The sequence below is a fragment of the Pyxicephalus adspersus genome, chromosome 11 (assembly GCF_032062135.1).
Source record: "Pyxicephalus adspersus chromosome 11, UCB_Pads_2.0, whole genome shotgun sequence".
Classification (NCBI taxonomy): domain Eukaryota; kingdom Metazoa; phylum Chordata; class Amphibia; order Anura; family Pyxicephalidae; genus Pyxicephalus; species Pyxicephalus adspersus.
Genome location: NC_092868.1, coordinates 6615629 through 6687717, shown reverse-complemented (window position 1 = coordinate 6687717; position 72089 = coordinate 6615629). Strand labels below are relative to the sequence as shown.

The 72089-nt window shown below is 36.9% G+C and overlaps 4 protein-coding genes across 11 annotated transcripts in view; 3 read left to right on the top strand and 1 right to left on the bottom strand.

Moving 5' to 3' along the window:
* The window catches only part of LOC140341216 (sialic acid-binding Ig-like lectin 16), a 14229-nt gene extending 9243 nt beyond the window's left edge, over window positions 1-4986 (top strand). The window contains exons 7-12 of the mRNA XM_072426782.1: window positions 331-372; window positions 464-709; window positions 828-1115; window positions 2236-2332; window positions 2992-3085; window positions 3612-4986. Of these exons, the coding sequence (XP_072282883.1) occupies window positions 331-372; window positions 464-709; window positions 828-1115; window positions 2236-2332; window positions 2992-3085; window positions 3612-3785 (941 nt within the window). The 3' untranslated portion in view covers window positions 3786-4986. The remainder of the gene's footprint in view (window positions 1-330; window positions 373-463; window positions 710-827; window positions 1116-2235; window positions 2333-2991; window positions 3086-3611) is intronic.
* Window positions 4987-16035: 11049 nt separating this feature from the next.
* On the top strand, window positions 16036-31755 carry LOC140341396 (sialic acid-binding Ig-like lectin 10). The gene is made up of 10 exons (XM_072427128.1): window positions 16036-16186; window positions 16795-16895; window positions 18228-18578; window positions 21341-21640; window positions 22762-23064; window positions 23148-23456; window positions 24520-24816; window positions 24947-25043; window positions 27133-27223; window positions 28212-31755. The coding sequence occupies exons 2-10, from the start codon at window positions 16820-16822 to the stop codon at window positions 28389-28391; spliced, it is 2004 nt and encodes a 667-aa protein (XP_072283229.1). The 5' UTR covers window positions 16036-16186; window positions 16795-16819; the 3' UTR covers window positions 28392-31755.
* Window positions 31756-44593: 12838 nt separating this feature from the next.
* Window positions 44594-57740, top strand: LOC140341395 (sialic acid-binding Ig-like lectin 14). Of its 8 annotated transcripts, none has more exons than XM_072427122.1 (9): window positions 44598-44900; window positions 45672-45769; window positions 46120-46470; window positions 49421-49720; window positions 50297-50614; window positions 50697-51014; window positions 52332-52434; window positions 53926-54016; window positions 54890-57740. In XM_072427122.1, exons 2-9 carry the CDS (start codon window positions 45697-45699, stop codon window positions 54944-54946), a joined length of 1611 nt encoding a protein of 536 aa, XP_072283223.1. In that variant the 5' UTR covers window positions 44598-44900; window positions 45672-45696; the 3' UTR covers window positions 54947-57740. The 8 variants fall into 8 exon arrangements, 7 of the variants coding, with proteins under 7 accessions (XP_072283226.1, XP_072283225.1, XP_072283224.1 ...); XM_072427120.1 differs by having other exon boundaries at window positions 44598-44904; XM_072427125.1 differs by lacking the exon at window positions 50697-51014 and having other exon boundaries at window positions 44594-44904.
* An 8963-nt stretch (window positions 57741-66703) lies between these two features.
* On the bottom strand, window positions 66704-70888 carry LOC140341214 (sialic acid-binding Ig-like lectin 8). Its single transcript, XM_072426780.1, has 5 exons — window positions 70780-70888; window positions 70428-70612; window positions 69371-69471; window positions 68755-69114; window positions 66704-67035 (listed from the first exon to the last, which is right to left on the bottom strand). Exons 2-5 carry the CDS (start codon window positions 70463-70465, stop codon window positions 66704-66706), a joined length of 831 nt encoding a protein of 276 aa, XP_072282881.1. The 5' UTR covers window positions 70466-70612; window positions 70780-70888.
* Between the last annotated feature and the right edge of the window lie 1201 nt (window positions 70889-72089).

The window sequence follows — 72089 nt, the reverse complement described above, 5'->3', positions numbered from 1 at the left end:
ACACCTACCTGTCTCCAGTCTCACACCTATTCATAAATCCTTTTGCTCCTCAAACATGACCTGTGCACATATTTTCACAGTAATAGACTGTCCATTTATACATCTATATATTGTATTATATATACATCTATATATTGAATTATATATATAGAGGGGAAGGGGAAGTCATTCAGAATCAGTTAGCGCTGTTATTTTATTTGTCTAATGCTACCATTAAAATACAATTCTAGACACTGAAAGTACAAATAATATTATCAGCTGTTTTTTGGGCTGTTAGGTTGGTATTTTTCTTCAAGAGTTTAAAAACAAATGTCTTCTGTTTCCATGCAGATGTTCCTCGAACACCGCAGATCAATTGTTCCATGCCAAAAGGTACGGATACTAATAATGTTAAAATACATAAATACTATATGGAGTCATATACTTCAGAGAATATATAATCTCCCATTCTTTCACCATCCAGACTGCATCATTGAAGGCAATAAAACAATTTATATCAATGAAGGATCCTCCCTTTCTCTCCGATGTTCTGCGGAAAGTTCCCCGGCAGCGTCACTGGCGTGGTTAAAACCCGGGAACCCTAATACAATATCTTTAGATGAAGAGCTTCACTTTTCCAATATCCTACACAGCAATGATGGGCTATATACATGTCAGGCCAACAATACATATGGAAGGTCAAATGCCTCAGTTACCATCAAGGTGATCTGTAAGTTAAATAAAAAAATCTGCTGGTATTACATTGTTATAGTACTTATATATATCAAAGCCAACATGCCTAAATTTTTCCTAACCCCCTTCTCCCTACACCTCTATTTTTTGTGCAGATGGACCCAGAGCTGTTTCAGGGAAGGATTCCACCTGCGCGACAGAGGAAAGAGTTATCAAATGTACTTGCATCATCCAATCTTTTCCAGATGTCAACATCCAGTGGAAGATCGATGAGAAATCCTACGCCATCTCTGATAAAGACATCTTAATTTCCACTTCTAGATTTGATGAAGAGACCACAAGCATGATGGATCTTCTATTAAACCACAATGAGGTCCATTCGATACAATGTATAAGTTCTAATCAGCACAATCATTTTACTCTATCTTTGCTCAGTAAGGAGCGTAAGTACCCACCTTCCATTTTGGACAGCTTGCGGAACTGTTTACATTTTCTTTTAGCTGAAGTTCTAATTTTGCTATAGTGACTTAAAATATTATACCTGGGTCTTGCCTTATCCTTTACCTGTTATAGATCAGTGAAAGGAGAAGCAGCAGGCTGATGAATTTATCTTCTCTTATTAGAATTTCTCATTAGCTCAAATAGCTGGATTCACTAGTTATTTGTGTTGCTTCTCAGGCTTAAGCTGAATACTGTTGTAGAGTATTCTTTAGGAGGGAAATTTCAGGTGGAATACATGTACTGTAAATACTCAAATTTAAACCAATCCTAAAATAAATCGAGGTACCTACTTTTACTCCAAAAAATAGTTAAACTATATTGACTCAACTATAAACCCAGAGCACAAAATGCACCTGTCACGAAAAATTTTGAAACAGTGATTAACAGAAATATTAATAAAATTAATGTGTATAATTACATACATGGGTTTGCTGTTATTTTTTTTTTTAATGGTTTCAGTTTGTACATCTTTTAAAGGGTAAAGTATTTTGTACGTTGCTTGCTAATTGCTATAATAGATCACTTGACTTTATTTGATCTTTTGTGCACTTTTGTTGGCCACCAGCAGGTTGCACTGTGGTCCCATATAAAGTGTGTAACAAACTTTAATAATGTCACAGATGGCAAGAGTATGTTATAAACTTTACATGGGGAAACAACACCACATAGTGGTGTGATCTAAGTATATAAACCAAGATTCTTTTTCCAATAGCTTTTTCAGGTTAAAAAAATACCTCAGTTTATACTTGAATATGTACAGTACTTACAATTCTTGTATTTAAAATGTATATATGATTATATATATAACTAAATACGTGGATACATTTTTTGTTTTTAATAAACTAGGCTGGAAACTGGCTTTAAGAATTTCGTTTTTCAAGTGTCACTAGGACATTCACCCAGACATGTAGGTCTCTACCATTGTGAGGGTTCAAGCAGTGCTGCCAACCTAAGTTGGACATTTGTTTCATAATAATCTGCAAATTGTGACATCCCACTGGGGTTTCCCTTACTCAAGAGAAGCACCTTTCTTAATTACCATTATTTTTTGTGTTTTTCCAGCAAAGTCCTCTTTGTGGATGATAGTTGCCGTAACTGTCGTTCTAGCTGTTACAGTGATATTGGGGATTGCGTTTATCATACTACAGTTCTGCCGAAGGTAAGAACGCCTCCCACTTTTTTGACTTTCCTAAATATGTAATGAACAGCTCTTAGAGTACAGTAAAGTAGCAGAACAGGTTTGGTAGTTCATTGGTACAAGGAGATTTAGGTCCAAAAGAAGGACAGGGGAATTTGGGTCCCAATGGGGCAAAGGGACTTGGGTCCAAAAGAGTGACAAAGGGACTTGGGTCCAAAAAAATGATAAAGGGGATTTAAGTAAAAAAAGGAATAATTGGATCTAGGTCCAAATGAAGGACATGGGTATTTAAGGTTCAAAAGAAGGACAAAGGGGCTTAGTTCCAAAAGAAGCATAAGGGGACTTAGGTCCAAAAGAGGGTCAAAGAGATTAGGGTCAAAATAAGGACAGGCAGATTTAGGTACAAATGAAGGACAAAGGAACCTAGGTCAAAAAGGAGGAGAAGGGGATTTAGGCTCAAACGTGGGACTAAAGAATTTAGGTACAAAAGAAGGACAAGCAGATTTAGGTCCTAATGAGAAACAAAGGGACAGTCCCCCCAAACAGAGCACAACAGTACAGGTAAGGGTCCTTCGACATCATTCAGCACTTTTCATACACAACAAAAGTTTATAGGAAAAACTCTATATAGGCGTTTCTGTTCCTGGAAAGTAACCAGATCAGGTTCTTTGTGTTTTCAGGAGGAAGTTGAAACAAGAAAATAAAGACAAGAATCAGTTGACTTCTAACTCTGACGATGATGTCATATACACTAACTCAAACATATTGTGTAATGTAAGTAAAAGGTTTTCTGTAGACTTTAAGCATACTAACCTAAAGTTACATACATGACAGATGATTGTTGTCTAAGACAAATGGCCCTACTCATTTCGGGAGAAAATCTAATACGAGTACAGCAGTATCCTGACATTGTTCACCCTGGCAGATGGGAATGGCCACTGTGCTTTCCTATGAAGAACACACTTCTCTATACTTCTTTATACTATATACTATATAGTATAGGCTATATACTTCTTTTCCTATGATGAAGAGCACAATGGGGCATACCTCTCTTGTCTTCCCCTCTCCAAGACAGAAAACAGAAGCAAACTGAGTTGATTGATGGTCTTTTTAAAGGGTGGACAATATCCTAAACACAAACAACAGTCCCTTAATCTCTTCCTAGTGTAACCCAATAGCTTAATGCTTACCTTCCTCTTCCAAAAAGCAATAATAATTGCCCAGCACAGCTCAACCTCTACTTGAAAAACCAAATAAATTTCCTTTAAACTTGAATAATAATTCTTTTTATTTATCTTAGGGTGGTGGATCTCAGGAGATCCCACAAAAAAATTCACTGCAAGACGACGGGGCCATATACGTGAACTGCAAAGAAGTAGAATATGCCAGTATTAACTTTATAAAACCGAGACCTTCAGACGCAGTGAGGGAAACAGAGCCAGAGACGGAGTATGCAAGTATTAAGCCCCAATAAGGGGGATATTTTCACATACAGAAGCTAATGTAAAGGACATTGACAAGGTTATGGATTTCCAATTATGGGGCAGCTATCCACTGGATGAAGCAAAAAGCAAAGGAAGAGCAAAAGTTTGAGTGTTTATGCTGAACTGTTGAAATGGACACTTACCTATACAGCTGTGTCATCCATTTTTCTTGGATGAATAAGAACTAATAGAAAAGCTCAAACACTTTCCTTCCCTGGAGAAATTATTGGTCCAGTCTTTTGGTTATGTGAGTAGCACTTAACAAACCTTGGAGGAGCACTTGTTTCAAGAAAGGCATTGCATCACTATTGTCAGGAAACCTGCAGCACCCAAGGTCGCCTAATGTTGGCACTGCGGTTTAGCCTGCCTTACATGGGCTTCCACTGGCAACCAGCAGGTGGCTTGCTGCAGATTCACCTCCTGGCTGCCAGCGGAAGGACGTGCAAGGAGTGCTAAACCACAGTGCTACCAGCAGGTGACATAGGGATCTGCAAGTTACCCGTCTGTAGCAACCTGCTAGTTGTTCAGTGAAAGTACATGCAAGGCGTGCTAAACTGCAGTGCCACCTACAGGATCCACCAGGAGCTGCAGGTTTCCTGACAACTATTTTTCCAATACAAAATGTTGGATCTTCCGACATTCTAGTTCTTGATCACTATAAGATCTTGAGAAGTCCATTTGCAGCCAATTTATGTTAATATGCACAATCTAGCAAAGCATATATGGCATTTCTTAGGGTGGGCTTTCAAATGGTAACCACCATAGATCATCCCTGCTCAGTATGTGTTATAGCAGCTACATATAGTTTACATAGGAAGACAAGGTAATGGATTGATGAGAAAAAAGCATAATTGGGAAAGAGGAACAGAACATTGTCACCCTATAACAGGAAGTGCCTGAACTGGAATTATCCTGGCCGGTTCAGCAAGTGGTATTTATTGAAAGCTACATAATAAAAATAGCAAAGAAATATTTTAATAACCTTAAGACATAAAACTATTGGCATGGATTTAGCAACTGGATTTACATATTATACCTTTAACATTACAAGCATAACTTTATAAAAAAAATTTGTTTAAAAATGTTTAAGAATATTTTGGATTTCTATTGTCTGTTGCAATATGATTTTATTTATTGTGTTGTCATGTTCTGGTTATTGAAGGTAAAACAGATTCCTTAATATTGACCATATAATGCTGGCTCTACTATATCTTCCTTATATAAAAAAATATTTACTTGTTTTTTTGATTTTTTTTCTTTATTATATGTATAAATAATCATATTATTAAAAATGTTTAATGTTAATAATTTGTATAGCTTATAAAGTGGAACCCTATCTGTTTACTTGACATTGTTGCCAAATAAGATAAACACACCTGGAAAGTGTAGAAAAAATGAAGCTTGGCCTGTCCTCTGTCTCTCTTTGATGTCAATGCTGTGGATATCTAAGTCATGGTTAATATGAGGGCCAATATTATATTATTATTGGCCATTATTGTATTACCCAAATTTACCATCTAGCCTCCCTGTAATGACCAAGCTTGCCGAAGGGTCAATTGAATTTGCTGGAATAAGCTCATAAGCTCATCCTTCATTTTTTCTTGATACAAGCCAATGTTCACCAACTTCCCATCCCCTCTTTCATACTTATTTTTGTACTTTTTGTAGTTTACAAGCAGTACTGGTAATAACAAGGACCGACAAACTGCAACCCTAACTAATGAAACTTAAGGCAAGTACCTTCTAGTAGAGAGGAGAATCAGATCATCTCCTACATGCTGCGTTCATCAACCCCAAAAGATTTCGGCTCTCCAACATATTGTTAAAAATGAAAATTTAGCTACATGATAAATGTCAGACATACCTTTGCTAACATAATCAATAGCATAGCAAACGCTAAGCAAAATATTGTTGGAACTTAACTGGAAAAAGCTTTCTTCCAAGATATATGGTAACCACAATGTATTACAATAGTTCCATGGCTACAGCAGCAGGAGACCACTCTGGGTGCATGTCAGCCAAAAAACAGGCATCTAAAGTTACAATTCTCACAACCACTATAAAACTCTCTGGTCTGATGTGTCTGTATTTATTTTGAAATGTCCATGATAGGAATCCAGTTCCTACAGCAAACATACCTTATAAAAGAGGAAAGGTTCCTAAAGTGACAACCATAGTTGGTGCTGTAATATTTATTCTGCAACACTTAGATGGTAGTTCAGATATTGGCACCAACAACATTATAGCATAAATCCTTTCTGCCATAGTTCAGGCTGGTAGTGGGGGTGGTATTGCGTGGAGGATCATTTTTTGGCACTCTTCAATGCCCTTAGTACCAATTAGGTATCAAGTAAAATGCTACAGCCTACAACTGACCATCTCTTTATGACCACAGTGAACCCATCTTCTAATGGCTACTTGCAGCAGAATAACAAACCATGTCACAAAGTGTCCCACAATGTGCTTCAGAAGAGCCCACAATCTCCGACAATGGCCCCACTATAGACAAAGTTTAAGTGGAACTATCATGAAAAAAAAAATAATGCTCAACTTTACAGGTGTAAAGCCATCGATCCTTCCGTTATCCTAATTGAGTCAATCATGCACCATTCTGTCTCCCATCTTCGTTTAAGGCATGGGCTGGACAAAAGGCATGGACACCCTTTTCCTTGTTCTTCTACTGACGTTACTATTCTTACATTAGGCAGGTGCAAGAAAAGGATATGTGCTTCAGGAAATGTTCAGAAAAGCTGCCAATCTCATCATGCATGCATGAGATCAGTACTTTTTTTAAAGTAGAAAAAGTTCTACTCATGCCCGGGACCAAGCATGTGCAAAAGGAGCACCCCGAAGTCTGCAGGCTTCCCATTTATTCTTTACTGCCACTGTGGAGAAGCCAAAAGGAGAAGGGTCGTCTCCTAAAATGGAAAAAAGATTTAAAAAATAGACTTTTTACATTATATAAAAGTGTTAAATACTCTTCATTATTATAATATAATTTAGAATAAGTAGAACATGTAATGATAAGTCTGCTTTAATTGTCCATATTGTAGTCTAAGGACAATTTTGAGGTCACCAACTAACCTAAAAATATATTTTAAGTAAGTGGAAATAAAATAAAAAACCCAAAGGGAGAACATACAAGCTTCACGTAGGTAGTGTACTGGATGTGAATCAAACCGTAAACCATAATTATGCAAGAAAGTTGGCCACTTAGCCTATTCTACTTAACTAATCATTCCCTTTCCTTTAATAGATTTCAGTTGTTCTGTATCTAATATGGACTTTACCACAATATTCATAATTTAAAGGGTTATTGTACCCTATTAAATACTTCTTGCCCCTCTCACGGTCATATTATGTCTGTATTGTATAGGGAAGCGTATATGACTAGTAAAGATTTGTTTTTAGTACGTAATAAAGACTTAAGGTTTTGTTCATTGATCCAATTAGCATGTGGATGAAGACGAACTATGGATTCTAGTCCCTATTGTGCCAAGGTTAGCTATGCCTGTGTTAAAATCAGGTCCTACTAGAATTTGGGTTTTTAATGTTTATGATGTGTAGTTATGTGTCCTTTCTCTTTTACTGTCTGAATATTTTTCTGGAAATGTGATGTAAGGTTTTTTGCGTACCATTATGAAAAAGCTGTTTTAGATAGGAAATACAAATTTCCTGTAGCTCCATCCGGCTATGCACATTTCCTGTAAAGGAAGTTCCTCTTTTTACACCATGGCAGTTAGAAGATTATATGTGGTCACACCTTTACACCTATGGACTAGTCAAACGCATAGTGGCTTTGGAATCAGTTTAAGTAACATTTAAAACACATCTGAGATGAATTTGATTTGGCTTTAAATACATTTTGAATGAAGTAGTTTCAGCATGTACTACAAATTGCTTTAAAAGCTGGATGCTTCTCTGGAAGCATGAAATATAACTGCGTATTAAAGGTTTAAAGTAAAGATAACTGAGACTGTTGATCTAGGGCAGCGGTGGCCAACCGGTGGTCTGTCCGTGAGAAAATTTTGGTGGTCTACAGCTCTGGCCGGTGCGCCCCCGAGTGGAGTCTGGAGAAGGACGCCATGGATCATGTCTAGAGCTGTGGACCATGTCCTCTATATGTATCGCAGGCTCAGAGAAGTGAGCAGGTTGTGTCTCTGGACACAACCCGCCTAATCTCCCATCACAGAAGTGGCCGGGTTCTGGCATCATGACCTCACTATGGGGAAAGTTTCTTCCCCTTTTGAGTGACATCCGGCTCCTCGGGCATGTGCAGTCCAGAGGCCATAATTTTAGTGGTCTGTGGATCCAAAAAGGTTGGTGACCACTAATCTAGGGAACATGCATTTGCCTAATGAAATTTGGAAGAAATGTTTTTACCCTGTTGGAGCAAACTGAGCCAGGGTTTTTTTCCCTTCCTCTTGATTAACAATGTCAATAGGGCTTTATCTGGGATATGTTTATTTCTCAAGTGGTTGAACTTGATGGACTTATGTCTTTTTTTAACACGACTAACTATGTAATATCCTCAGGAATAAAACACTAACGGCTATATACTTTAAAACAGATGTATAAGGATTGCTTATATCACTCACTAATAAAAGGTATGGTCCCGATTTATCAAATCTCTCCAAGAATGGTGAAGATAGACTGGAGATCATTGGAGAACCTGGGTGATCCAGCAAACCATTGTGTTCCAGTTCTCAAGTCTTCTTTACTAATTGCAGAGTGGGATGGTCCTTCTTGGAGCTTGAACGTTGCCAGGTGGAGGACATGGAAACTTTAAAAAATCTGTCTTCCTACTAGCTCCCTGGCAGCCAACATAAAAAGATAGCTTAAAAAAGATGAGGTGATGTCACTATGTCTCATTTTTCCTCCTCTTGGTAAAAATTTCATGAGAATAAACTCCTGAAATGGGCTAGGATGCATTCTCATAGAATCTTGCAGTCAATTTGCTCTAGGTAGTGCATAGCTAACCAGAAAATTGATTTTCCATTTTTCAAAAAAGATTGTAAAATTTTAATTAAAAATGTTGGGATAAATGGAAAAAGAACTCAACTTAACCACATAGGCTATTAATAACCCTAATCAAATTGTATATTTTTAGAAATCTATATTTTTTTCTTTCTCAATGAAAAAAAAACAGAGATTGCAGCACACAAGCTGAACAAAGCCATTCCGTTGGAAGAGAAGGCTGTAAGTGTTTAGTTGGCTGTGCATCTAAAATATCCAAGGACAAAGAATAGGTAATTGTAGGACTTGTGCGGGTTGGAAATAGTTATTTTCTTGGAAAAATTGGCCCCATAAGGTATACTGTGTTTAAAGTAGTTAACCATATTTTAGAAATATCAACAGGAGAACTAGGAGACATTCACCATTTTAATAACCAATAGGATAATTGGTTACAATACCAATAATAGGATATTATTGAGAGACTTTAGATAAGTTTAGGATGAGACTGGGTTTTGTTTTTCATATTATTTGAGTATATTTGTTAGGCTGTATACTGGTCTTTGTTGACCTTTTTTTTTTTTTTTCCAAATATTTTTTATTGAAATTTTAAGATATTACAAAAGATAAAAAAGAAGAGAGACAAAGAAACATTGAACAAACTTAACAGTATATCATATCCAATATCATAGTAAATAGAAAGAGAGAATACAATAAAGAAAGAAGAAAATAAGATAACTAAACACAATGGTCAATGTTATTAAGAATTATCAGCATTACAGGCTAAATAGATTCATACCATTTTAAACAGTTTTAAGGATTAGTAGGCAAAAAATTTTCCCACATAATCCAATTTGAATGAATTTTATGGGCTTGAAAATTGCTATATGCTAAGGCACGTTCGTAATAGTAATTTGAGTGTAATTTCAGCACAACAACAGAGATATTAGGGCCTGAAGAGGTAGTCCATTTAGTAACTACAGAGATCCTAGCGGCAGTAAGAATATGAGTAACTATGGTGCGGAAGCAAAGTGGAAATTTCTCCAATCCCAAGTTTAACAATGCTAATGCTGCATTCGGATTAGTAAAGAATCCTGTAACTTTTGAAATTAGGGCAAAGATAGAGTTCCAAAAACTGCGAATGTTTCTACAATCCCATAGCATATGTAAATTAGTACCCAATTCTCCACATTTCCTCCAACATAAGGGAGAGTAATTTGGTACAAATTTTGATAATCTAAGTGGTATTCTGTACCATCTATATAAAATTTTCTGGTAATTGTCCCAATGTGATGTACATTTGGAGGCTTTATAACTATAACTGATTAGAGTTTTCCATTGAGAGAGTGTAAATGTGCTTATTAGATCTTGCTCCCAGACAGTGAAAGCATGAGATTTACTCCACTCTTGCTTTGAAGTAAATTGTAATACACTGAAATGCCACTTTTGCTACGGGTAATCTTCTGAGTTCTACTCCAAAATACCTCTGGGAACAAAAACTCTTCCTCCGGAAGAGAACTCAAAAAATGATTTATCTGATAAATTTTAAAAGTATCAACCGTGGTACCGTGGTAAATCCGACATATAATGAAATCCCAAATTATGCCAGGATTGAATATTGAGGTTTGGGATTAGAAGTTCAAAATAATGCAAAGGCACTGGGATTATGGTGCCTTGTGTATTAATACATTTTTTATTTTTAAGCTTCTTCCAAATGAATATCATAGCCTCTATTGGAGGTAAACACAGCCTAATCTCTATATGGGAGCGTAAATTAGCTAATAGAAAGGCTAGATAGTTACCAGTTGCTATATACCATCTTTCTATATCTAACCATCTTTTATTTATATCAGGCCTTATACAAGTTTCCAAATGGTCCATTAAAGAAGCCAAATAGTAATCCATTATATTAGGCACTCCCATTCCTCCCCCTCTCTTTGCCCTAAACAGTGGTGATTGCGGTATCCTTGGTTTTTTATCGAACCATATGAATTTCTTTAACAACTTTTGCAATGCCAAGATGATTGAATTAGGAAGAACCACCGGTATAGTTCTAAAAAAATACAGAATTTTAGGTAGTACTGCCATTTTAAATGCCGCTATTCGACCTGACCAGGATAATTCGACTTTGGATAGGTTAACTAGATCCTTCCTTACTACTTCTATCAGGTATTAAAAATTAGCATTAATTAAAGTTGACAGTGATGAAGTTAGTTGAATACTCAAGTATTCAACACTAGTTGTAGCCCATTTAAATGGGAATTGCTTCAATAGTTGGTTTTGTAAACTAAAAGAGACGTTTACTGGTAAAACATTACATTTCGCATCATTGATTTTATAGTAGCTCACCGATAAAATGCTACAATTGTTTGCAACACAGCTAAAAGTGAGGTCTGTGGATTTGTTAAAGAAAGAATTACATCATCTGCAAATAATCCTATGACATGTGAAGAGTCACCAACCCGTATTCCATGTATATTACAATTATCTCTAATAGACTGTGCAAATGGTTCCATAATTAGTGTGAAAAGTGTTGGTGATAATGGACAACCTTGGCGAGTTCCATTGGATATAATGAAAGGAGAAGACAGCATATTAGAAAGAAAAACCTGGGCTGAGGGGTACGTATATAATGCCATAATTGCAGACAGAATGGAGCCCTCCAATCCAAATTTTTGTAATACTGCAGGTAAGAAGCCCCATTGTACTCTATCAAAAGCTTTCTCAGCGTCCAAAGTGAGAAAGATTGTTGGTTTTCCGGATTTTTCCGCAATCGTCAGCAGATTACTCATACGGCGGGTCGCCTCTGAGGCTTGTCTACCTGTCACAAACCCCATTAGATCACTATGGACTAATGAGGGAAGAAATTCTTGAATTCTCACTGCAATTAATTTGGCAAAGATTTTAAGATCAGTATTTAATAATGAAATAGGCGGAAAGTTTTGGGGATGAATTGGTGTTTTCCTCTCTTTTGGAATAGTAATTATAATGGCTCTAAGCATTTCCTCAGGTAAATAGCCAACGGAAATAGCTTGGGTAAAGAGCAAAACTAAGCGAGAAACAAGTAGCTCTTTAAAGGTTTTGTAGTACTCAGCTGTAAAGCCATCAATTCCCGGAGACTTATGTCCAGGTAGCCCTTTAATAATTTTTTCAACTTCCAGGGGAGAAATCGGCTTATTCAATATATCTCTTTGTTCATCCGAAATCTTAGGTAAATTGACTGATTGTAAAAATGCATCTATTGAACTCTGCGTAGGATGGATCAACTGTTTATCTTCCTTAAGATTATATAGCTCTTGATAATAATCTCTAAACGCATTAGCCATATCTAGTGGATTAAACAGTTGAGTATTCGATTTATGGTGGTATAAAAAAGGTAACAAATGTTTTGTACGTTTACCATTGATTTTAGAGGCTAGTAATTTGCTAGCTCTATTACCTTGAGCATAGTACCGTATTTTTTGCAGTATAAGACGCACTTTTTCTTCCCCAAAACTGTGGGGGGGAAGTTAGTGCGTCCTATACGACAAAGGTGTGATAAAATAACTAAAATAATATACTCACCCGATACCCGATCCTGCGTGTGTCTCAGGCTGCAGCACCGTCTGTCTCCTCTTCTCTCTGGCAGCAGCACGTGTCTTCTCCTGTCTGTAAAGCAGAGCGAAAGAAGCTGGCACAGCGCCACCTCCTGTTCCCTGTCCTAACTGCCGTACAGTGGAAAAAAAGCACAGAGTGATCAGAAGGGGAATTTGAATGACAGAGTGATCAGAAAGGAATTTTGAATGACACAGAGTGATCAGAAAGGGAATTTGAAAGGCATAGAGTGATCAGAAAGAGAATTTGAATGGCACATGAGTGATCAGAAGGGGAATACCGGTATGAATGGCACATGAGTGATCAGAAGGGGAATAATCTTTCAGAATCTTTTTTTCTAGATTTTCCTCCTTTAAAATTGGGTGCGTCTTATATTCCGGAGCGTCTTATAGGGCTAAAAATACGGTAAGTAGTTTTAGTGCTTCTAAAAATTTTTTCATGTCTTTCTATCAGTAACAAACGCAGGTTTTGCCTATAGATGAACAATTGTTGGGATATTTGGGTGCTACATTTAGTTTTATGGATTGTTTCTAGGTCTCTAATTTTCTCAAGCACTTCATCTATACGCCGACCCCTCCTTTTCCTTTCAATTACTGAGAGTTGAATTAGAATTCCTCTCATATAGGCTTTATGGGCACACCACAAGGTAGATGGCGTAACCTCTGGTGACTAATTTAAATAAAAGAACTCTTTTAAATTTTGTAGAATTTTACATCTAGTAGAATCCCGTGCAAACAATGACGCATCATTTCGCCAAAGGTATGAAAATGAGGAATCATTGTTCGCAGCTACACACATAGGCACAGGTGCATGGTCCGACCATGTTATATTATGGATTGAGGAAAATGATACTTGCTGCAAAGTCCATTTATCCACAAGGAACAGGTCAATTCTCGAGTATGATTGGTGAGGAGCTGAAAAAAAAGTAAAATCCTTTTCTGCTGAGTGAAGACATCGCCAGGCATCGAAAAGCTCTTCTTTTCTCAACAGGGCATTCAACGTCGGTCTTGTGTACTTCTTGCTATTTGAAGTATCCAATGAACTATCTGGAACACAGTTAAAGTCCCCACATATTATAAGTGAGCCTTCTCGAATCTTCCTCACCTTTTTGAGGACATGAATTAAAAATTTCACTGAGTGAACATTTGGGGCATATATAGAGACCAAAGTTCTTGTGACATTATTAATTTTAGCCACCAGAATGATATATCTTCCTTCTATATCAATGTCCTTATGAATCAGGGAGAAGGATATATCAGCCTTTATCGCAATTGTTACTCCTTTTTTCTTCTTCTGAGGAGATGTAGCGTGGAAAACATGTGGAAAATCCTTATGATAAAAATTTGGCATATTGTCTCTTTTAAAATACGTTTCCTGTATACATAAAATATTGGAGCCTTGCTTTTTAGCTTCATCCCAGATGGCTCATCTTTTATAGGGGCTATTGAGTCCATTAGCATTAATAGAGAGAATGTTAAGCCCCATCATCCAAATCTTTTGTCTCCCAAGAGACCTTTTTTTCTACGTTTAGCTGCATGCTGTATTGTAAAGATGTACTCATCGTGTCCACGATAGTCAGGACACAAATAACAGCGCCATTGTGACAGATAGAGACATAAATATAACCAGAACCGATTGTATAGAAAAGAACTTGAACTAAGAAGTAAAAAGGAAGGACCTTTATGGATCCAAAAAGCAGTGACACACTGCACATCCAAAAAAAAAACGGGAAGCATGAGACATGGTGTCTTGCACCGGATTACTTTTCATCATGCAAATTTTCTTCAAGGAGGTTATAAACTAAGCTGTTTTCCATTCAGGTGATAAACGGCCCAGGTTTGGGCTTGGTTTAGATGTATGTGATTGAGCAGATGGGTGAATGCCCCAGCTGTCCAGTAGATCACAACCTTGCTGGGGATTCTTTACTGTAAAAGTGGAGCAATTTCGAAAAATGATAAGTTTGACTGGAAAACCCCATCTATATTGAATATGGTTTTCTCTTAATGTCTGGGTGACCGACATAAATTTCTTTCTTGCTAATACTGTGGCTTGAGATATATCCGAGAAAAGGGAGATATTAGAATAGGGTTCCGGCAGTTTAGGATCTTGTCTTGATTTAGCCATAATTTGTTCTTTGATATGAAAAAAGTGGGTTCTCGCCAACACATCTCTAGATACTTTTTCAGGAAGGTGCGGAGGTTTAGGAAGTCTATGTGCTCTGTCTATCAAGAGTTCAAAAGGAGCAGCCCCCGGTATCAGCACTGAGATAAGTTGAGAAATATAGTTGCTTAGTTCCGCTGGGAGTATAGATTCTGGTATGCCTCTAAATTTGATATTATTTCTCATTGAATGATCTTCCATATTGGCAAGTTTTAGTTGAACTTGTTGCAGTGTGTCTTGTGTATCAGTAAGTGAATCCACCAATTCATTATGTGCTTCAGCATAATCTCCCATCTTATGTTCAATATGGTCCACTCTATCGCCTATCTTATGCACATCATTTTTAAGTTGGTGAATTAATGTAAGAAAATCTTGGTGCAAGGAACTACGGAAAGATATCAACATCTCCTTAAGAGTAGTATTCGAAACCGGGCAATCAGATGTAGGGAAGGTCCCTATAGGGTCAGTAATTTCCGTTTCTTCTGATATAGGAAATATAGCAGGGCTTACCCCATTCACTCCGTCCTCCGGATTCGTCAATTTCAGTCTAGATTTGACTGGGCTCGCTTGTGAGGATGAAGAACGAGAAGTGTTCTCCGAATCACCCTCTTTTCTCTTTGTTGCATCTCCTGCGGCCTGATCCCCAAAGCCGTTTGCACTCTTACTATGTCTAGAGGCCCGCCTACCCGCGCCATCTTGGACATGCTGATCAGACGCTGTGAAGAATTCCGTTAATTTCCGCGGTGTATAGCCGGTTTTCCTCTTACCCATCGCTATGTGATGTTCCCTGAATTATTCAGTAGTAAAAGGGAGAAGAAAAAAAGCAGGTTTAAGTCGCTATTTATTCCGGTGCTTTAGCCACGCTACAGAGCCTCAAGCAAAAGCTACCATCCGCTTCCGCTTCCGGCCGCGCCCCCCTTTGTTGACCTTTTTAATATGGGAAATCCTTTAAATAACTTTGGGTCTTAAGGGTTTACTTCGATAATTACTATATCCACAGCTCACAGTACATTAGCTTGTTGGCCAGTGGGAAGAACGTCACCCTTACAGATAGCCAAAGAGATAATTGGGGGTCACTTAAACTGACCTGAGGGGGTACAACCTGCTCATTGCACGAGGAACCCCTAGCAACCTCTGAAGGAACCCTAGGGCTGTATACACTTACAAACAGAAAACAGAAATAAAACCAACCATCAGTACGAAACCTTTCTATTTCTATAAACTCACTCAAACTTGTACATTTTGCTACTTTTAACTTTACAATTAAAATTATGAAATGTAAAAGTTACACTTAAAATTGAAACACACATGACAATCACATGACTATATATATGTTTTATATATTTGTTTACAATTATAAAAAAAGAGTTATAGCAATATAATTACGAAAATATTAAATAAACATTGAGTAATGAACCATGTGAAATTTGTATTAACTTGTGAGGACATTTCAACAGAAGTAAAAACTTTCCAAACCAGTCTAACTTCTGCTTTTCATTGTGTGTTTCATGTAACCTCCCTGAAATCACTCAGATATTCCAATCACACACGAAGAAGAAGTAATAGAGAAAAGCAGCTCATGAAAGAAGAATGGACTGAAATGGATTGATTGTATAAAACCTCTATGGACATGCATGGCAAGAATTTGGAATAGAGAAGGTTATGATGATCAATAGCAGATAAGGTAACGTAACAAACATAATTCTTTATGAGAGATCGGTATGTCAGCTTGTCAATGGGATTTCTTCTTTGTGTTTTGCCAATTGAGTGACCTAGCATCATGATTCTTATTATTACCATCTGTGCCCATTTGATGGAAATGTCCCCTTCTATGTAGCTACAATGACGCAGAATGTCTCCAATGAACACAGACGTAGCAAAATATGGGAATTAGAAATTCTGTAAAAAATTGGTGTCTCCACTGGTAAGATCTATTTTATCCAAGAAGGCTGTTTGTACCTAAACATGTACCAATGTTATCTAAAATAATAAAAGGTTTTGGTCAAGGTTCCACTTCTTCTGCTTGGGGGTTGATATAAATGGTAGTATCATTAGATTGGACCATTTGGTATCTGATAAATGCATTTATTCAATTAACAACAAACTTTACAGATGTTTTCTTTTTATTGGGTTTTTCTATATTGTCCCAATGCAATCTGATGAAGCTAATATAATAGTTTGCATGTGACAACTTTTGTTTCTTGGCACATCTAGGTTGTGGTCTAGTAAAAAGCCCCGTAAGGGTGCCTTGGATTAATATTTCTCATGTCTGACAGTTTTATTGTATTTTAGGAATTGTGGACTAAAGCTTTCTAATATGAAATTTGAAAGAAGTACTTGTCACCCGTGCCATTACCACATCCTCATTTTTATTATATTCCAACTGTTAAGAGGTGAGTAGATTTTGTGTCTGCTAGTGTTGTTTGAACACACTTTTTCTTGAATTGAGGGAGGTTTGTCTGAACAGGGGCAAATATTTGCCTTTGGGCCTGGGTGATACGAACTTTGTAACCCCTCAACCAATGAAAATGTTCATCGCTGCTTATAACCACTGTACACCAATGGCTGTAGCCCTGTTTTGATGATGAACATTTTCTCTGGCTTGTGGCCATCAGGGGTCCCTTCTGACATCAGTGGAAGAGCAGCCCCCTATTGTCCACCATCCAATGTGAAAGCTTACCGCCAGGATTCTTGACAACAATCATTAGCTCCTTTATATACACACAAGACAGGGATTCGTCATTCTAGCTTGAACAGTTTTATGGGGATTATCAATTTTGTTAGAATCTAACCAAATCTAGGACAAATCTTAAAAGCAAAAGTAGTGCTAAGCTTTCCATTTCTAAAAAGTATTTAGTGCATGCTTATATGTCATGAAAATCAAGCCTCTGTAAAAGTGATATTGATATGAAAATCAGATTAGTATTCCCTATATATTGAACTTCAAAGAGTCAGACCCTAAAGTGACCATACTTCTTTTAATTCTCACCTCTTCGGTGCTGTCCGCTTTTTAGCCATGAGTTTTCCTTGTCTCTTGGAAGACCCTGGCACTCAATATTAAGGGAGCAGCGCTGGCCTCATTACGTCAGGGACACTCCGCAATGTTAAAGAATGCCCAAAATCTAAAGAGGAAAAGAACCAATCTAGATACATCAGGAAAAGATAACCATACAATAGATAAAGTAGAACATATACATAGTAAGGTGCTCCATTGGGTGATACTATGAAATGTCAGACTGAACCCTTTTCTCCATTATATAGTAAGTAAGATAGGCATGGGACCTAACTTTTTATTTGTCTTAGTCCCCTAATCCGGAGGTTCCTCTGATTATGTTGTCACCAGGCCCAAAATGATCCAAAATCTTCAATAGGAAAAAATATAAATAAAAATTTGGATTTATTATTATAATTATTTTTTAATAATGATGAACTGATGGGAATAGGCTCTGTTAGAAATTGGAAAATAATAAAAAGTAAAATAAAAAATAATAAAAAAAGTATAATGCATAATCATGCAAAAAGAAACATTTAGGGAGGCATACATGTGGTAAATCATGTGTCACAAGTCATTTCTGGTTTCAATATATTTACAAAAGGTTTTAATACTTTCATGTTATTTTGATATGATTATGTATTAACCCCACAAGATGCAAATTAATTCTTATAGATTGTAAATTATTGTGCGAAGAAATCTGATAATTCACATTTTTTTTCTTAATCTGTAGGTAATGAAAGTCAAGCCTTTCCTGGATACAGTATAAATGTTTCTTCCCATGTAACTGTCCAGAGAGGATTGTGTGTGTACATTCCATGTAGTTTTACTGTGCCAACAACGGAAACCTTAACTGGAAATGCTGTGGGAATTTGGTACAAATGGCGTAATACACCGGTGGCTTCTAATAACAGAAGGTTTTCCAGCAATGGCCGATTCTTTCTGATTGGAGATGTACAGAGAGGGGACTGCTCATTGTACATAGAAAATCCATTATATGAAGATCAGGGTAGCTATTATTTCAGAGTAGAAGATAATATAAGATTCAACTACCAAAAAATAATGCCTTTTATAGAAGTAACAGGTAAGAAAAATAATATTTTGTCACAGTAGCAAAACAATCTATGTATTGGTTATGGTATATAATACATTCCTAAATCCTTCCCTTCCGATATTGCTTACCTTAGACAATATCAGTGATGGGGCTTTCCAAATAATTCTCTGGATGTAAGCTTCTAAAAATTCATAGCGTGAACTTGAACGGACCTGAACTTAAAAAGTGGAAACTTTTTAGAGGAAAGAGGAAACTATGTTAGAGGAAACATTTAGAAATGTAACTGTTCCTGTGCCTCTACTGCTGCTGTGTGAGATCATCCTAGGTACTGGTGCCTATGACTGCTGGTCTCACCAGATTTGGGCTGAGATTTGGGAATGTCACCACTGTGCTGCTCACTGTTCTCCCTGCTGGAGAGGAAGCTGTACCTATAGACCTGCAGTGCACGAATTTCCCTGCTTCTGCTTCATCCCTTATCTGGATTTGTGCAATCTCTGTTTATCCTGCTGATTCCTGAATATTACCCCACAAGTCATCAGATCACCAATCATGAGGGACAATTATAACAAAAAGAAGAAGTAAAGTAAAGTAAAGCCTGGCCTTGGGCTGTATATAGTGGCACAGTGCAGAACAAGTCAGTAAACTGGAAAAGATCAATTTTAGTTTTCAAGACAATAGGCAAAGCTGCTGCCTAGTTCTTTGTCTCAATTTTTTTTTTCTTTGTGAGGGAGGTAGATAAAGAAAATGCATGTACACTTCATGAACATTGTTTGTGTTTTTTTTTAATTTTTGAAAAATAATATTAGTATTATATACAATATATTATGCAGCACTGTACATTAAATAGAGGTTGCAAATGACAGATACAAACAGTGACACAGAAGGAGGAGAGAACCCTGCGCCGAGTAGCTTACAATCTAGGAGGTGGGGGAAGTATCACACAATAGGAGGGGAATAGGAGTACAAGTTTAATTTTTAATAGAACACCTCTGGTTACCACTGCAGGGACAACTTTAAAGTTTAACAAGCTGTCTTGGTTCCCCTACTGATTCCTATACTCCATGAAGTTATACCTGCACGCTGCAGCACAGGTGCCTGGTGCAGAGATAAAACACTATTTGAGGGTCTCTATTTGTAGTGAAATTGTACATTAAATCAACGTAAAAAGTAAAAGGCATGTTGCAGGAGCCACATCATCACTGGCCAGTCATCCACTAGCCAAAGAAGACTTCTGTGCACCCAAAATTCTGCCATAAAGTCGGTGGTGAAGATTAGGGATGAGCGAGAATGCTTCTGGCATTCTCACTAAGAATTCCTCAAACTTCCAATGGTTACGCAAAATTTCGGCAAACCAATTTCGTGAAACCATCATAAGAGGAAATTAAAACAGGAGGATTCCCAGAGCTGCATTCAGCCCTAGAAATCTTCCTGTTCATGCGATCCTCGGGCACTAGAGGTTAATTAACCCGAGTGTGCTATCCTGGGGCACTAGAGGTTAATTAACCTCTAGTGCCCCAGGATTGCACACTCTTCTCAATGAATTGAGAAGATGCCCGGCAAAGGTGTTGCTGCATTCATTGAGAAGAGTGTGAGATTCCCGGGGCACTAAAGGTTAATTAACCCAGGGATCGCAGAGGATTTCCAGGGCTGCATGATGCCCTGGAAATGGCCCTGTTTGGCGAGAGTTCGACCTCTTTGCGAATCAGATGGCCGTTCTCGCTTACATTTTCGGTAAGCGAGAAAGGCCCGATTTGCTGCAAGATAGAACCTAATATTCTCGCTCGCTCATCCCTAGCTGGCCGCTTTCTAAGATACTGATACTGCCCCTGACTATCTTCTTGTACATCCAGGCAGCATCCAAATTGGTATTATTTTTTTATGTTTAAGTTTTACATTTTTTTCTGTTACTCTCCATTAATACTTTTTACCCTTTACAGAGAAATGTGTTTCCTTAATGCATTTGGGTACACTTCACGCTGCCTTCAGAATATCTTTCTTTGTAACCCCTACATCCATGATACAATGCAAGGGCAAGCTCCTGTGCTTTGCCTTCAAATCCCTACACAGTTATTGTCCCACTTACATTTCTGACTTGGTAAAAAAAATACTCCCCCTGCCACTCTGTGCTCCTCCAATGACCTACTAATGACTTCCTCACTCATAACCTCATCACATGCACGGCTCCAAGACTTCTCTAAAGCTGCCCCAACTCTCTGGAATGGTCTTCCTCGTCCTATCCGGCTTCATCCTACTTTTTGCTCATTTAAAAGAGCGCTCAAAACCCATTTTTTTAAACTTGCCTACCCATCTTCTTCTGTCTTTTGAAACCATCACTACTTCCTACCATTACATATCTCCCATCCTATTATTGTGTGTGAAATTCCCCCACCTACTAGATTGTAAGCTCTTCGGGGCAGGGTCCTCTCCTTCTGTATCACTGTCTGTATTAGTCTGTCATTTGCAATCCCTATTTCATGTACAGCACTGCTTAATATGTTGGCGCTATATAAATCCTGTTTATTAATAATAATAATAATAATAATATTAATAATAATTATGGAGCGTGAAATTTTCCTATAGGAAGGAAGCTAATAATTCAGCCACTCTACTGCCCACTTGTGTTCAACCAGAAACAATAAAAAAGTACAAACAGTCTCTACTCAGATTGGCTGCATAAACGGACACTTTCAAAATCACTGTACAATGCATGGGGCCGGCATTTAGTATCAGCATTTAAATGGTTAGTATTGACTTTTACAGTATTGAGAGTTTTCTTTGTTTTATCCTTACAGGCCTAACAGATAAGCCTGACATCTCACCCATGAGGAGTTGGCTTGATGGAGAGGAGGTGACACTAAGCTGCACATCTCCTGGAACTTGTAGAGGGATAACCCCCAAAATCATATGGAAAGGAAATACCAAAGACCTTGAAGGGGAAAACTATGTTATAAATCATACAAATGGCACAAAGACTCACTTCTCCAACATCACCTTCACCGCAAATAAGGCACAGAACAACTCAATATTATCATGCACAGTACAGCTCGAAGGGATATTGACCACTAAACAAGAAATTACTATAGGAATTGGATGTAAGTCTTGCTGTCGTCCTGAAATGGCCTATATTATATATTACAATGTATATAATACACATGTATGCTTTAATTGTCCCTAGTATAGTCTAAAGCCAATATTTTGAGGGAAGCCATTTGGCCAACCAATATAATTTTGAGATTTGGGAAAAAAAAACCTGGCAGATAGTATTCTGGCCATGATTTGAACCTATTGCTTTTAGGGAGGAGTGCTAGATCCTAAGCCACCAGGTTACCCTGGGTTGCATTTTAGCCTCGCTTTAATGTTAAGGAGTCATACGAACCTTTTTTTTTTTTTTTTTTTTAGGGGTGTTATTAATCTCCTAGTCTATCATTTCTAAAACTAAAGTTAGCCCATGTCTTGCTATTTCTTTGCATGTCACTATAGATATCAATATTGAGTTTTTTCTTTTTATTTTAATTTACAATAACTGTGTCTTAAATATACCCCTGAAGAAGCCAAATAGGCAAAATGCGTTGTGGTCACAAGATGTTTAACAGGCTAAGATACTATTAGCTGTTTTTGTCTTGGTTTTTAGTCCATGCCCCATGAAGTTGTAATGGGGAACGGACTCAATATCTGTATGATTGTATATTGTATACAGTTGACAATCAAAAATCCAAAATCTGGTTCCTTCCAGTTTTCCAGCATAAATTTCAGATCGCATTTTCAATACAGGGATTGTAGTACACTGTTTCGCCACTTATGTTTTGATGGCGCTGTTCTGCAGAAACAGCTGTTAGGTCTTGCTTGCTACACTGAATACACATTAGGATGTCCCTGCAGCCTGTTCTCTGGAACTGTGCCAGATGTCCGCAAGTGCTGCAAGAGAAAAGCTGGCCTGTGTGTGGAGGTAAGTATAACTTTCAAAAATCCGGAATTTTTGAAAACCTGGCACTCCAGAGGTTTTCGTATTTTAAATTGTCAACTGTACTTTGTTTTACTTTAAATATAAGCTATATATAGCCTTTACTCTTTCTTTCATTTATTTATTCCTTTAAAATGTTCTCCACAATTCCTTTGTTTACACCTTAAGGGATATGATTACCACTTTTGAAAACTTTTTGAGATTCTGAACTATTTTCTGTTATTTTCATGCTCTCTTAATATATCATTACAGATCCCCCAGGACCACCAGAAATCCATTGTTCCATTATTAGTGAAAATTCCGATGAGCGATCTAACAAGGATTGTGCCATGGATGCCAATAATACAATACACTCTCTAGAGGGGTCCCGGCTATCCCTGTCCTGCTCTGCTGACAGTATACCGGAATCCTCCCTGGTGTGGAAATATTTCAATGAAACAAAAGCTCATAAACTCATTTTTGACAAGTTGTCACTCGCTAATGATGGATTATACACTTGCCAAGCCACAAACATTCACGGAACTTCAAATACATCGGTCACCATCAAGATAAGATGTAAGTTCATTAAAATATGCTTTTCTATGTGCTCATGTTATTGTAACATGAAAATGCTCATGCTTTTTCAAATTCTGTTATAGATCCTCCAAGACCACCAAAAGTCAAATGTTTCATCATTATCAAACACTCCAATAATAATAAGGAATGTGCCATGGATGCCAATAATACTATATATATTCCAGAGGGGTCAGGGCTGTCTTTGTCCTGTTCTGCTGACAGTGTACCAGAATCCTCCATGGTGTGGAAATCCTCCAATGAAACAAAAACTTTGTCCACTACGGATAAACTCATTCTCCACAATTTATCACTCACCAATGAAGGATTATACACTTGCCATGCCACAAACCTTCACGGAACATCAAATATTTCAGTTGCCTTCAAGATAACATGTAAGTTAATATTAACTTTCTATATTCATATGTTTCTTTTATTTCAAATCAAAAATTAAACAAATAATATAATTTTTTTTCATGAATGGGTTGATTTAAAAAGCTGAGGGGAGATCGCTATTTGTTCTCTATTCTACTCTACTCACGAATCAGACCCATCCAATTCATGAAATGTTGGCTCCAGTTTGTGGTCAGTGGAGCCACTACACAAATATTGTAGTAGAGATAGCGTGAACAAGATATATATGAACAATGGAAAACCAAGGAGTTGACATTGACAAGTCAAATGACCAGGCTCTTCTTGTCGGCCTCCATCAGCCTCCACTCCCAAAAATGTCAGACACTAAGCATGTCTATGAACCACATTGTTGTATGGAGGTTTCTTTTTATTATAACTTTTAGTGCTTATTTCATCATTGGTAATTGACATTTGCTTTTTTTTTTAGTTAAATATATGCATCGGGCCAAATTTTTTGTTAACATTGGATAGAATATTGGGATATTAAAACCCTTCCTTTTAGCTGTTGTTTCTGTACTGATAAGTAAAAGATCCTTCATTTCCTGTCCCAGAGATGGAACAAAAGGTTACGGGACATCTCCTAAAAATCTCCTTAAATTCCCTAAAAAAATTTTCGTAGACCGTTGACTGGGAGCTAAAATTTTGCCCAATTTCCTTCGTAGTGACTATGGCTCTCGGGCTAATAGACAGAACAAATCTTCACAGTGGAGGCACAACCAGCAATAAAAATTATTTATTAACCCCCCAAAACAAAACTTTACGTTTTACACAATATTGGTGTCTATTTATAAAGTAGTGAATCTGGCATTCACTAAACATACTGGAGAATCAATCACTGTCATGGAAAAAACATTGACCTGGAAGATGCTCCACAAAGGATGTTGGATTGAATGTCACATTAAGGCTTTATAAATAGAGCCCCACATATTTATATCTGACTGTACATTATTTGACATAATATTCATAATATTAATAATAATAGGAAGAAGAATATAAATATTAATGTGATCATAATTTTTTTTTTCAACTTTCACCTTTTTATAGATGGGCCTAAAATTGCCAATGGAACAATTTCCAGTTGTTGGAAAGTTCAAAATCAGCTTGTATGTAATTGTCTATTTGAGTCCTTTCCTTGTTCGGATCTACAGTGGAAAATCAATGGGGTGCCCGTTAATATTTCAAACCACAGGAATAACAATGTCAGTATTTTTACAGAGACATCTAATTCAGTGACCAATAGCACACTGACCCTAAAGGTCAACATGGAAGAAAGTCAACATATACAGTGCGTGGCTTCCAACCAGCACGGGGAGTTGGTCCAGGTGCTACTTATTGAAATAGGTAAGGCTCCAACACAACAATACACAATGACACATTCTGAGTGTTTCTTATGCTAATATAGACCAGCAATAATATTGAATAAAAAAATTAAATTATTTCATAATTATAAAATCTTTTTTTTTCTTCTCAGCATCATCAATGTTTCCAGCTGCTTCAATATACATTGGATGTTTTGTTATTTTATTGATAGTGATTGGAGCTTTAATATTATTAGTGGTTTACAAAAAGTAAGTTTTCATTTTAAATATTTTTAGTTGTAATTGACATAATTATGATATGATACTTGGAAGGTAATAAAGCTAAAGAGGGGTTACGTTTGGCACAGGTACAATAAAAAGTAATGTAAAAAATACAAATGAATATAAAAAAGGTTTAAAAATAAAAATCCAAATACACATAAATGAAAAAGAAATGCCAAAATAAATAAATAAACACATTGAAAAAATAAACTAAAATAAAGAAAATTACAAAAAATAAAAAAATGAATGAAACTAAAAAAAGCATTTTATACCGCTTTAGGTGAACTTGTGCCAAGAATATGCCCTTTATAACATTAAAATATTCTGAACAAACATTTTAAAAACAATCCTTCACTTACCTTGGTAGATAGAAACACTGTGGTAAAATTAATCAATTGTTTTTTTTATAATTCTACCAGAATCTTGGCACTGTAATCTAATGTAATGTAAATATGCATTGGCTTTTACTAAGGCAAATAGAAACAACTTAAACTCCACTTTATTGTTATATTTGAAATTACTTCACAGTACAAGCAGCTAGAAAGGACAGTGAAGGTTTGTTTTAACACTGTGTATTGCAATAGGTCAATGCTTTAGTGTCTATTGTCTAGACACAGGTTCACTATCATTAAATTTCATAGGAGCAACTTAATGGGTTCTCTTAATAAAGCAGGGGTTCTGACATTCCCCCAAATATTCCCTAGTGGGAATCAGTTGCTGCACTAATACACATGAACCTGAAATGTCATTTTGAGGGAATGTCAGATTCCCTGTTTTATAAATAGAACTCAATGTGTAAATTACTTATTATTAAGAAACCATGCATGTAGATATGGACAATGCTGCCATCCAGGGGTGACAAGGGGTATTTCTGTATCAAAAGAGCTAGAACTTTAGACATAAAGTGGGGGGCCAGAAAGTTTACCTAGTATGGGGTACAAAATATCTAATGGTGGTCCTGGGTATGAGTATGATTTAACATATGCATACATGCAGATTAATTATATGTTTTTCCAAAATGTATATTGGGGATGCCAATTTTTTACCCCTCTTTGCCAGTTTACCAAGATATGTATATGTTTGTAAGTTTACTTACAGTCCAACATGGATTCTTTTTGGGGACTCTGGGTCCAGCATTGCAGATTTACTACTTTGTTCTCTTCATTATTTTACTAAACGAGCTCATTGCTTTGGACATATTTAACAAGGGATCAAACAATGACATGGAATAGGAACTGCGGTGTTACCAAAATTAGGTTCATATGGACTACTGTAACCTCCTCCTCTCTGGTATTCCACTAACTCGACTCTCTCCTCTACAATCTATTATGAATGCTGCAGCCAGACTCATCCATCCTTCCCTCCGCTCCTCTTCCGCTACATCTCTTTGTAGTTCTCTCCATTGGCTTCCATTTCACCTGAGAATCAAATTCAAACTCCTGTGCTTTGCCTTCAAATCCCTCCACACTTCTTGTCCCATTTACCTTTCTGCCCTGATAGAAAAATCCCCCTCCTAGTCACACTCTCTCTGCTCCTCCAATTACCTACTAATAACCTCCTCACTCATAACCTCATCACATGCACAGCTCCAAGACTTTCCTAGAGCTGCCCCGACTCTCTGGAATGGTCTTCCTCATCCTATTCGGCTTGCTCCTACTTTCTGCTCATTTAAAAGAGCCCTCGAAACCAATTTTTTCAACTTTGCCTACCCATCTTCTTCTGTATCCTAAACTCTCACTACTTCCCACCACTACATATCTTCCCTCCTATTGTGTGATACTTCCCTCACCTACTAGATTGTAAGCTCTTCGGGGCAGGGTCCTCTCCTCCTGTGTCACTATCCGTATTCGTCTGTCATTTGCAACCCCTATTTAATGTACAGCGCTGTGTAATATGTTGGCGCTATATAAATCCTGTTTAATAAAAATTATAAAATAATAATAATATTAATAAAGGGCACCAATGAATGTCATTGTTTGCTTTTTATTTTCTATTTATATATAAGTACCAACTACAGACCTTGGACTTAATTTCCAACATTAATTATCGTTACTTTCACTTTTTGTTCCATTTTCAGAAGACAGAATATACAGCAAAAAGAAAGCTCAAGACAGACCCATGTCAGTGTTACTGATCCTATCTATGGCAATGCGGAAATGTTTTCTAATGTGAGTTACCCAAGAAAATATATTTTGTATTTTTTAATTTTTTTATTGTTAGTTGATGTTTTCTTTTTACCAATTCCAATAAATCAGAAATAACTGCATCTTTGGCAAAAAAAAAAAAATATTTTCTTGAACATCACTGATCTTACTGTTCTACAAAACTTCCAGCACAAATGTCCGTAATGTTGCTGTTTTTTTTGGATTGATTCACATTTTTTCTTCCCGTGACTGGGAAAATGAATGGATAGCAAGTGGTATGAAGGGAAATTAGCAGCTGACCAATCATAAGATGCCATTTTTTGGGGGTTACAAATGGTTGTGAATAGATTAGACATAAAAAATATCAAATATTCATCAGAAGTGGATATTTGAAAATTTGCACAATTTAATATGTGTAGGTGAAATTTGCTTAGTTGAACTATTACTGAAACAACCAAAAAATAACACTAGGATCCCAGTCCAGTAGCGCACCATCCCATTTTCCTTCTGCGTTCCAGCATGGGCTGGACATATGACATATATATCCCAGGAGGCGCTGGGATTCCCATTTAATGTTTACTGTTGTAGCGGTATAGGCAGAAGGGGAGTGGTCGCCCTTTCAAATGTTAATAAAAAGTTAAAACCCCACTTTTTCACTTATCCACCTTTTTATATAAAATAAAAAAATGTGATGATAGATATGCTTTCAACAAAATATATTTTTTCTCTTTTAATTAGGGATTTGTATTCTTTAGTTTTGTAAAATTTCCCTTTATGTTTTTTTTATCTAAATTTTATTTTTATTTTTTTTGGTAGTTCACTAAAGCTTTTCATTTTTCTGATTCATTTTTTATGCTTTATTTTTTTCCTGTGAAAAAAAAAAATTAGGTTAAAGAGTTTTCATAATTCTCAATACATTATGTAGCCTTCTTTAATATTTTTTTTTAAATGCTTAGATTTTGGCAGAAATTTTAAGGAAATCCACAGTATAAAATTTTGGACTTTCCCGTAGGGTTCAACTGAAGTGGGGCAAATTCCTCAAAAAGATCAGCCGCCACCTCAAGAAATGTTATCAGAAGTGAATGACGATGACGATGTGCAATACATGAGTGTTGACTTTTCAAAGCTGAAGCCAAAAGTTGCTACAGAGGAACAGGAGACGGAATATGCCGCCATCAAACAAACAAACTGAAGTTATTTTTATTTATTATAGCCAACATGGCAGAGTGTCCAAGCTTACAGATACATAACCAACAGACATGGACGATATGGTCTAACCAATATGGCGGAAGCATTTATAAACAACCAAAATATTTTGTTCACAAGCCATTTAGGCACAAGATCGAGACTGATTACAGTGATTACAGTGATGTAATTGTGAGATGTGGATCTCGAAAAAACTGCTCAAATTTAAAAACTGCATACAGTATTTTTTTAGTATGCTACAAGCATAAAAACACCCTTTGATCCTTTTAGAAGCTTCTAATTTCCTGTTGGAGATGACAACTGTGGTTGTGTTGAGCTGAAATCCCAAGCAGTGTTGACGGCAGGACCGGATTTCCCACAAGGCCACTGCTATGGGTGGCATTGCCACAAGGGGGCACATCTCTAAAACATCTCTATGTGGAACCGAAACCTCTCTCTCTCTCTACTTCCTTCTCTTTTCCCTTCTCCCTATCTTTTTCTTTCCTTCCTTCTCTGTCTCTCTCTCACTCTCTCTCCTCCTCTCTCTCTCCCCTTTTTCTCTGTTTTGTTTTTGTGGAACACCATTGTTGGTGTGTTTTGCATGTGTCAGCGTCAAAGACTGGTATTAGTTGGGGGCAGGGCAGCACAAGCTAGCTGGCCTTGGGGGCAAAAAGTATAAATCCGGCCCTTGTCATTGGCCCTCTTCAACTCCCTTTTGTTAGACTACCGAACACTTCATGTTATTGAGATGCAAAGGAGAAGGTGGGTTTTGCAGTTTAGAAGAAGAAAAGTGAGCAGAGCTTATAACTAAAGCACCTTTCATATTTTAAAAATAAAATTTTAAAAATTATAATATAAAAATAAAATGTGACTAAACTGTTTTACTGAGTTTGCTTCACTGCAAAACTATATACTTTTTATTTTCTCTATTCATCACAGTATATATATATAGTCTTTTTTTGTACATATCAGAAATTGGTAAAAATAAAAGTATAAATAGCAGGGCTTTGTGGCAAATAATGCAAAAACATTATTATTCTAACAGAGATCTCCTATCTTAAAAGTATTATCCTGGTACAGTTATAGAAACATTTCTAAAAGATCAGAATGGGGAAATTGAGGTTCATAGAGGTAATACATGTTCCTAAGACTGACGCGTTTCACTAAAAGGTTTCTTCAGGGGAGATAGAAACACCAGTTTAAATGCTATTCTATTCAAGAGACCCCCCTGGTGGTATTCCCAAGTGTGGCTTGGGGTAAAAAAACATGCAAAAAGATATAAATCCGAGCCACACTCGGGGTAGCTAAAAACATAAATAACCCATTTACTTTGTCCCGTCGGCGTCCCCCGGTAGTCTGCTTGTCGGATCTCCTTCTCGGGCAGCATTTTCTTCCTCCCATCTTCAGCCGGCTAATGCAATGATGTTCCTCAGGGTTTCCTGGTGGTGTCGGTGCATATGTTGGTCTGTGCGGGAGGCACGGTGAGAAATTCAAATAAGTTTGTATTGGAGTCAATACAAAATAGCTGTATTGAGATCAATACAAAGAAATCTTTATATATTATTTTTATAATTATTTTATATTTATATTATATATGCTACTGTAGTTATATATATATATATATATATATATATATGCACTATTTGTTTTAACAGATTTTTGTGTTTTTTTACTTAAAGTTTATTATTAAATGCCTAAGATTTATAGGCCTACAATGTAAAATAAATTTGCAATGTTCAATGTACCGCTTTTTGTGTAAAAAAACTGACAGTTAGAAAAACAGGGGGGTATTAGGAAGTCAGGGGGAGAAGCAAGGAGTTCAGAGTTCATGACACTACAGGGTATCAGGAAAGCTTGACTGTGAAAACAGGCAGAGGGCTATCCAGCACTTTAGATAGCATAATGAGTAACATTACCTCCAAACACAAAAGCAGCCCTGGGTTCGGATCAGGATCCTGACATTCCCTGCAGCAAGAACTCACAATGTGCAGTTCTCTACCATCAAGCTTATAAAAGCACTATTAAATAGGTTTATGATTGTTTCTATCAAAGTAACAGAAGTCTGATGACCCTTTTGTTCCTCTGTGGTTCAGTTTGATCATGGCTTGATATTGGAGTTAGGCTGTAATCTAGTGTATTGGTTGAAATTTGTTAAGAGAGAAGGCTATTTGAAAGGCACCCATTATTCAAAATTATATTAGAATAAAAACATAGCTATAATAATTATTATTGTTACATGAATAAAACAGTAATATGCATACCTTACAAAAAACATAAAGTACAAATAGATCACACTTTGATTGATATTGCTATGTTTGTATAGAAAAGAAAATGATTTCCTTTCCCAATGCATTACGCCCAGAGGGCTGCCTCAGGGAATATGGAAAACCAATAGCAAGCTATTTACAAGAAATGTTGGCTTAGTACACAAACTCTTATCAACAGAGGAAGTTTTTAGTGTATAAATATGTACAAAATACTATATCTAAATATAAAGAAATGTGGCTAGATATTTTTGGGGCTAGGCACATACCAGTCGACCGGTTTATTAGGGCTAATTGAAATTCTCTTCTGGAATTACTAAATTGCCAATGAATACATACATTAAACAAGAACAGTACTCCTTGTCCTATTAGGCCTTGTGCCATCTTAAGTTCATCCTACCTAAAGAATTACTTGCCTCTGCCCTTAAAACCAGCAAATTTCACTCCCCAAAGCCGACTTGCTTTGGAATGTGTCCTAGGTCAGTTTTCATTGTATGTGGTCCCTTTCATTCTGCACACCCATAGCCCCATGTAATGCTATATGAGAGCTGTGTCCTACAGGATTACTGGAGGTTGCCATGAGTGAGGCCATACATTAGCAGAGTGAACATGACTCAGTGGGGACACTTTTTTATACTAGGTTGTACATTTCTGGCCAGTGTTGCTCATAAAGATCTCTGAAATTACTCTAAGTGGGCTGCATATAGGATGGCACCATGACTTAAAGGCCAACGTGTACCAAAGGTGCATGTGTCATTTAAGGTTTCGTTGGATCTGGGGATATTGGTTAAGCTAAAACATTGGCCTGGGAATGTTATTTACAAAATTTTCATCTGGGAATTTGGTTTTAATGTTAACTAGTTAGACATTACGAGTTGAGGAGCTTTCAATGCTATGTTGTTATTAAGGTTTGCGGTATGTTAGGAGTAACTGTTGATCATTGAATAAACCAGTGTGTATACAGTGTGTTAGATTCTACTCTTTGTTTTACTGAGTACTGTAGGGCATAAACATATTGAAAGTACGACAATCCATGGATATGTAAACCTGGACACCACTTTTCATTGATGCCTATGTATATAAAAACTATATCTTTAAAACTTGTAACTTGTGAGTGTAGTCTGCATACCATTGACAGGTTTTATACTTCATTGGGTGTATACATCTCTAGGTCACGTCACGTCGTGTATATAAAATGAGTGCACCGCAGAATCACACACGATTCACATCTTCCTGTAAATTCCTTTTTGCTTGCTTACTTGTGGTCAGTTCAGGTTAGAGAGAGTTTAAAAAAGGTGATGCAAGGACGAGATGGTACGACTGATTCAACTTACCTCTCAAAGGATAACAACAGCATGAAAATTGTTTGTTTGTGGAGGATTGAGGTAAGTTTGCTTTAAGATTGTTTTTAAAGGGAGACAATTTATTGAATTGTAGATTTGTTGAACAAATAATCCAACTCTACAGAAATCTCCATATCCTATACATACATCCTAAATGGTACACATGGATCCTTTGAGACTATGGAGAAAATTGCAAACAGGAGATCTAGAACTGTAGACTTAGGTCTAAATCATCATCGTTGCAATTTAAGTACTTAGGATGGAGCAGCATACTGTGTGTATTCAGATTCATATGAAGATGTTGGATACTTGGGTTTTCCATGGCTAAGCAAATTAAATAAATAGGGTTGAATAAAAAGTGAATCATTTTGTTAAAAGTGAGCTCATTTAGCTATTTAGGCAAAATGTTAATTATTCTGTTGCAGGGGGTTTAAAAAGTTTCCTAGAGGTTCCTATCCTGGCCCAGTGAACAAAGTGTGATGAAACCTTTACTGTGGACCAATGGAGTTATACTTTATTAGTTACTTATATTATTATTACACAGTATTTATATAGCACAATCATATTATGCAGCACTGTGCAAAGTCCATAGTTGTGTCACTAACTGTCTCTCAAAGGAGCTCACAATCTAACGTCCCTAACATAGTCATATGTCATTATTGTAGACTAAGGTCAATTTTTAGGGGAAGCTTATTACCTAGCTGCATGTTTTTTGGGATGTGGGAGGAAACCCACACAGACATCCTGCAAATTCCATGCAGAAAATGTGCTGGTTGGGATTCGAACCTGGGACCTAGCACTGCAAAGGCCCGAGTGGTAACACCAGAGCCAGCATGCTGTCACCATGAACTTGCATAGTTCCATAGTTAGATAGTTTAAAAAAGACATAAATCCATCAAGATAAGGAAATAAACATATTGCAGATGAAAACCCTAAGGTTCCAGAAGAAGGCAAAAAAAAAAAACTGGTTCAAATTGCTCCAACAGGAGGAAACAGGGGGATCCCTTGAGGCAATCGGATGTTCCCTGGATCAACAGTTCTCTGATTTCAATGTTTACTAAAAATGAAAAAAGCCACTGGCTTCATAATGATACTAAAGCTATGGATGTATTGGTATATGAAACCCAAAAAGATCAAAGTAGTATATATCTGTAAAATTATATAGAGACGCTGCAGCCTTGTGGTTCTGAGAGAGTGGGGTTAATTTGAGTGGAAGTTGTGACTTTGCTAACTTCCTGACAATGTGTAATTTTATCAGACACTCTCAGTGCACCAGCCCTTTGGCTGAAAACCTGAAAACCACCCGACTGATGCCTTAAGCTGCGTACACAATTCCAATTTTTATCGTTGGAAATGAACGACGAACGAACGACGAACGACCGATTGGCCAAAAATTGTTCATAAAAAAAGTAACCAACAACGCCGACGAACGAGGATAGTCGATGGAAATGAACGACCGGACCGGCGGATCGGATTGGACGACGATCGTTGACCATCTATCGTGTGTACGGACGTTCAGTGATTGTCCATAGTCTGAGCATGCGCTCATGCGCTTCTTGTATCGTTCAAATGATCGCATCTATCACGTGTAGAATATCTGCGAACGATCGTGTTTTTATCTGTATGTACAGGATCGGTGCCATACGATCGTTCGCAGATATCGTGCAGGATCGTTCGTCGTTCATTTACCAACGATATTAATTGGAAGTGTGTACGTAGCTTTAGTCTCTAAGATACTCCAGTTTTTGGTAAGGTTTTTTATTTGACTTTTAACAATAGTCCTGCACTCTACCAAAAAAACTACCAAGAAATGTAGTCCAGATGCATTATATGCTCTAATAGCTTTTCATGTGGAATTTATATCCCTAGGGTAACCTGAGGAACAACCCCACTTTTGGAATAGTACATTCCTCCATGAGCAATACCTAAAGTACAAATTAGCCACACCACTGATCTCTGCCCTGGAAAATAACATTGAGAATAACACTCTAGGGTAAAATGTGAATTTTCTTTTGTACTAAAATGTAATAATAATATTTGTGAATGGGTTATTGATGGTATTCAATCTGTATAATATATGTAAATAAACTTCAATCTCTAAAACGCGTCGGGATCATATTGTTTGAATAACCATAGATCTTTTTCACCTTCTGCTACACATTGTCCTCGGGTGACTTCACTACTCTACCACCGATTCAGCATGGTGTGTGAGCATTGTTTACCTAAGACAGGTAAAATAGGGGTAAAATAAAAGAAAAACATAATGCAACCACCAAATCTAAGAACTGCTAGCTGAAATTTATGAAGTTTGTTTCTTTAGATACATTGTAGGCTTGGAGAAACTGTTTTTTTCTTATTTACCATGCCTCTTTCTATTTATTAAAGAATGCATAATTCTACACCTTTGATCCAATTGGTTACAGCTACAAAGTAGCTGTTGGAGCTTATCTATTGTTTGTATCACAGTTCCTAAAACAAACATCTTTTTTAGCATGTCTCATGAGTATTTCCTATTCACTCCTGGCATTACACCAACACCCTTTCTACAATGACAAGTGGCAGATTCTTGGATTTCAAAGTCATAGTCACCATTGTTTTTCTTTTACAAGGTAACTTTTAGAAACTTTTCAAGAATTTATATAGGAATATAATGAAAAACATAACAATTCGTAAATGTGTGTCTGCTGGGTGGAATTATTAAGACTGGATTAAGTTAAAGGTGGATAAAATGTGACATTTCAGTTCGGGGGTGACATAGTGGCTCAATTGCCACCACTTTCATACTTTCATATTAGTAAGATACTTGGCTTCTCCCTATAATGTTTTGCCATAGACTGTTATTATTATTACTAACTAGTATTTATATTACGCAGCGGTTTACAAAGTCCATGGTCATGTCACTGGATGTCCCGCAAAGGGGCTCACAATCTAATATCCCACCATAGCAATAGATCATGTCTAAGGTAAATTTGGGGGGAAGCCAATTAACCTATCTGCATTTTTTTGGAATGTGGGAGGAAACCCACACAAACACTGGGAGAACATGCAAACTCCATGCAGATGCCATGGCCATAATTGGAACCAGGGACATAGCACTGCAAAGGCCAGAGTGCTAACTGTGCCGCCTAACTATGTCAGGGTCATATAATTATGGGCTTGTTGTAGGGGCATTGGGTTGTCAGCTTCTCCAAAATATAGTCAGTAATGAGACAATTGACTAGTGCTGTGAAATTTGTTTATATTATATAAATAAAAGAGCTCACAAATACAAAATGATCCCCCTTTATTCAAGATACGTTGCTATTTCCCTAAATAGTACTAAAAGGAATTTGAAGGTAAGAGGTCAATTGGGCACATGACTTTTCTCATCAAATGATGAAATCGAAAAGCAGGGAATTTTGTGGTTTTACTTTAAACAGTTCAAACATTAATAGTTTATTTAAGGCATTAAAACCAAGAACTATTATTACAATCAACAAGTTTTCATTCCATGTAATATGAAAATATCAACACAAGATGCTCAAAAGGTTGTAACAGTGTTCAGTAAATTGGTCATAATGGGTCAGAGTTAAAAAAAAAGTTTCTAACGCGTTTTGCAGGTAATACCCGGTTTCAGACAAAGTTGACCTTTTACCCCTTGTGGTTTAAGAGTAGCACCACTTTAGTTTTTTTTTAATTTCGGTATTTAGAGTTCAGCTTTAAATTGCAACTTGTTTTAATTGTTTTTCGCTTCAAGAAGTCTTCTTCTGCATGGGCAGTCCAGTGTATAAAGTGGAAGCTCCTACACAAATTTCAACATTCAGAAACTCCTGTGTAGTTATACTTTGCAAGTTTAACTATTTAGAACCAACCATACCACAATAGACCATTCTTAGTTTATGGTACCAAAAGAAAAAAATGGGTAAAACAGACAATATATTTCTAACAAGTGGACTTTCCAATGAACAAGTTTATTTAATTGGAAATCCCAAGGATGGCAACTGTTCCATGGTAATTAATTCTGTTCAGAAAGAAGATGCCAGTCAGTACAAGTATCGAGTTGAAAGAGGTGATTGGAAATATTTCTACAAAGAGTACATGAGGCTTAATGTCCAAGGTAAGGCAATTTATTTTACAAATATTGGTATATGCTTCTAAATCTTCAATGATGTCCATGTTGTGATTTTTTTAAATTAAAATTTACAAAGGAAATATACAAATTTACATAAGGAAATATAGTAATAATTATTTTGTAAACAAGAAAATTCTTTCTTTGTTGTACATGCTAGCTAGTTAAAAATGTAGTTAACATTAGAATATTGTAATATTAGAATACTACATTTAGTGATGCATTGTATGACCAAGCATATGGTTATCCTTTGAGTGGTTGAGTTTTTAGGTATCTCCAGTGATGAGTTTGGTTAAGGTTACAGCACACAAAGACATTGGGCCTGATTTATTAAAGCTCTCCAAGGCTCGAGAGAATACACTTTTATCAGTGAAACTGGGTGATCCAGCAAACCTGCAAATTATTTGCTAGCAAATAAAATACTTTGAATGAATCAATTCCAGGTTTTCTTGATCATCCAGCATCAATGATGAAAGTACATTCTCTCAAGCCTTGGAAAGCTTTTATAAATCAGGCCCATTGTATACATTTGAGTTCTTCCAAAATTTTGGCATTGTTGACAATTTTTTAAAAGTTGTCCTTTACTGTTTCGGCATGACCATGCTCCTGTACACATGCCTGATTTATTAAAGCTCTCCATGACTGCAGAATAGACCATCATGGAAGAGCCTGGGTGATTGGCAGGACTGGAATTAATTTCTTAAAATCTTTTGTTATAGCTTGGCTATTTGTTCAGTCCTCAAGCAGATCCAATCTAGTTTTTTTTTGGGATTACCCAGGTTCCTCTATGATAGTCTATCTTCTCCAGTCTTGGAAAGCCTTAATAAATCAGACCAAAAGCCTTATAAATGCACATAGTTTTGTATTACAGTCGAATGTCAATAACCTCAAATCGGTGTGATAATCAGGTGTCCACCAACTTTTGGACAAATGGTGCATTAACTAGTCTATAGCTTTTCCCTATAATCAGTTTTAAACTTTATATCAGAAACAAATCTTAAAATGACTACACAATTATTGTTATTTTAAACAGCCATTGCCTCTTTTTAATGAAATCTTGAGAAAATTGGTTTTGTGTAAGGCCAACGTCCAGCACCCGGACTCGCAGAATGCCAGTCCCAAATCTAAAGCTGCCCTTTTTGCCTATAGCAAGCCCCCACTAAGCCTCAGGAGATTGGTTGCCCCCAGTATTTAGGACAAACAAGTGATGGCATCTGGGGGAGAGCTGGCAGAGGTCCAGGAGCCCACAGATAAAGCAGTACAGTGTTCTTAAAAAGGAAAATCCAGAATACTAAGCCAAAGGTCATACACAAGTGATCAGTCCACCAGACAAGGGGAAACACAAAGCAGAGTCGGGGTCACAGGCAAAAGGTGAGTCCAGACAGTGTACAATCCAAGGCTCAGGAACAGGTAAAGTCAGCAACAGTAAATCAAACAAATTCATACACCAGTAGCAAGTCAGCCTATCTTAATGCTACAACAGGTACAGGTTACTGGGAGCAGAGACACGTTAAAGCCCCACCAGCCAATGGCAGTGGAGGACTGAGCCTCGGAGGAATTCCAAATCCCCTTCAGCTACACAGAGTATCAGAGCAGGGGATGCCAAGAGACCATTCACAGCCAAAGGGAAACTGGGGATGCAGCTATTTGCCTGATCTTCCCTGCTGCTGCAAGCAACACTGGTTCTTGTGGTGGATTACTGCACGGGATCACCGGCCCAATACTTGTCTCCTAACATCTTGTAAATTTAAATCCCAGACTCATACAAAGACTCATACAAGAGTCACACAAGCCTAACTAGAACATAAGGAATTGGAAAAAGATTTTTCTACTTTATAAAGGGAGGGGCTTCATCCTTTTTTTAAATAAATGAACAAATAAATAACATTTATTTTTACTTTATATAAAAGGGTTATTTTTAAATAATAAAATACCATAACTTCTGTAACTATTTCAGTTTGGATTAACCCTTTAATCTGCAGGTTGATGACTTCAAGAGGTTAAACTGAACCCTCCCAAAATGAAATTATCACTTTGAATAGGAATTTTAATAGCTTAATGAATGTGTTATTCACTTTGCAAACAATACTCCATCATGTTGCAAGGAAATATAAAGTACAAAAAACAAATTGCTTACACATAATTGGATGCTTGTAGTCAGTAATGTTTCCTTATATTCAATAAGCTGAGTGACAATTCTTGTGCAGGTTAAAATTGCTTTAATAAATTACTCCCAAACATTTTGTTGATTTAAAAAAAAAATAAAGTTAAATAAAAATACTAATCACCCATAAAGATTTCTCTTTGTGTCACAGATCTAGATCACAGAAGCCAAAACCGCTAACACACACAACTACAAAACAATGGAAACAACGTCAAACAAGAAGATCGAGGATATGAAGAATGTGGAAATATGGGGTAAAACTGGGAAACTGGATGGTAATACCAAGGTGATATACTCTGAAAATAATAAAGAACATAATTATGCTAATGTGGAGGTACAGTATTCATGTTTTCAAAAGATATTTTAGAATTTTGCAAATATTTGGATAGCCCTGTGCTCATACTTACAAAATGCAGAAATATACCTAATTTTTGTTTCGTACTTGCAGTACTGATATCATGAATTAGAAAACATTATTTTGTTCTGAAAATATTAATTGTTCTATTGGTAAAAATGTTCCTGCCAAAAATGAAGTTACATTCGCACATATGCAGTGACAAGTTTAGCATATTTGACGCCCTAGCTAATTATTTTTTAACACTCATTTTCTCTATCTGTCAAAATATTTCCAGTAATCATGACATACCAATACTTGCCAGACAAAGAACTGTGCAGATACATTTATATATATATCATGAATTTGTATTATCATTCTTTATCATTAACTAAAAATTGTACATATAAAATCATGATGAGTAAAACTATAATAAAAAAATGCTCAATTCAGTAATAATAGAGGCAAACCTGAAATGGATTTCTTCAAAGTCAAGTCGTGACACTGGAGTAGGAGAGGACCCTGCCCAAAAGAGCTTACAATTGGTGAGTTTAAGGGACAGAAAAAGATGGGTCCATTTAAATGTGCAAAAAGTAGGGACAAGTCGAATAGGACATGGAAGACCATTCCAGGAATTCAGAGAATTCTTGGAGCCATGCATGTGATAAGGTTATGAGTGATGAAAGACTTACATTTTTAAGATATTTTCTCCAAAGGTCAAATGTTATGTGATTATCCCATTCTAAATAGATTATCAACATTCTCTTAGTACAGAGGTCAGCAAACGCCGGCCTTTAGGCCAGATACAGCCTAGCCAGTAGTTTGTTCCGGCCTAACAACCCTCCGGAACCACGGGTTGCCAGCCAGGATTTGGCCAGAACAAACCACCGGAGCCGCTGGAGTTCTGGAGCCACATGCGGCTCTTGAACCTCCTCTTGCTGTGGCTCCGTTCCCTATTTACTGCGGTGGCGGAAGTATTAATGCCGGCCGCCGTAAATAGGGAACTCCCCTTGAAGGTAAAACCATCTCCTCTGCAATGCATATGGAGGAGAGGGATTTCCCTTTAGGGAGGCGTTCCTAGTGGAGTAAGAGCCATTAGGGTGGGACGCTGGCCTATTGTGCTCCTGTTCACCCCATAAATGGCCTAGTGGCTGAAAAAGTTTGCGGACCTCTTCCTTAGAAGATAAAATACCTTTATTTATGTAGACCCAAAAATACAAATATGGTTGGGACCCTTTAAATGGGCACAGCAAATGCAACTATAGACAAAGAGCTTGCAACAATCAATTTATAAAAATCCTCCATCATAATAATAAATAAATATGGTAAATATTTTAATGTTAGATTTATATTCTCATCATTTTACAGGAAGCAGAAGTTATTTACAACAATTAGGTATGTATATATTTATGTTTAGATTTTAGTGCATCTCATAATTGGGGCCCAATTGACCTGAACGAACAGCACTGAGAACAGATTACACAGATTGCAAAGTGAGATATATCGGGGGTGCACCCTATCCCTAACTCCACAGAAATATGGCATCTTCTGATTAAGCTGTAATATATAAAGCACATTTCCAAATATGTTTTCTTAAGAAAACCCAGCATGGTTTGCACGATGGGTTTAATGAATGTTTCTAGTATTAAATGTTTACTTTATAAATCATTTAAAAAAAAAATAAATGTAAAAAAGATGATAAATATGTCAAATAAAAAATTAATAACTGAACCTTTGTCCTTATTCTTACTCATTATTTCTAATTGTATTTTAGAAAAACATATTTGGATCAGAATGGAGGGAAGACAAAGCTGAATATTTTATTGATGAAAATTGTATATATAAAAGCCCATGAAGATGCCATATAAAAGAATTGAATGGGATTTTGCATCTGTAACCTTCTCCGTTCACCTGTTTATGTTTGTCAAATAAGACAAACAAAGCTCCAACAGGAAAATCTCCCGTCCATAATTCCTGACTCTGTTCCTCTCCATCTAGAAGTTCTGGTGTAATTCTATCTATCTTCATGTTTTGGATTCTTTTGTTACATTTCCATAATATAAAGGGAATTTAAAAACCACTGGGGTTGGTAGGAGACACTCATAATGGCCATAGCAGATGTTCAGACCTGGGACCTTGGTGCAAGTATTATGGGATCTCACCATATTGGCCACATAAATTGTACAGACAATGCTTGGATGGGTGGAAGCTCTCACAATGGCCAAAGAAGGTTGACCCTCTTTTAATGGGCACAGTGACTGTACAGACCCAGAAACTCAGTGAACTGATGACAGAAACCCTTTTAATAGACACAAGAGCAGTACAGACCTGGGAACTAAGTACACAGATAGCAGAAACCCCTTTTAATGAGCATAAATATAGGCCCAGAAAGCTTGGATCGTTGGAACTCCTCGTATTGGCAACATTAGGTGTAAAGGAACTCAGTGCATAGATGGTTGAAAGCTCCCTTAATGTTCAAATCAGGTGAAGACTCTTGTTAATGGACACAGGGGCTATACAGGCCTAAAACTCAGTGAACAGATGACAGAAACCCTTTTAAATATACACAACAAGAAAACAGGCCCAGGAATTGCATGAATGGTTGGAACTCATCATAATGGCCAATGCAGGTGTACAGACCCAATATTTCAGTGCATGGAGTTTGAAACTCCTTTGTAATGGGCACAACATATGTAAAGACCAAAAAATACAATGCATAGAATGTAAAAACCCTTGTAATGGGCACAACAGATGTGCAGACCTGGAACCTAGGTTCAAAAATAGTTGGAGCCCTTCAAAATGAGCACAGCTAATGTAGCCATAGACAAAAAGTTTCAATAATTATTAAAAAATTAAAATTAAAGCTGCCCCATCATATTAATAATGAACATATTATGTTTCTCCAGGAAGATGTCTTTAGTGCTTACTTTTGGGTTCACATTATATCCATCAACTTAAAATGTAAATTAAAATTAAACTGTACTTTCTTTATTATCACAGCCAACATGACAGAATATAAGCAATAATATATTTGGTACTTACAAACAATAAGGAATATAATCATCTCTTATTTGTTCTATTTGTTCTCTCTTGCCAAAAATACTCACTGATATTTTTATAAATTAAGTTAACTTATTCTTGAGTTCTAAAGGTGTTCAGGTTCTTGGGATGGAGTGAGTGATCCCTTTCTGCTGCTTTTGATTATGAAATCACTCCATATTACCACTCTAGATAACTCTGACTTCCACTGTTCCCATTGGCACCCACCTGATCTCCAACATAACCCTCAAGCTCTCTTTGTGTTACACTCACCGCCTCCAATTAGCTGTGACAACAAGTTCCCACGCTCCATAGGCTGTATTTTTCAGCCCAGTGACCATGGGAAACTCCATTAAAAGTTCCATGTGACCGCAGGTTCTCACACCCCCCGGGCTGTACTTATCCTCCCAGGGAGCGTGGGAACCTGCACTTCAATGAAATTCGCGAAATAGGTTTGCTGAAATTTTGCAGACCCATTGGAAGTTTGTGGAAGTTTTTGCGAGAATGTCAGAGGCATTATTGCTCATCCCTACTAGTAACAGCCCTGATCCTGAATTTAGGCATCCAGACATTTCTAAATTGATGGTCAACCCAAATTGAAGCTCTGGCTGTGAACATTTCTTGTATAGGGGGTTCGTTATTTTACCCCACTATAGGTAACATAATATATGTAGTTGTAGAAATGTGCTCACTGCAAAAAGGTAATTTAGGCTCCAGTTCAAATTTCAGGTTGCTCTCTGCCCTTTTATTCACTTAAACATAAAAACATAGGTTTTAGCCTCCTGCCTTCTTTTCTGATACACTTGTTTAGGGATATTGGTCCAAATGACCCAAATTGTGGGAGATCTCTTTTGCCCTCTACGCCCCAAGATTTCACACTGCTTTTCTGCCTAACCCACCTGTTCTCAGGCTCCAACTCTCCCAAATTAAATGCATACTCCATTTTATTTGTATTTGGCTTTCCAGCCATTCTCTATTACTATCCTTGAATAAGAATAAAGTGTCAAGCTATTGTCGTAACTGTTTTTGACCTCTGGGCATCAAGTCCCAGGGGACTTTTCATAAAAGTTAAAGGTCCATTTTCCTGGCAGTGCCTTTAAAAAATAAAGATGTTATGGAAAGAAAAGAAAAAAATACTCCTTGATCCCCGATCAAATTATATTGTTATGCCTAATTTCTGAATTTTCTGGGGAACCCAAAACTTTATATGACTTCTTGCAATGAGTTTGATGCACTCTCATGAAATTCCTCAGATGAAGTAGTGAGGTGCAGTGATGTTGGAGTATATTTTCTTTTCATAACTTTTTTGTTTGTTTGGCCTAAGGTAGACAAAAAAGTGGCCATTTTTTAGCAAGGATTTTAAAGTTTTAAGAAAATGGTGGGGGAATGAAAGAGAAACTTTACTTTGTACTAGATGGTCATTTATGTTTAGTTGTAGTTTAGAAAAACATTACAACATAAGGAAAAAACTTTATAGAGACCTGTGCTGTGCTGTCTCCCAGTATGACATTGCCACACAAGCCTGACATGATCTATAAGTATTTTTTTAATATAATTTATTTTTTGTTCCACATAAAATGAGTGACGATTGAAGATCACACAAGAGCAGAATCGAGCCAGATGAGCTTAGAAAAAAAGCTGTGCAGTGCTCAATGACTCAATGATCTGCACAGCACAAATACCCTTAAGTGGGGGATAGCTAAATACAAGACTTGCATGGGTGTGTGTGTGGGGGGGGTTGAGGAGTGGAACCTCAAAGGGCCTATTTTATTGTTACCCTTTTAAAGATGCAAACAGGAATACTAAGTAAGGACCTCAAACCTAAAGGACATCATTGAGAAACTGTTGAGGGGGTAGGTTGGATTTCATTATTTTTCATATTTGTTAGACTTAGTAACTTTGAATTAAAGTAAATAATTTTTGAACTTATAGGGACTGATTTAATAAAGCTCTCTAAGGCTGTAGAGGATACACTTTCATCAGTAAATCTGAGTGATCCAGCAAACCTGAAACAGATCTGGTCTAGGATTGAAAACATTTGCTAACAAATAGGAAATTACTTTTAGGGAGTCCATTTCAAGTTTGCTGGATCACCCAGCTTTACTGATGAAAGTGTATCCTCTCCAGCCTTGGAGAACTTTAACCCCCCTGGTGGTATTCCCAAGTGTGGCTCGGAGTGAAATTTCTTTACAAAAAGTGGTAACCCCAAGACACTTGGAGTGGAATTGGGGGCTTACCTGGTCCTCACAAGCCTGCAGCGTCCTCCACCAATGTCAGTCCGGCATCTGTGTCCACTTGGTGATGCCTGGCCGACGTCCCATTGGTGATGCCTGGCCGGCGTCCTGTTGATGATGCCTGGCATTTGCATCCCCTGGCCTTGCATCCCGGTGCGTGAGACGCGAGGCCAAGGGATGCTGATGCCAGCTGGGCCATGTAACATGTGTGCGTGTGTCGGGGGGCAGAAAATTTAAAATTAGAAGTATTTTTAAATGTCAAATGAACCAATTTGACATTTAAAAATACAAAATATTCATACCGCCAGCGAGGTAATAAATCAGACTCAAAGTATCCCACCTACATATTCCAGAGAGAAAAACTCATTGTTCTACTTTCATTAAACTGTCTGGTTACAAAAATGGGGAGTGATATAACCACTGAGAAATAAGACATGTGGTGTGTAGGAGAGCTGTGAAATTCTCAGAACCATGTGAACAGAAAAATCTGTCCTTTAAAAAAGTCTAATAATAAAGCAACAGGTCCCAGGAGAATAAACAACTGGTACAATTACTACTAATCCCATCACTACAAAACAGAGACCTGTCTATTTCCATCATCCTTTTTTAACTTGAAAATGTTGAAATGTAGTAGTACATTAAAAACCAGAAGTTCTCTACATCACATAACGTTTATTATTATATATATTTATTTACAAGTATAAAATAGCAAAGAAAAAGTGATTGGAATAATATAATTACATGAGTACTAAAGAAGCATTAAGCAAGATTTAATTTTGTGAGGACATTTTGTTAAGCAGAAATAAGACTTACTAAACTCCTTTCCGACTAAGCCAACTTCTGCTTCTTCTTTTTTTCTGTTGGACGTAACATCACTAAAATAACTCAGACATACCACTCACACCCATGAAGTAGCAACAGAGAAAAAAGCTCAAGAACAAAAGAATGGAATATGCAAAAATGGGCAAAAACTGGAACACTAGGACTATTACGGCTAGAGATGTGACAAAGAAGATTATATTGAACAATAGTAGGTAAGGCAACCAAGCAAACACAATGCTTTATGAACGGTCAGTGTGCTAGCTAGTCTTTGATATTTCCTCCCAGGTAGACAGATTATATCCACCTCCCATGAAAAAAAATGTTTCATTACAAACAGGTTACAAAAAAAATGATATGCAGAAACTGGATTGCTAAATCTTCCTGGGACAATATGCCCCTGAGAAAGGGGTTACAATTCCATGAAGCGCGTAGAGCTTGGAGATTTATAAGAAGTAATCATGCCAAGTGTACATTGAGATTCTTTTCTTTTCATATGTGTAAAGATTAATTTTGTGAACATAGCTCTGTTGATCTTATCATTAAATAAAATTGTGTTTTTTCAAGTTTGTTTTATGTTTCAAACTGATTTAAGTTATACCTAAAAAACCCCTGGATCAAATGTTATTGATTTTAGTGTCATTGCTTTAGGGGTGTGGCATAAGGGAAAATCTAAACCTATAGATGATTATTTTCTTTTTGGTCCTTCTCTTTCTTCCTAAAAGTATTGGAGGTTGTGGTACTGTTTAAACCTAATTTGTCTCAATATTACATATGATTGATTTGAAGGGGATAACAACTGTAAAGTACAGATGTCAGGAAACATGGCAGTATGCATTCTTGTCAATCGGTAGTTATTACGTGGCAGGACCACCCTTAAAGTCACCCTGGCACTACTGATGCTACTAATGTTAGAGTTATCCTACGTTCAGTTGAATTCCTATAGAATTTCTTTGGCATTTAACATTATTTTGTATTCTAGGAACTGTGGACTAACACTTTCCAACATGAAAATTAAAAGTTATCATCACCTGTGCTATTACCAGATACTCCTTTTTCTCATATCCCATTTGGTAAGAGGTGAGTAGAATTTGAATCTAGTAGTATTGCAGGCATAGACTTTTGTTCTGTATCAGGAAGTTTGCCTAAGCAGGGGGAAATATTAAGCTCTAGGCAATGCCAAAGCAGAACCAAAGTTTGGAAAATAAAGAACATTATGCATTATTATTATGCAGTATTAAAAAAGTTCCAGCTCTGAAAAGAAGATATAAATATGTGAAGCACTCCTGATGTCCTGGCTTTATATAGGTGGAAAAAAGTAACTATACAATGAATAAACCATGTTCTGTTGAAAATTACAGTAAGATACATAATCATGCACACTGTGCAAAATAGCCCAGAAAGTTCACACTTTTTTTTTTAATCTGTAGGTATTGAAAGTCAAACTTATCCTGGATACAGTATAAACGTTTCTTCCCATGTAACTGTCCAGAGAGGATTGTGTGTGTACATTCCATGTAGTTTTACTGTGCCGACAACGGAAACCTTAACTGGAATCGCTGTGGGAATTTGGTACAAATGGCGTAAGACACCGGTGGCTTCTAATAACAGAAGTTTTTCCAGCAATGGCCGATTCTTTCTGACTGGAGATGTACAGAGAGGGGACTGCTCATTGTACATAGAAAATCCATTATATGAAGATGGGGGTAGCTATTATTTCAAGGTAGAAGATAATATAAGATTCAACTACCAAGATATAATGTCTTTTATAGAAGTAACAGGTAAGAAAAATATTATGTCACAGTAGCAAAAATATCAATGTATTGGTTATGGTATATAAATACATTCCTAAATCCTTCGTTTACGATATTGCTTACCAAGTAAATCTCTGGATGTAAGCTTCTAAAAAATTATAGCGTGAACTTGAATTGACCTGAATTTAAAGAACACCTCTAGTTACCACTGCAGGGGCAACTTTAAAGTTTAACCAGCTGCCTAGGTTCTCCTAGTGATTCCTATACTCCATGAAGTTATACCTGCACGCTGCAGCAACGGTGCTTGGTGCAGAGATAAAACACTCCTTGGGGTCTCTATGGGTGGTAAAGTAAAATTGTACAGCAACCTAAAAAGTTGCAGGAGTTACATCATTAGTGGCCAGTCATCCAATGGCCAAAGAGGATCTCTGCACCCAAAATTCTGCCGTAAAGTCGGTGGTGAAAATGCCCACTTCCTAAGATACTGCAATGACAGCATCCCAAAACTGTCTTAGCTGGAGTGCATCTGCACACAATTAAAGTCTGTGTCACAATCAAAAGTTTGCTGTGGACTATAATAATATTTTTCTGTATTATCATTAGTCTTTGTATGCAGTTGTAACACAAAGTAACCAAAAGCAGTAGTCTCTGCCCCTGACTATCTTCTTATACCTTCAGGCAGCATCCAAATAATTATTATTTTTGTATGTTTAGTATTACGTTTTTTTGCTGTTACTCTCCCTAAATACCTTTTACCCTTTGCTTGTTGAGTTGAAGATAATATGAAATTCAACTACCAAGGTATAACACCTTATATACAAGTAACAGGTAAGGAAAATAATATTATGCCACATTAGCAAGAGATCTAGTTATTGGTTATGGTATATAAAACATCCCTGTATATAACACAAGGCTGGGCCACGTTAATATGCGTTTTTATGCACTTTTACAAGCGTTTTAAATCTTAACTTTAAAGCGCTAAAAACTTTTATAAACGCCCATGACGCGTTTTACTGCGAACTGCTGTGATTTGCCGCGATTTTACATAAGCGTTTATAAAAGTTTTACTTTTAACCCTTTCAGGGAATGAGTACAGGGGTACATAAAACCCCTTACTCATTCCCTGAAAGGGTTAAAATATGTGTACAAAAATTGGATGATGCTTTAATGTTAAACTATTTTATTAAATGTGTATGTGTTTCTGTAACTAAACTTTTTTACAAGTTATCCCAATGACAGGATGATTTCCAGGACTGCAATCATGACATGAGCACAGCCATGGGAGTCCTCCTGACAGTGAGGGATTGCAAGGCACTAGGGGTTAAATGAGGACAAGGCTCTCCATTCACCCCTAGTGCTCTGTGATTGGCTGAGGTTTTACGTTTCTCAGCTATTCAGCACTAGACATGAATGGGGAGACTTGTGCCCATTCATCTCTAGTGCTCTGTGATTGGCCGAGAAATAGGAAACCCTGATGACAGCTCAAGCATCATCAGGATTTCCCTTTCCTCAGCCAATCAGGGAGAAGAGCAATCAGCAGAGCTCTACTATGCTGACAGCTCCACTCTCCTGATTGCTCCCACAGCCCTAGAGGAGCTGTGACATGTTCTGTATGTGTAACACATACTACAGATCCTCTAGGGGAGCGGAGCTGTCAGCATAGTCTATTGCCTATTCCTTCTATGTCTATTGCTTACCTATATCGGTGAGGGGGCTTTCCAAAAGAATCTCTGGATGTTAGCTTCTCAAAAATTAAAGCATGAACTTGAACGGACTTGAACTTAAAAAGTGAAAATTTGCTATGTTAGAGGAAACATCTAGAAATGTAATTTTTGCCGTGCCTCAATGTTTATGTTCCTGTTGAGTTGAAGACAACATGGGATTTAGCTACCAAGATAACACGCCTTATGTACAAATAACAGATAAGGAAAGTAAAATCATGTCACAGTATCAAAAGTAAAACCAAACATCATACAATATTTAAATTCCCTGGAGCTTTCCCTTCCAATTCGCTTACCTCAAACAATATAAATAATGGGACTTGTTGTTGGGTTTTTAAATATATAGGATTATTTTAAGTGGACCTGAACTCTATCAGTTTTGTACCCACAGTCCAAAAGTAAACATTTTGACATTTGCAAACATTGCTTTAGCACATATATTATAGCCACGGCTAAAAAGACTGAATGGGCATACAGAGCCTCCTGGGATACCTGCATCACATATCCCAGGGGGCTTTGCAAAAGTCGCTTTTATCCTCGATGGAAAAAAAAATGCTGATCTCACTCATGCACAGTGTGATCAGCACTCTTTTTGTATTAGCAGGAGGATAGGTCACCTGTCACCTCCGCTGTACGAGATCAGGTGACGGAGGCAGAAGAATGAAGAAGATGGCATGGACCATGCTTCCTCCAGACCAGGATGAAGGAGGATTCCAGGACAGCGTGGGACCGAATCAAGACCAAGTGTGGAGGAATGGGGGGCTCTGCGGAACTAAATGTAAGTGGTATTTTAATTTTCAAGAGGTATTTTTTGTTTTTAATGAAAGTTCCACTTTTTGACTAATTGGTCTTCACTAGACTGCTGCTGTGCACTTTTTTTTGGCAACATCAAACTATACCAGGCGGGATGGTTATGGCATGTCCCGTGTACACTGGAAATAAATAAAATACTGGCAATGTGCCATGTATCAAGTAACATAGCTGTTTTAAACACAACAGAAACTGCACTATGTAAGATATTCACTGATAAGTAGGTTATATTGTTTGGAGTTTAAACGTTTTTAAATGTTTTAATAGGGTGAAAAGGGATAGTTTCTCTGCCAAGTTTATTGCTGGGTTAGTAGAAGAAACGTTTGAAGTTCTGGATCTTGTAGTGCTCCCAGCCACATCCTAACACCCACCATTTAATTATTTGGAAGACCACTTGAACTTTCTACCCCCCCCAGAATTTGATCCTTTTTTTTTTATCTTTGCAGGCCTAACAGATAAGCCTGAGATCTCACCCAAGAAGAGTTGGCTTGAGGGAGAGAAGGTGACACTAAGCTGCACGTCTCCTGGAAGATGTAGGGGGATAACCCCTAATATTACATGGAAAGGAAATATCCACAATTTTGAAACAAATAACCATGTTATAAATCATGAAAATGGCACAAAAACACATTTCTCCAACATTACTTTTACGTCAAGAAGGGAACAGAACAACTCAATATTATCATGCACAGTGCAGCTCGAAGGGAGATTGACCACTAAACAAGAAATTACCATAAAAGTTGAGTGTAAGTCTTCTTATCATCTAGAAACTACCTGAAATGTATGATTTACCTGGTGAATGGAAATAGAAAGGATTAGACTCTGCTTCCAATTTGTTTCAAATTTTTTTGTTGTCTGTATCCATTAGGACTATTCATCTCTCTATTGTTCCTGGTAACCCATGTTACAAATAAAGAAAGTTGGGATAGGATACAGCTATTTAGGATTATGCCCACAACAAGGTGTGAGTGGAAATCTTCAAATTGGGATAGCTTTCTATGTAGGAAATGTACCTCAATTTGGGAGTTTCTTGTCTGCCATCCTTTTTCATCTCTGGGATAGGATAGGTTTACACATTTTTTCCAATGAAACTGGGAGGGGGAAAAAAGCTTGCTGGCGTTATAAGTCCTCCCTAATTTATCCAAATATTTATATATATACTTTAGTCTTCCAACTTTATTAGGTTTAAAGTAATCATGGACCTAGAGAAAAACTCAGAGCTTTCCTATTTAGGAAGCTCAAAGTTTCTAGTTATTTGAAAAACTTTTTAGATTGTTCAGAATTTTCTAGTACCTTCATTCTCTTTAAAATTTCTGTCATAGATCCCCCAAGGCCACCAGAAATCAAATGTTCAATCATCAGCAAAGACTCCAATGAACTCCAATCTAACAAGGATTGTGCCATGGATGCCAATAATACCATATACCCTCTACAGGGGTCATCGCTTTCCCTGTCCTGCTCTGCAGACAGTGTACCAGAATCCTCCATGATGTGGAAATCCTTCAGTGAAACAAAAACATTTTCCACTATGCACAAACTCATTCTTGCAAATTTGTCACGCGCCAATGAAGGAATATACATGTGTCAAGCCACAAACATCTATGGAACTTCAAATACATCGGTCACCATCAAGGTAGCATGTAAGTCAATTGAAATTTGCTTTTTATGTTCTGCGTTATTGTAAAATGCAAATGCTCATGCTCTTTTAAAATGTACTTATAGATCCCGCAAGGGCACCAGAAATCAAATGTTCCATCATTAGCAAAGGCTCCAATGAACTCCAATCTAACAAGGATTGTGCCATGGTTGCCAATAATACCATATACTTTCCAGAGGGGTCAACACTGTCCCTGTCCTGCTCTGCTGACAGTGTACCAGAATCTTCCATGGTGTGGAAATCCTCCAATGAAACAAAAACATTTTCCACTATGCACAAACTCATTCTTGCAAATTTGTCACGCGCCAATGAAGGAATATACATGTGTCAAGCCACAAACATCTATGGAACTTCAAATACATCTGTCACCATCAAGGTAGCATGTAAGTCAATTAAAATTTGCTTTTTTATGTTCTGCGTTATTGTAAAATGCAAATGCTCATGCTCTTTAAAAATGTACTTATAGATCCCGCAAGGGCACCAGAAATGTTCCATCATTAGCAAAGGCTCCAATGAACAATAATACCATATACTTTCCAGAGGGGTCAACACTGTCCCTGTCCTGCTCTGCTGACAGTGTACCAGAATCCTCCATGGTGTCGAAATCCTCCAATAAACAAAAACCCTTTCCACTACATATATCTTAATTCTAGCCAATTTTGAACACACCATTTTGAAGTGACACCAAAGTTCTACAAAAAAAAGCAAGTAGACAAGGCTTTATTGCAGAAAGGGATGAGTGAATATAAAACATATTTACCCGCCCGATTGCTCTCTTTATCTGTCAAAATAAAGAAAATGAATTCAGATCATTAAACTCTAAAATAAGTTTCTAAAAAGGTTCCAAAAACATCAGAAAAAGATAGACAAATTGTTTCTGAATCTAGAAATGGTAATACAATTAATACAATAATTAATTAATACAAATTTATATAAGTCCTTCTCAAGTTTTTCGGACAACCCTTGAAACACCATTCAGGTCTTCAGGTAACCCCTCCTCTAATTATTATATCCACAGCTTATAGTACATTTGTGGGGATTTCATGGGAAATATACTTCCTACATTTTTGGCCATTGAGAAGACTGTCACCCTTACAACCAAAAAGATCATTGGTGTGACCCAAACTGACCTGAGAGGCTTACATTTCTCATGGCTCGAGGGACGTCTAGCAACCTCTGGAAGAATTATGAATGAGAAAAAATGGTATATATACAGAAATACATATATTAGAACATGATAGAAATAAATGTGTGTAAAAAATGGAATAATAAATATAAATCACAAAAAGAGGAACACAAGATGGTGTAAGAAATACATTTGGACTTCTCTTTTTATAATCTGTGGTTCTCTAAGCCAAAGTTTCCTTTCTGGCTACTGTTGGTTTAAATCAAGAGACCAATTTCTCATCATACACCAAATGTGCTGGACAAAAATAATACTTCAATCTGTACTGGTACCAATGATATTATGTATATGGTTCTAAAGAATAGATGACAGAACCTGGGAATCCAAGGCAACTGATAATGAATGCATTTTGGGATAAGTGTTGGGTGTGACCAAATTATGAAACCAATGTGAGTTCTAACAAGAAAAAACTTCAGAAATATTGTGTGTATGCCTCAGTCTTTTACATACAAATTATTAATTTAATTATTATTATTAGGGTAATTTTTTTAGAAGTAATTTTTTCCCTTTTAAGCACAGGGAGCTTCCAAAACTTTTATAGCTACTGCTAGTCGAGGTGGAGTTTTTGCTGCTGTTATCATAGTGACTGGAGCTTTATTAATACAGTTCTTCAGAAAGTAAGTTTTGTCTTAACTTATTATTATGTGTTATATATATTCATAACCACTTCAGTGCTCTCCCCTGTATACTCCTAAGAAATCAGAGAAAATTGAGAAATGTTTGTATTTCTGCAGATATAATTAAGGTATTTAAGGTGCTGGGAATGGTGGTCCACCCCTAAAATAACACTCATGAACTATGAGAACCAAGCAGATCAAGTCATGACCAAAAAAATATTATTTTTTTCTCTTAAACATACACATAATATATGAACTAATTAAAAACAAAGATCAACATTTTTTATTTAGGTAATGTGATAAAATACAAATACATGATAAAATGACCAAGTCACAATAACTCCATAAAATGATTGTGTTTTATGAGGCAATATAAGCTTCTTACTTCTCTGTAGGTCAATGGTTATCACTGAGTAGTATATCAGCAAAAATAATTGCTTGAGACATTTGACGCGTTTCGCAATCATTTATTATTGCTTCTTCTTTACACATTTCCTGCTGATAGTTGTGCATATGTAAGTTTTTCTACTTTCTACATACATACTTTTTTTTTTTGTTGGTTGTTGTTACTTATGATGAAAGGCTTTGATAGATATTGTGAAAAGCGTTGAGTATTTCAAGCAGTCAATCTTCTTTTCCAATATACTAGTCAGTGATAAACAAGTGGATCATGTAACCATTGACTTACAGAATAGCTTGTACAGACTTGTAAAGTACAATATTTGTATGAAATTTTTTTCTTTTTCATGTATTTGTATTTTATTTTAATTTATTGCCTAAATAATTAATATATTATTAGGTGTATGTTAAAAAAAATGTGTTTTAATGGCATTTCTTGATCTACCTAGTTTTCTTGGTTTGGTCTTGATTCATTGCATGGTTAGCTGCTCCCAGACGTGCAGAAAACTGCTACTATACCCTGGGAGGCGGAAACCACACTGCAGGCAGATTTTCATGTGGCTGCAACTGTGTATGGACCTGTTGCTTTTGGGAAGCCATGATCTTGCACAGCCACATGCATTCACATGTAAAATATGGTTCCTAACCACTTCCTTAAATGGGAAAGGTTGGGGGAGTGATTGAGCCCACATTGGACTTCTCTGGCTCACCATGGGTCTAAAAAAATACATTTTTTTTCTTGTGACAAATACCTATTTGGTTTAGTGAAATGATGTTTAGAAGATAGATAGTGTAGAAATTATTTTATTATCTATACTATCTATATAGAAAAAGACGTAAATTAAAACAAACATAAATTAAAATTAAAATAAAATGTTGTTTTTTTAATTCTCAGCTGTCATTTTGACAGCATGGATTTGCCTGTACATTCAAAAAACCAGAAGGGTTGACCCAGAAGATTGAGTCAATCTTCTAGTCCAGACCACATACTGTAAGGGACAACTCCAGAGTAAATATGGCAAAAAATGTTTTCAGAACCCCAGCATCAAAACTGTATTCATGCATCCTCCTTTTTCATGTTTTTGTTTCTAGAAGAAAGAAAATGCCAGATAATACAAAGTTACAGAAATCCCATATCAGCAATAATGATGCAATATACTGCAATATAGAAATGTCTCCAAAGGTGAGTAATGCAAACAGATGGTTTCTGTTTTTTTTAGTAAGTGATATCATTAATTCATAAAATCTCAATTTAGGGCTTACCTTTAGTAAAAAGTAGCATCTTAAAATTTAGTGACAGCTTACGTTATAAGAAAATCTCTGTTCGATCTATAAAGTTGAGCATAGCCTTCCCTATTGGATTATTCAGTGTGGTGGCCACTTGACCAATTAGGAGGCTCAGAAAGGAGAAGCTGGAATTTACATATAATTTTTGTGATTTAAATGTTTACATTAGATTGCGAACATGGCCAGTAGCTAACTCTTAGGGGTCTATCTAATTATTTCCCCAAAATAATCATACATCAAAAGGAAAACCATTTATCTACATAAAAGTCGAGAAAGCATTTGGAAGGCAATTATAAATCCTTAATCTGTTAAAGGGAAACTAGAAGGTCTTTACTGTGTGGGGAAGCAAAGCTACACAATAGGGTTTTAAAACTTTGTAAAGTTCAGCTCCAAAGGTAATATCTATCAAAATCTATGATTGCTTCCAGAATGTACCTTAATTTTTGGTTTAGTCAATATTTTACATATTGCAAAAAGAAGTCATAAAGCAACAGTCCACCACCCATTAAAACATTAAACATTTCTTCTGGTTAGAGGAGGAAAGGGTTAGAGCCCATCTCAGCTGTTTATTGTCCTCTTTGTGCCCTAATAGGGAGATCTCCTCTAACCTGTGTATTAAGCAGAAAGTGATAGTACATTTCTCCAACATATTTCTTACTTTTATTATTAACAACACCAAAAGATAAAAATGTTTTTCTTTAAATAGAATTTTTAATTTTATTTTTTTCATATATATAATGTTTTAATTTACTCATAATCTGTTCCTTAGAATTTCAGAATGAATCCTACTGAGCAAGCTGAATCAACCCAAACCTCTGGACTCTGAGTATGCAAGAAATTACTTTTCAAGGAATGTTAAGAACATTTAGACCTCCCCTAAAGAGCTATGCTGGGATCTGGATAAAATGATTGGCCATTATCTAAAAGCACAAACACCACTTTCACCTTCCCCTGAATACAGGGAAACCTCCGAAACTTGGTTGACGAGTTGTAAGTAGGGATGAGCAAAAAAATTGGGAAAATTTTTAATTTTGATCCAGCGTCAAATCAGGCCTTTATCTCCTACAGAATATGTAAGCGAGAATGGCCATGTGATTCGCCACAAGGTCATCTTCTGGACAAACTTAGATGAACTCTCAATAGGAAACTACTCAATCACTCGCATGCCTCCAATCAGCTGTGACCGCAAGTTTCCACGGTCACTGGGCCGTGGGTCACTGAACTCAGATGAATTCTCAATGGAGAAACTCCAATGAGAGTTCACCTGCAGTCACAGCTGATTGGAAGTACTCCCGTGCCTCCAATCAGCTGTGACCGCAAGTTTCCACGGTCACTGGGCCGTGGGTCACTGAACTCAGATGAATTCTCAATGGAGAAATTCCAATGAGAGTTCGCCTGCAGTCACAGCTGATTGGAAGTACTCCCGTGCCCCCAATCAGCTGTGACTTCAGGTTCCCACGCTCCCCGGGCTGTACTTATCAACCCAGGGAGCGTGGGAACCTGAACTTCAATGGAATTTGAAAAATCGGTTCGCCAACATTTTTGGATAAGAGTGCACTAAATGATTTATACTTTAAAAGATCCTATTCCATGGTTATAAATAATAAATGAAACTTATCACCTTTGAGTTTGAGGCTGGGTTCTTCGGCAGCTCAGGTATAACCTAAGCTTATGTGGTACTTTATCAACAAAAAAATGTTGGCTAGACTCCATTGCAAGATGAGGAACTTTCCGAAGATATAGTCACACTGGAATAATTGCTACCTTCTGGGAGATTTAAGTGGCACTTTGTTGAGCTTATAATTTTTCTCTTTAGGGACAGGTATTGCACATAGTTTCCCCTTCTGCACATGCCCACAAAAAGGGGAGGTGCTTTATCCTTTTTTCATAAAAAAAGACCAATATTTTTACTTTATATAAAATGTTCGTCCATCCTTTTATGTAATGTGAAAATTTGAGTTTAGGTCCGCTTTAACAAGACATGCTGTGGGAAGTTTGTAATAATAGCCACATACACCTGTGTACATACCTGATGTGCGGAGAGGGGATTGCTCATTCTACATAGAAAATGTATTATATGGAGATGAAGATAGAGTTGCCATGGTGACACTTGTCACCAAGAAAGAAAGCTGGGGGTATGGTAGCATTTTAGGGTTAGTCCCAGAAAAAGATGTGAGCGGAAAAGATTCAATGGGGACAGCTTTCCAAGCGGCAACCTTAAAAGGGTATTCATTCTTTTGTATAATACCCCAGGATCATTGGATATACATACACTTAAGATTTAAAGTAAATACTTACTTTTAGGGAGTCTTAGCCTTTAACCTTAAAGTGAATAATTGAGAAGTGAGTTCTCTATGTGGATTATACATATATGTATAATGATCATATCCCCCCTAAAGGTCTCTTCTAAGAATAGTTTCAGTTCAGCTAATCTCTCCTCATAGCTGAGCTCCTCCATTCCTTTTATTAGTTTAGTTGTCCTTCTCTGTACTCTCTCCATTTTCACAAGGTCCTTTCCGTGAACTGGTGCCCAAAACTGGACTGCATATTCCAGATGTGGTCTGACCAATGCTTTGTACAGGGGCAGGATTATGTCTTATGGGTAATACACAGGGTATAGCACCCTTTGGTGCAATCTGTACTTTTTGTGGTTTATATAGCTTTTATGTATATATTCATTAGCATTTTCTCTGTTAGGGATTTGGTATTCAGCTGCCTAACTACTATATCATTTCATGATTAAGTTTGAACTTGCCCACTAAAGAACGGGAGGAATATTATGTGGGTCTTCCACTTTGTAAGAAAAAAGTCATTGTGCTGGAACTCTTTCCAATTATGTCTGCTTTGAGTAGTCCAACCATAGACAAAAATCTCTAATATATGCCATGTAGTCATTCCAAGGGTTCTTGCAATGTTCAGACAATGAGATGTTTGGCTTCAGTTAAAGATGAACAGAAGTTATCCCTGTCGAGAGCTCAGTTGGAGTAATTACCGTATTTTTTGGATCATAAGACGCACTGGACCATAAGACGCACCAGTTTTTTAGAGAAGGGAAATGAAGAAAAAAAAGATTCTGAAACAAATAGTGTCCTAAAATATTTTATGTGCATTAAAAACCAACATCACAGTCATAAACACATGTAATAAACCCTGTAAAGTAAACAGCAGCATTTAGAACCATTATTAACAAAGTCAGCAAAAGACAAAATTACTGTAAAACACAATAACGAGAGACTTCAGTAATAAAATAGAATAAAGTTGAAGATTTATGGTAAAGGTTCTGCTCGTTTTATGAGAACCCCAAGAACTCCTCATTGCTAGAGTCAGAATCTAGAAAGCTCAGTTCCTCACAGTGCAGTGACGTACTGCCCCTTTAATTCTGCTTTTATAACAAAAGACATTAACCTCCTGGGCATTACACTGAGGTCTGGATTTCTGTACCAAAAGCGTTACACTGTTTTTCATGAATTTTTTTTTTTTTTACATTTTAGACCTGTAAGTTACAGAAATATGTCCGAACAAGGGTCTAGTAGATATCATGAATATAAAAAAATGTTTGAAACACGCAATCATGTAAAAAAAAAAAAAATGTACTTTTAATAAAATCCTATCCTATTTTCTTTTTTGCATAGAAATTTTTGTTTGTATTGTGGGCTTCTAATTCTTAGGATTAACTCCCGGGTATGATAATTATATTTATTTATTATATTAAAATCATAAATTATAATATAATACATAAATATAAATAATAATTTAAAACAATAATGAAATAATAGACAACAATGTAATCTAAAAATAAAATTAAAAATGTACGGTACTTTTATTTTTATGTTGTGTGGTGTTTTTGTACTGTAAAAACCATTTAGAAGCAGATTACATTGTAATATGCCTTTAAATTTTCCTCACATCACTGGAAGAGGACTCATCCTCTGAGTGATGTGGGGGGGGGGGGGTTCCCTGCTCACACAGAGACACAGGCACAGCTGCAGCTGCTCGTATCCATGGAGAGATGCATAGCATAATGTAGGATTTCTGCATCTCACTACAGATACCAGCAAGCAGAGCTGCGGACACTGGGTGAGTATTTCCTTTCAGTTGTAATAAGATTGCAATATAACATTTGTTTACATTGTGTTTGTGTGCTGTGAGTGATCTTCAGCACACTATTCAGGGAACACAGCATGACTTTGTCAGCCAATCATGCTGAGAGTGGGAGGACGCTGGGAGCAAGATACAGGAGACAGTCACTCTGGCGCGCTGAACAGGAGACGGGACGGGACAGCAGCTGGGAAGGATACATTTTGATACATTTGGACCATAAGACGCAGGGACTTTTTCCCCCCACTTCTGGGGGAAAAAAAGTGCGTCTTATGGTCCGAAAAATACGGTACATTTTAGGAGATTTTAAAACTTTACAATAGGCAGCTGCTGCCTGCTGTATAAGTTCCCTCAGGGGTGGGGCCACCTCTGATACCATCAGCCAATGGGAACATTGATTTGTTGGTGAGCATTTTAGCACAGGTAGAATTTCCAACGCATACAGGAAGTTAGAAGATCACATTTTTTTTTGTAGCAACTTCTACAAACAATTGATCTACTGATCTTATTTTATTTTGAACAGCCCTGGTTGAGAACCTGAATTACAGCAATTATGATTGCGAGCAAATACAAAGTATATATAATGTCATTAAAACAGAGACCCGCATCTCACAGCTCCATCATTGTGATCAGTCTTGGCTTGCTCTTGTGTTTAATTGGTCAGTACACAACATGTTTCAATTGTTCATTAAATTCTCCAGTTTTAGAAAGTTGGTCTTTACCAGTCTGTATCTATGACACTCGGAAATTCAGACTTTAAAAATAAAAAAAAAAAACAATTCTCATGTTTTACATTTAATGGCAGCATATACTACTTCCTCTTCATTTTCATTAACGTTTGGCTTCAGCTTTGCAAATTGAACACTCATGTATTGCACTTCTTCATTATTTAGATCTGTTACAACCTCTGGAGGTTGCTGATGATGTTCATGGTGAGTTTGCCTTGCTTCATTCGCACCCTACGGGACAGTCAAACAAATTGTAAATGCTAGCTTTCCATGTGCAAGAATTCTAAAATAAATTGTTTTTCTTTTAAAATACATGAAATCAAAGGATGCAAAATGTAAAAATATTTATGGGTTGAGTAGCCTGCAAGTAGCTTTTGGGTGTTATGAAAACTCTTTACCACCTGAACCCATACCTGTGCCAAAATTGCCTCCAGTATTTTTTCATAAAAAATCATGCAAAAGAAAAGAAAAAAGAAAGATGTAAAGCTTAATTGCACAAATTACAAAGAAAAATACAACAGAACAAAGAACCTTGGTGATCCAATAAAGCTGGAATGGGTTTGGTCCAGGTCAATAAAACCACTTTGCATATTCACCTGGATTGAGCTTTGTAATTTCTATATTCTCCCGTGATAGCATGTCTTCTCCAGTCTTGGGGAACTTTAATAAATCAAGCCCATGATCAAGTGCATGAGACCAGAATTCTGTACACAACTCGAGAACTGATTGGAACCCCAAAATTCAGCTTTTCACCTTGGGTAAGGTTTATTAAATTGGTAAATTCATAGGAAGGTAAAATCAGCTCGTGCGTACCAGCTCTAAGAAGTGACATAACCATTTTCTGACTTGGCCAGAACTACTTTGGCTACTACTTGGCTACTACTGGCTCAAGTCATTGCAATGGATAGCAAGGTTCCGAACTCCTACAAACATTTGTGTGTCAGGCATTTTGGACAACAGTAAGCTCGAGTCTGTTTTGGATATTGATGAAAAATGTACAAAGTGAAGTTTTTATTAACTATTATGGATTCTTTACATATTTTATAAAGAATTTGTGCATTTTACTTCTGCTTTATGGGAATTGGTTAAAGCAAAACATCGACGAACAACAGAACACATTTACATTGATAACTCACATTAGCAAACATTTCCGAATTGCCGTATATAGGATCAGAAACACTGACGGGAGCCTGCCTTGAATCTTCATTTTTCTGTATCATCTGTCTTCTAGAAATGTAACAAAAGGAGATAATAATGGTAATTAATGATGGACATAGCGTGCCCGGTCTGTAGTTACTACTCATCTATAAATGGAAAATATAAAGCAAACAAAAAATTCCCTTCATCTGATTATGTGACACGGGGGTTCTTGTTTCATACATGTCATTATTTGACCACCTCGTAAAATAATTGAGCTGATTCAGGAAAATAATGAAGAGAACAAAGTAGTAAATCTTCAATGCTGGACCCAGAGTGACCAGCAGGACTTGATCTTGGACTTTGAAGAACATATTTGGGTAAGGGATGTTTACCGGATGTTGGGATGTCCAGTTGTGACATGCCTAATAAGACGAGCATTGTTAAAGCCCAGTTCCAGCTATCTCATGGATTTGGTTTTGAAGGGTTTTGGGGAAAATGGTGAACAAGTACTCAGAATACTCTAGTTAGCACAACATTAGGAAACAATCATCAACTGTGTGCACACACTCATCCAAACTGCAACTACTTCAACAACCTCAGACTTATGAGGAACCTTGGTCAGTAGACTTTGCTTGCACACCATAAACCTTTCCTAAACCTGGAACTTTGACCTTCAACGTTAGTGGGGCCCCTTTAGAAATAAATTACAATATGATTTACAGATCCAAGTTTGATACCCTAAAGATCAAAGGATTTTGTCACCTCAAAGCCTAACCAATAATGGTGGCTCAGTGTTTAGCACTTTTGTCTTACAGTACCAGCATGCTAGTTTACCTCCCACATCCTAAAAATAAAATTGAAGGTTCATTGTCTGTCCCAAAATAAAATAGCCTTAGACTACCTTAGGGTCATTAAACTTTACTGCCTGGAAATAAAAAGTTACACAATTTCCTGGAACAGCCTTTGGCTTTGATTACGGCACACTTACACCATGGAATCATTTCGAGAGACTAATGCAATGTCACAATATTTATTTCCTTATATGCATTTTTTTATCTTGTGTTGATGACGGGAAAATTGGACCTCCCAAATATCCAATCCCAAAGATTCCTAATGAGCTTCAGGTCTGGGCTCTAATGCAAGTGTGAAAATGGTATCTCATGCTCCCTGATCCTCTCTTTCACAGTTTGAGCCGATAAATCCAGGCATTGTCATCTTAGAATACGATCATAGCAGCATCAAAGAGGAAATCCATTGATGGAAAATCATAGACATTCAGTAAATTTAGGGAGTCAGCTGGCCCAATTTTTGTGGCTATATTACATTGCTTATCCAAGATCTTACCACCTAAAGCAATCCTGGATCATAACCCCGAACCCACAGGCACTCCAAATCATTACATTGCCCTCACTGCCACCTAAGATAATACCACTGTACTCACAGGTACCCCAGATTATAGCACAGCACCCACAGGCACTTTAAATCATAACACAGTACACAGAGGCATTCCAAATTATAACACTGCCCTCACTGGCACCCCAGATCATATCACAGCCCCCACAGGCACTTTAGATCATAACACTGCACCCATAGGTTCCCCAAATCATAACATTGTCTCCACATGCACCCTAGATTAAACCACTGCACCCACAGATACCACAGATCATACCACTGCCCCCACAGGCACTTCAGATTATAACACTGCACCCACAGGCACCTCAAATAATAATACTGCCTCTACAGGTACCCCAGATCATACCACTGCCCCCACAGGCACTTCAGATTATAACACTGCCCCCACAGGCACCTCAAATCATTACACTGCCTCTACAGGTACCCCAGATCATACTACTGTCCCCACAGGCACTTCAGATTATAACACTGCCCCCACAGGGATCTCAAATCATAACACTGCCTCTACAGGTACCCTAGGTCATACTACTGCCCCACAGGGACTTCAGATTATAACATTGCCCCCACTGGCATTTCAAATCATACCACTGCCTCTACAGGTACCTAGATCATACTACTGCCCCACAGGAACTTCAGATTATAACACTGCCCCCACAGGCACTTGAAATTATTACACTGCCCCTACAGGCACCTCAAATCATAACACTACCTCTACAGGTACCCCAGATCATATAACTGCCCCCACAGGCACTTTAGATTATAACACTGCCCCCACAAGCACTTCAGATTATAGCACTGCCCCCACAGGCACCAGACATCATAACACTGCCCCCACAGACACCCCAAATCATAACACTGCACCCCAGATCATAATACTGACCCAAATACACCCCATATAATACTACCATATACACAGGCTTGAGTACATAAAGGGGGGGGTATTTCCATGGTAGGGATATGTTTGTCAGTGGACAGTTAGTGACATGACTGTGGATATATAAAGGGCTATATTAAACATATTTTGTAAAAAATGCTCACATTTTTACTTTCATTAGGTTTGTAATTTGTTATCACAATGTTTCTTTATCTAACTGAGATGGGGCGCTAGAGTGTCATACTTATGGTTGTGACTTGAAATAAACAGAGCACCACCTAGTGATGGAATAGGCGAATTATTGTTCCTATTCAACCTATGTATTCCCAACATAACTTTAACTTGCATTTAGAGAAAAACAAATTACTTTTAGTACAAACTTCTTTTCCTGCAGGGTTCTCCTTCACTTTAACATATACATTATAGATATGTAGATCTATAACGTCTAAAGATATATATATATATATATATATATATATATATATATCTCAATATGGAAAAACATATATGTCATCTGCATGTTCGCACAAATTCCCAAATACATGGTTTTTGTGACTTATAACTAGTTAAGAATACTGAAATGTACCTATAGTGACCCTGTGCCTATACTATGAACATTTTTATTTCCGGTGTCATGTTGCAACGCACAATGAAAGAGATTTAAAACCAACCCTCACTCTACATTATAGCTGCTTTCACAGTGAAGTAATGCATTCCAAACAATACAACAAACACGCTAAAGTGGAGTTTTAGTTGTTTTTCTTAGAAACATTCAGTATATATTTATAAAAAAGGCTGGCAAGTTTCTGGTGCAGTAAGAAAACAACAATAATGTTGTGAAATTTGAAAAATGATCTTTCCACAATGTCTATAGCTACCAAGCTAAGTGAGGACTTGTTATGAAATGTCTTTACTACATGTTTGCAATATGCCAGAAATATAGTGGCACAGGTTACCTAAAATAAAAATGAAAGAGCTTTATATACAGACATATATGTATAAATATATATATATATATATATATATAAATATATATATATATATATATATATAGGTAGTCCCAGAGTTAAGGACATCTGACATACGGACGACTCCTAAATACAAACGGACCTGTTGGAGTGCAGGACGGAGGCTTGAGGGGGGGACGGGGCGATTCGCATGACTTTCAGGAGAAATCTTTTGCTGTTCTGCAAGCTCTTTTAACTCTTTAATGGCAAACTCTACAGTTGTTTCTTTTTGCATATCAAAGCACAGCTTTTTCCAGAAGGTAATGAATGTCTAGGGTTCATAAAGTTTATTTTTTTGCTTTGTGATTAGCTCACAGTGAGGATTTTATACAGTAATTGACACCATGCTGCCTAATAATATGTAGAGACAAACATCTGTCCTAATTGAATTTATTAAAATAATGGACCTGTTCCGACTTACATACAAATACATCTTGTATATGTGAATTTGTTTTTGTTTTGTTTTTTGATGGATGGCTATAATTGGGGTAGTTTATGTATTTAGTTTGCATTTTTTTCTGATGTGTATTTGATCAATATGTGTCTACCCTTGTTTTTTTCTTTTTCATTTTAATTTCATATTTATTTATTTTTTTATTACATTTTATTGGACCTATCCTAGTTCCAAATGTAACCCATGATTAGCCCCATTATAATAATGTATTATATTATATGTCAATAATAACTGGAACATATTTAACAAGAAACTTACTTTTTGTAGAACACCATTAATAAAACTCCCACCACTATCAATAAAACAACAAGACATCCTCCATATATTGCAGTAGCTGGCGATGTTGATGATGGTGATGATGATGAAGCTGAGATAGAAAAAAAAGTTGTTATATAGAAAAATCTATTTTCTACAGTTATTTAATATTACTGTTGCTCAATATTAGCATAAGACAAACCCAGAACTTATCATTGTGTTGGATCCTCACCTATTTCATGAAGTAGCGCACTAGAACTTACTCCCCATTTTAGTTGGAACTATCTGGAAGAACCTGGGTGATCCAAAAAACCTGGAATTGATCAGGTCTAGGATTGAAAACATTTGCCAGCCAGTAATAAAAAAAAAAGTTGAGCATTTTGGAGATGTTCCAAGAATAGGGTGAACTGACTAAGGAGAATTGCCCTCACTTTGGGAGATGTCCTCTAATTTCCCATTGCGTCTCTGTTACAAGAAATGAAGGGAATTTATATTACATAAATGACAGGGAACCCATTGAGACTCCACAGACTGTAAATCATATTCCATACATCATTATAGGGGTTAGCCTTGTAAAACTGACATCATGGAGAGTGGATGGAGATATCCGATCTCCTTTATAGAATAACCTATTCATATTCAAAAAGAAAAAAATAATATTCTTCCTTGTTATAGCACCTGAATGTATAACAAATATAAAACTCAGTAAATAATGCATGTACACAAGATATATGAACACGAATGCATACACCAGGTGTATACAGAATACATCAGACCCCTATTATACAACACGTAGTAAATATTTTTGGCCCTAAATATTATTTTACATTTATGAATTTATGGTCATATAAGAGCATAATAAAAACATCTTACATGTTATCTTGATGGTGACCGATGTATTTGAGGTTCCGTAAATGTTTGTGGCTTGGCAAATGTATAATCCTTCATTGGCATGTGACAAATTGGCTAGAATGAGTTTATCCGTAGTGGAAAAGGTTTTTGTTTCATTGGAGGATTTCCACACCATGGAGGATTCTGGTACACTGTCAGCAGAACAGGACAGGGACAATGTTGACTGCTCTGGAAGGTATATGGTATTATTGGCATCCATAGCACAATGCTTGTTAGACAGTACATTGGAGTCTTTTCTACTGGGGAAACATTTGATTTCCAGTGCTCTTGGAGGATCTATAAAAAGTATTTTGAAAGAGCATGAGTATTTTCATTTTACAAAGACACAATCACATAGAAAAGCATTTTAGTTAACATACAAGCTGTCTTGATGGTGACTGAAGTATTTGCAGTTCCATGATTGTTTGTGGCTTGGCAAATGTATAATCCATCATTGGCATGTGATAAATTGTCAAGAGTAAGTTTATCCTTAGCAAAATGTGTTTTTGTTTCTTTGGAGGATTTCCATACCAGAGAGGATGCTGGCACACTGTTAGCAGAGCAGGACAGGGACAGCATTGACCCCTCAGGAGAGTATATGGTATTATTGGCATCCATGGCACAATCCTTGCTAGACCGTACATTTGTGTCTTGGCTACGGATGGAACAATTGATTTCCGGTGGTCTTGGGGGATCTGTAACAGCATAGAAAAAAGAAAGAAGATACCAGAAAATATTGTTAAATCTCCAAAGAGAAATGAAGAGTCCGATCACTATCATTATAACAATAACACAATAGTAGACTAATTTATTAACTAACCAGCCAACCTATCAGACATATGGGTGTTATTTACACATAAATGACAGTTTGACCCATTTATCAAACTGACAACTGGCAAAGAGAATTAATATAAATGCCACGTTTGTATTTACATGTCCCACTTTCCATGGTTTATATTAAGTATTGAGCTTAGGAATCACCAGATATCATTTACCACTTTGAATATAGTGAATACCATAGGCACTATGGCCCTGATTTATTAAAGCTCCTCAAGGCTGGAAAGAATACACTTTTATCAGTGAAGCTGGGTGATCCAACAAACCTGGAATGGTTTTCTTCAAAGTCATTAACTATTTGCTAGCAAATGTTTTGAATCCTGGACCAGATCCATTCCGGGTTTGGTGGATCACCCAGCTTCACTGATGAAAGTGTATCCTCTGCAGCCTTGGAGAGCCTTAATGAATCAGGATTTATGTAGATCAGTGGTGTTTTCTCAAATAGCCTTTGTCTCACTTTTGCAGTTATTCACCATTCAAAAAGAGAGAAAACGCTCCATTCTAGTGACTGGAGCATGTGAGTACCATTTAGGAGGCGTTAAGGTTGCTCAGGTCTTCACTTTTCGAAACCTGGTGTCTAGAGAGGACAATCAGTTCCCACTTTTAAAAATATGTTATAAGGAGTCATAAAGTGGTTATCATGTGGAGAACATGTTTTGCTACTCTATCTTTTTTAAATATGCCCCTATAACTCCCCATTATGAAAGTAAGGTCATTTTGTTAGCTAGGGTAGCCTGGTGGTCTATAGTTTACCACTCTCCCTTAAAACATTAGGTTCTTTGTTTTAAATCTTGATTAGGACATTGTCTTCCTGGGTTTTCACCCTCATTCCTAAAACATGCTGGTAATTTAATAAGCTTTGCTCACTTTATTTATAATATACATTTCAGGTAGTTGTAGGATGACAAGAAGACTTACATTCCACCTTCATAGTAATGTTTTTCACAGTAGTCAATTTTCCTTCGAGCTGCACTCTGCATGATAATATTAAGTTGTTCTGTTCCCTTCTTGCCGTAAAAGTAATGTTGGAGAAATGTGTTTTTGTGTCATTTTCATGATTTATAACATGGTTATTTGTTTCAAAATTGTGGATATTTCCTTTCCATGTAATATTAGGGGTTATCCCCCTACATCTTCCGGGAGACGTGCAGCTTAGTGTCACCTTCTCTCCCTCAAGCCAACTCTTCCTGGGTGAGATCGCAGGCTTATCTGTTAGGCCTGCAAGGATAACACAAGGACAACTCTATATATAATATGAACACTTAAAAATGATGACAAAATCATATGTGAGTAAAACATTTTTTCTTAAATTGTTCTTATGTTGAAAAAGTCTGAATATTCCCTAGATTGTGTATCATGAATAGAGTTGTTAAACTTGTAGTCTCAGCCTTCTATAGTGTAGTTAAAGAGGAACTGAACCCAAAAGAAAAACTGAACGCAAAAAAAAAAAAAAATACAATCAATCCGGCAGGGCAGTCCCTGCATCAGGTCCCTCGTCGTCCCAGGCGCGACCATCTTCTCTTCTGCTTACTGTTCCTCCTACATCACCCAACCCAGGCGCAAGACCAGGTGACATAGGATGGAAAAAAAAAATTGCCGATCTCACAGAGCATGCATTTTTGTGCAAAAAGGTCCCTTCTGCGCATGCCTGGGATGCTTGGGCACGCGCAGAAGGAACGCCCAAGAGGCTTTGCGCTCTCATTCATTCTCGTCCGCCTAGGTGACCGAAAAGGGTGTTGCAGCTAAAAAAAAAACAGAACATTTACCTTACATAAAAGGGTTTTCAAGGAATGAAAATTCTGAGTTTAAGTAAGCTTTAAACCCTCATTATACCATAGGTGTGACTAGATCCTTGAAGGATCTGTGTTGATCTGATATAGATTTTAGCAGCCTTTGATCTGCAAGACAGAAAAAGCTGACTTTTGTTAACATGCATTTCTTTTTCAGTTGCTTTAAGGTATAAATTTCCATTTTTTTACTACCATAATCCCCTCTTATCAATAAGGCCCCACAGAGACTTCCAGTTAGTGCCAGGCACCTGGGCTGCTGTGTACAGGTACAACTTCACGTGCTGAAGAGATGACTGTATAAATATATATTTTTTTAGAAACAAACCCAAAATCAAATAAACATATGCATGGCCCTAAAGTATGCATGCACTTTTCTTCACCTCCCCTTTACAAAAAAGCAGAGAACAACGTGCTTGGCACCAGTTTGGCCTGTAGTCCTCCAAAAACTGACTTTCTAAGATTTGTTCTGAAACTCTGACCCCATGTAAAGACAGAAAGTGTGGTTGAAGCTTTGCCTCCTTATATCAGAGTTGTCCTTTTGATAGCTAGTAATCTGATGACTTTGTGGGGTAATAATCAGGAAGCAGCAGGATAAGTGAAGGAAACACAGATCTACAGAATGGATGAAGCAAGGATATCCATGCACTACAGACTCTCAGTTACAGCTTCCACTCCAGCAAGGAAAACAACAAGGAGCACAGAGGTGGCATCACCAAATAATAACTCAATACTAATGGGTGCCTAATAATAAGCAGTGTCTAAGATGATCAAAAAGGGTAGATAGCTATAAAGGGTAAGGAACAAGACGAAATAATTAAAGGAAATCCACAGGAAGTGCTGGTTAGCTACAATGGTATTTCTAAATGTTTTCTCTAACAGCAAATCTTAACTTTTTGAGTTTGAGTCCGTTCAAAATAATGCTATCATTTTTGATAACCCAACATCTAGAGAATCATAAAGAAATCCATATTATTTATATTGTTTGAAGCAAACAAAACTAAAGGAAAGGGAAAGCTCCAGGGATGGATTATTTACTGTAATAGTCTGTAGGATAATATATACTGTAATAGTAATGCACATTGTTTGAGACTGTTTTATTGTTGGTTTTAGTTTTTATGCTACCGTGATGTAATATTATTTCTCTTACCTTTTACTTGTATATACGGCTCAGTATCTTTGTAGCTGAATTTTACATTATCTTCAACTCTGAAACAATATTTACTTTTTTTTTCATATAATAGATTTTCTATGTAGAATGAGCAGTCCCCTCTCCATACATCTCCAGTCAGAAAGAATCGGCCATTGCTGGAAAAGCTTTTAGTATTGGAAGCCACAGGTGTATCACACTTTTTGTTGCCTTTGTGCCATAGTCCTACGGCATTTCTAGTTAAGTTTACGGATGTTGGCACAGTAAAGCTGCATGGAATGTACACACATAATCCTTCCTGAACAGTTACATGGGAAGAAACGTTTATACTGTATCCAGGTAAAGCTTCACTGTCAATACCTGCAAATTAAGGATAAAAAATTAGAATTTTCAGGGCTTCTCCAACTTATGTGCAAAATTTTGCATTCTGCTTTATTTTTCAGTTTTCAGAGCCTTTTTCCTGAAATAATTGTCCAAACACAGTCGGAGGAACCTCCCAATTAGAGGCATTGGACAGCTAAAAACATACATTTGTATGGTTAAAAAAAATAAAAAAAGGAAAGATTGTGGAGTTAAACTTGAGAGCCCAACTCTGGGTTCTACAAATTCTACTCACCTCTTAAGAGATAAGATATAATAAAAATGAGGATGTGGTAATAGCACATGCGGCCATGACTTCTTTTTAGCTTCATATTGGAAAGCTTTGGTCCGCAGTTCCTATGGTACAATAAAATGGTCAGATATCAATGAGATTCTAATAATTAAAGAACATGAATCACACAGAAAAAAGTTTTTTTTGTCATCAAAATGTGTTTAACTTTTAAAACAAATAAAAGAAAATGGAAAGGAAAGCAGGACTTTCGGCACAAAAACTGTATTGGTGTACAGTCAATGATATAAAAATAAATATACAGCATAAACAGGTTCAACATATGCCACAATGCTCTTTTGTGGCTCAAATAATACAGATTAGGCCTCAAAGGGCATAAAATACAACCTGTGATGTGATAGATTTGACAGATTAAGGTTGGACCACAATATTATCTTGGGGTCCACCAAGTGTCAAATTGGCCCTAGGGGGTTCGGCAATTGTGGTACTTGTATCCAGATTAATGAAAGTTTAATTATTAGTCAAATGTGCTATACATGTATATGTACATGTGTCATTCAAAGGGGAGGAAACTTCCCCCAGAGTGACATCATAAGTCCTGAACCCGCCCATCGCAGGTCTGGCTCTGGCCAGTATGTCCCCCCAGCCAGGTCCTTCTCCTGACCCCGCTTGGAGGTGCACCGGCCAGAGCCATGGACCATCAAAATTTTCCCGCCGACCACCCACACAAGTTGGTGACCACTGCATTAGACAGATACCAAAAGTCCTGTAGTGAAACCTTTGCCAAAGTTTTTGGAAAGCATGGGGAAAGAATTAGAAAACCTTTGAAGGGTATTATAGTCATCAGTATCCTTCCTAGGTAGAATTCTATTTTTGAGAAAAGACAGCTTCAGTCAGCAGTCTATACAGATACAGATAGTGACACAGGAGGAGGGGAGGACCCTGCCCTGAAGAGCTTACAATCTAATAGGTGGGGGACGTATAACACAATAGGAGGGGAGATATGGAATGAGGATTAAAGGACAGAAGAAGATGGGTAGGCAATAGGAGACATTGCACTTACTTTCTGTTGTGGCAATCATATAGAAGATGATGGGTCATTACTACGTTGCTAAGTCACTCAATTTCTCACACTATGAAAAAGTCGGTAAAGGTGCTAAATGGCATGAGGAAGGCAGTTCCAGAACAAGGAGGACAGTTTCCAGAAGTAATCGGAGTAAACCAAAGACTGAGAAGGTTGAATAAATACTAAAAAATATATGGTGGAGCCAGATTAGAAAGAACTTGTGATTAAATAACACAAAGCATTACAGAAGTGAACAGAGATATGAATGGTAAAACACAAAGAGCAAATCTTATTGACAAGTTAGCATAACAATCCTTTATAAAGAATTGTGTTTGTTTGGTTACCTTACCTGTTATTATTTAGCATAACCTTCTCTTTCCAAACTTTTTGCCATAGGTGTCCTAGTCTTCTGTATTTTTCTCTTCATTTGACCATACCATTTTGTCCTCTCTCTCTTGAACTTTTTACTCTGTTTTTTCCCCCACTTCTTTGTTACTTTATATGGGTGATTTTAGGGAAGTTTCGATTAACACAAAAAAGTTACAAAACTTTGACTGCATGGCTAATGTTGTAAGTTTCTAGATAATACCAATTGTGTGCTAACTGAAGTTACCTAAGATGGCTTATCTGATATACAAATGAAAATAAAGGCTTAAGCTTTCTTTTTTCTTTCATAAAAATATATTTGATTCCTGTTTTTGTATATTATAGTATATATAATATAGTATAGTAGTGGTTTCCAGTGGTGTTTGTCCCAGATTATTAGGTGCACTAATAGTTGTTGTGTAGTCCTCTCTATCACTGCCTTAGCTATAACTTTATCATTTCTAAATGCCTTCCACCAAGAATCTGCTAATTTGGCCACTATTGTCAGTCCAATAACTGTGAGATTAAACTTTCCCAATATTTCTAGAGAACCGCTATATTTTACAATTTAAATTTTTTAAATTACAAATAGCAAAATAATAGGTTCGATTGGATGGGAGCTGGAATGTTTTTCTGTTTATCTGATTCTGGGATTTTCACAGCCTCATTTACCAGAACAGGGGACCTGATTGTTCTCAGTTGAAGTTCAGAAAATCTACAGGTCATATATTTTCCCAACCTGTAATTGGTCATTGAATTGAATTCTTTAATGCGAAGATGCAATATATGTGCATACATCTCAACCATTTGACTAAAAAATACTGCAATATGAAGATGGCACCAAAAGAACTACTCATGAGTAAGTGGATTGAATACACATTTGGCAGAATGAATATTGACTCGAAAATTACAATTTTTAACATATATCAAGAATTTGGCTGGAGAACAGCTATGGAAGATTGTGTAGAAGAGCAAGATAAAGAACAGAAGAAAAAACTACATGGTGGATGAATGATGTTAAGGAAATTACAGACAGCCATAATGTACAGTAAGTCATTAACCTAGCAAAAGTGAAGTCCAGATACAAAGCAATGGTAGAAGCAAGGTGTGAGTTTTAAAGTTCACCATAGATCATAGGCAGTGACGGTAGTGAGGACTTTGGACTTTCCCCACTTTCCACTGCAAAGTGGATTCCCTTAGAATTTTATAAGCTCATGGCGCAAAAGTGGGTGCAGTGGCATTGCCTACTGGAAAATCAGTATCAATGCTTTGGAAAACAAATTTATTAAAGCT

Excerpts from the sequence above, each read along its gene's own strand:
- LOC140341396 (XM_072427128.1), top strand. The coding sequence starts at position 16,820 with ATGAAATTTGAAAGAAGTACTTGTCACCCGTGCCATTACCACATCCTC. Across the intron at positions 16,896-18,227 it reads TATATTCCAACTGTTAAGAG|GTAATGAAAGTCAAGCCTTT; the intron begins GTGAGTAGATTT and ends CTTAATCTGTAG. Across the intron at positions 25,044-27,132 it reads TTATTAGTGGTTTACAAAAA|AAGACAGAATATACAGCAAA; the intron begins GTAAGTTTTCAT and ends TTCCATTTTCAG.
- LOC140341395 (XM_072427120.1), top strand. The coding sequence starts at position 44,816 with ATGGAATATGCAAAAATGGGCAAAAACTGGAACACTAGGACTATTACG. Across the intron at positions 45,770-46,119 it reads CATATCCCATTTGGTAAGAG|GTATTGAAAGTCAAACTTAT; the intron begins GTGAGTAGAATT and ends TTTAATCTGTAG. Across the intron at positions 54,017-54,889 it reads ATATAGAAATGTCTCCAAAG|AATTTCAGAATGAATCCTAC; the intron begins GTGAGTAATGCA and ends TCTGTTCCTTAG.
- LOC140341214 (XM_072426780.1), bottom strand. The coding sequence starts at position 70,465 with ATGACCCATCATCTTCTATATGATTGCCACAACAGAAA. Across the intron at positions 69,472-70,427 it reads TATGATTGCCACAACAGAAA|GAACTGCGGACCAAAGCTTT; the intron begins GTAAGTGCAATG and ends ATTGTACCATAG. Across the intron at positions 67,036-68,754 it reads GCCGTATATACAAGTAAAAG|GCCTAACAGATAAGCCTGCG; the intron begins GTAAGAGAAATA and ends TTATCCTTGCAG.